The sequence below is a fragment of the Mixophyes fleayi genome, chromosome 3 (assembly GCF_038048845.1).
Source record: "Mixophyes fleayi isolate aMixFle1 chromosome 3, aMixFle1.hap1, whole genome shotgun sequence".
NCBI classification, from domain to species: domain Eukaryota; kingdom Metazoa; phylum Chordata; class Amphibia; order Anura; family Limnodynastidae; genus Mixophyes; species Mixophyes fleayi.
Genome location: NC_134404.1, coordinates 340,539,021 through 340,611,109, shown reverse-complemented (window position 1 = coordinate 340,611,109; position 72,089 = coordinate 340,539,021). Strand labels below are relative to the sequence as shown.

At 43.3% G+C, this 72,089-nt stretch overlaps 1 protein-coding gene across 1 annotated transcript; it reads left to right on the top strand.

The window, feature by feature from the left end:
• Positions 1–28,206: 28,206 nt before the first annotated feature.
• KCNK5 (potassium two pore domain channel subfamily K member 5) lies at positions 28,207–62,121 on the top strand. Its single transcript, XM_075204416.1, has 5 exons — positions 28,207–28,910; positions 53,258–53,369; positions 55,895–56,061; positions 56,742–56,910; positions 57,490–62,121. Exons 1-5 carry the CDS (start codon positions 28,725–28,727, stop codon positions 58,293–58,295), a joined length of 1,440 nt encoding a protein of 479 aa, XP_075060517.1. The 5' UTR covers positions 28,207–28,724; the 3' UTR covers positions 58,296–62,121.
• Positions 62,122–72,089: the final 9,968 nt, after the last annotated feature.

Sequence of the window (72,089 nt, the reverse complement as noted above, 5' to 3'; positions counted from 1 at the left end):
TCATGGCTACAGCCGATTTAGTGGTTTCAGGATTTTCACGCTATCGGTCCCAGCATGTCTACAAACACAATGAGACACTCTACAGCACCTATAACTCTTGCTGATCTCCTTGACAGCTGTGTCTGTACAATCTAGCTAGTGTACACAGATGATTGCCTCTCCTCCAGCTCACACCTTTGATCTGCTAAATGGCAAAGTCACGGTTATCCTGATGACTGACCTTAAACTTACTCAAATGCAGAGTACTCTAATTACACTCTTTGGGATGTCAGGTCAGGTCTGGTAATTAAGTTATTGACTATGGATCACCATGCTCTACTGGGATCTCTCTCTTGTCTTACTACACTTGCTCCTTGAAGAGTATCTCAAATTTCTCTCCACACTTGCCCTAATCTCATCCCATCATTCAACCGAATCCTCCACTCACAAACTTCATCTATCCTTTTTCAACCCCTTAAGGTTGTGCCACTAGAAACCCATTGATGGGTATGTCCTATTCTAGAACCTAGCCTAAAAGCCTATTCACCTCCTGGAATGCCGAGCAACAAGTGAACACTCAGGGACATTCTCCCCCACTCAGCCCTGATAATAACATAATAGCAATTACTCTACCTCCTAACTGTCTTGGGGAAGTGGTCAGAGATTACTCAAAAAGTGGTGTGGGTTGTTGTAAAGTGGGTAGATTAGGGTGGTATTTTTGTGAATTGGTGGGGGTGATTTAGGTGTATTGGAGGTGGGGTTCATTTTCTTCCGATTTTGACAGAATAAATGTTGAGAGGTATGGCAATTACATTTCAAAATTAAGCCTTCTTTCCAGGCATTGAATTAATAGCATTCATTTTTTTTTTATAATTAGCCCTATTTATTTAAATTATTGCCCTTTATTTTAATTATTACCCATCGCTCACATTTAATAAAGAGCTACCACATAACATTATTATCCCATCACCAGCCCCCACATTACATTAATCTCCAAACACACTTACTGATTCTTGAAAGTTGTGGGAAGCAGCTTGCCTCAGGAGCAGTCTGTGAACATGTGGAACCCTGGCACCAGACTCATGTGTGTGTTGGGGGGGATTGGGGGAAGGGAATAGACTGCTGGTCCTTGTTGCAGTATATACAATAAAGTGTTTGGTCCAGGGGAAGTGGCAAGCTGAATGTCACAAGTTTCTCTGGCAGGATTTATACTTAAGTGTTCATTGCAGAATTGCCTGATCATTGTCGTTTGACCTGGAATTCCCTGTCCTACCTCAACGGCACCATCCCATATATATAGAGTAAGCAATCTGCTGAATTTACTTGTACGTTGTGGAATGGGGAAGAGAAAGACAAGTTTGAAGATTTCACACCTCTGCGAACCAGACGCAAAGCTAGATCTGTACAAAGTTTCATTCAATTTTGTTCTTTCCAAGCTACATGTGCAGATTTGCTGTGTCCATTGGAAACCGAATAAGCTCTTTGTGAAAAGTCAATTGTTACAGCAGAAATCTACAGTCAGTGATACACAGAATACCATCTTTAGAAACTAAAGCAAATCTCCTAAACAAATGTAAGTTGTTACTATTTGATGTATTAATATTTTAATGGCACTCAAGCCTCCGTATAAAACTATTCCCTATAGAGTGTAAGCTTGCGCCCTCTGACCACTTTGTCTGTCTGTTCATTCCCACTCTTGTTTTATTTCTATGTTTGTTCCCAGTTGTAAAACAGTACGCAGATATGCTGGCGCTATATAAATAAATGTTAATAATAATAAAATGTTCCCTATGGGGGTTATGTAATTACATGTGCAGATGCAATATAACTCATAGTAACCAACCCGACGTTAGCTCTCAAGTTTTTGCATTTTAGATAAATCAAAGCACATATCTGATTGGTCGCTACAGCACATTTGTGCACATTGTACCATGCTGTTAAGCCCCAAATGAGTTCACCAGGGGAAGCAATGTTTCCATCTTTTTTCTAAATACCTCATATTGGGCAGCATGGTGGCTCAGTGGTTAACACATCTGCCTCACAGCACTTGGGTCATGAGTTTGGTTCCCAACCATGGCCTTATCTGTGTGGAGTTTGTATGTTCTCCCTGTGTTCGTGTGGGTTTCCTCTGGGTGCTTTGGTTTTCTCCCACACTCCAAAAACATACTAGTAGGTTAATTGGCTGTTATCAAATTGACCTTAGTCTCTCTCTGTGTGTATGTTAGGGAATTATACTGTAAGCTTCAATGGAATGGACTGATGCGAGTGAGTTCTCTGTACAGCGCTGCAGAATTAGTGGTGCTATATAATATATTCTGTCAGCGAATGAAAACATTTACATATATTTTGGCCTTTGCTATAAAAGAACTAAAGTCAGATTGTGACTTCCATGTGTCTGAACTACATATATATAAAAAAAAATATTTTGCCTATAGCAGGGTTTCCCAAACCCAGTCCTCAGGGCTCCCCAACAGTGCAGGTTTTCCATATCTCCTTGCTGGAGCACAGGTGTATTCATTACTGACTGACACATTGTAACAGATCCACAGGTGGTCCTAATTATGTCACATGTGATCCAGAAAACCTGTACTGTTGGGGAGCCCTGAGGACTGGGCTTGGGAAACCCTGGCTATAGTGTTATTTATAGTTAAAAGCAATGAAGCATTGCAATTTGTTTAATTAACCAGTCTTCAATAGTTTGTTGAAACTTGGTGTTATTAGGTTCCTTCTTGTTAGTATGTTACATTTTATCTTGTCACTGGCGCAAACCTCTTTACCGTCAGAATTAGAACAGTGAACACTGACAGCTACAAGTCAGAAACACAAAACAAATTATTAAAGAGAACCAGAAAAATATTGTATGAACTATATTTTTATACAATTAAATACATTTTTATATTACACGAAATATAAATACAATGGGCCTGAGACATTAAAGAAAGTAAAGCAAAAAAAAGGAGTAACTTTGCACCTTGGCAAAACCATGTTGCATTGGAGGGGGAGCTAAATATAAATGTGAGGACAGATTTATAGTTGGGATAAGGCGTGTGCTAAATCAACTTTAAATTTCAGTGTAAAAATAAAACTAATAGGTATTTGTGTGCTACATGAACCATTAGCCAGTATTTATCTTATGTGCAAATAATAAACTAATTTACACCACTTGCATTGTAACATGGTTTGACCAGGAACAAGCTTACTCCTTTTTTTCTGCTTTACTTTCCTTAATGACTCAGGCCCAATGGCTCTAACACAGGCCTGTCCAACCTGCGGCCCTCCAGATGTTGTAAAACTACAAGTCCCAGCATGCCCTTCCAGCTATCAACAGGTTGTCTACTGGCAAAGCATGCTGGGGCTTGTAGTTTCACAACACCTGGAGGGCCGCAGGTTAGATAGGCCTGCTCTAACAGGTATTCATCCCCTTGGATCTTTCACATTGTGTTGTGTTACAACATTTAACCGTGATGAGTTTATTTGAAATTTATTCCCACTACTCAGCACAAAGTATTCGTTAATGTGCCCCAAAAAATGTAATCCAAACACTTGTTCAAATTAATTACGAAGAAAAAAACTGAAAAAAAGTGATCGCATTAGTATGTACGCCCACAGAGATAACACTTTGTAGCAGCAATTCTAACTCTGAGTCTATTTGGGCACGTGCCAGTCAGTTTTGCACATCTAGACAATGGAATCTTAACCCATTCTTCTTGGAAAAATTGCTCAAGTTCCATCAGGTTGGATGGTGATCGTTGGTGGACGGCAATTGTTAAATGGTGTCACAGATGCTCAATTGGATTCAGATCTGAGCTTTGACTAGGCCACTTCTGGACATTAGTCTTTGTGGTGGTAAGCCGCTCCGCTGCGGCTGCTGCCGTATGCTTTGGGTCACTGTCATGTTGGAAAATAAATCTTCTTCCAAGTCCAAGCGCTCTTGTAGACTGCAGCAGGTTTTCCTCTGTAATTTACACTGTCCACTCCCCCATAGTTATACCGTCATCACTGACCATGGATGATGCGCAGTGTTAGGTTGGTGCCAAGAATAGCACTTAGCACTGAGGCTGAAGTTTGGTCTCATCAGAACGTAGAATATTCCTCCACATGGTCCACTGTGACCTGGCTTTGATGTGAGTTTGTATTAACAAGGGCTTCCTTCTTGCCGCCCTCCCATATAACCCAGATTTATGGGTGCTCTTGTTGTCCTACGCCCGCTTACACCCATCTCCGTTATGGAAGACTGTAGCTCCTTCAGAGTTGACATTGGCCTCTTGTTATCCTCCTGACAGTTCTTCTCACTCATCCCGGGTTTGGAGGACGGTCTGTTCTAGGCAGATACACAGTTGTCCAATATCTTCTTCATTTTTGTATGATGGATGTCAGAATATATTCAATACCGTGGAAATATTCTTGTACCCTTTTCCTGATTGGTTCAACTCAATGACCTTGTCCCAGATCTGTTTGGAATGTTCTTTAATCTTCATTTTGTAGTCTTTACTTGGAAAGGCACTAACTACATGGGGGAAGATCACACAGACGGGTGCAATTATGATGTAATCATGTGACACACTTTACCTGCACACAGGTGGACTCCAATAAACTATTAGGGGGGAATTCATAATGCGCAGGCCGCGTTACTTTTACCCATAATGCGGCCAATTGACTTCCCCCCTATATGTGACTTGAGATGAAAGTTGGTTACTTCAGAGGAATTGAGAAAGGATAAATCAACAGGGTAAATACTACTGCAATCACTTTGTTTTCAGTTTTTTGTTCCTAATTAGAAAATAAATTGCCACATTAATGGGAATACATTCGTAAAACCCCATCATAGTTCCATGTTATAAGGGTGTAAAGCTTTATATTCGCTGTATATATCTTTAAACTGACTGTCATATAGTTAAAGATATTTAAGGGGTAATTTAAGAGCGATCTTACAACTCATGGTTGTTTCTCTGCTTGAACCAGACACATTACAGCGAATGAATAGACTCACTTGAGATAAAAATGCAGATTAGTTTTACCTGTCATCAGTGATAACATCTGAAACATTTGTGCGGAGTTTAACGAGATCTGCACATTCCAGTTCTTGCCGGGGCAGGATTGCTATTAAACAGATCACTGGTTACCTGGGCGAGCGCTGGATACAGTACAACAATTTCAATTAAACTCTGCAACGCAACCGAGTAAAGGTCGTGTATGGAAGTGTAAAACATGGGGCGGAGATTTTCCAATTGTGCGAATGCGCTATTTGCCCACCTGACGCAGTCATAGATACACAGACACATCTTGATATTTGGAACATTTGGGATTTTAGGTTGTGCTGGAAATGTGTGAGATAGGAATAGTATGAAGGTCACTTCAGAGTCCATCCTAATACCCCCTTTATTAATTTCAACATGATGCACTTCAGAGGCCACATGAGCGGCCTTCTAACCCGCAGAAGGGCCACACATCACCCTTAGCCTCAGTAATAAGATAAAACAATGCATTTAATCAAATAAAGACCTTTATCTGTAATAACATCAGCAGCATTTTACACACGTTATTACACGCTACAGCAAACAAATCTGACAATAAAGCAGCGAGGAGCTGGGGACCGCTGGGGACGGCTCGGAGGGCCGCCTGTGCCCATCACTGTTTTAGTAAATCTACCCCCAGGAATGTTATTATATTATGAGTCACTATTGTGTTTTTGTGTGTTTGAAACTTTTCATTACATTTCCTACTTGTCGTTACCCTCAGGAGTAAGCGTAACCTATTTTTAGGTATTATATATTTTTATTTTTAATATTTTTGTTGTTTTATTAGTGGAACTGAATAAAAGAGCCAGTATCACCGGGATAACTGAGTATCACTCAGAGCACTAAAAAAACATTATTATTGATAAATAAGCCCCTAAAAACTAGTAAACAGAAAACTTATCATTGGTCGCCAGTCTAGAATTTTACAAGTAAATTTACTTTCTGGTTATCTTGATGAAACACAATCGTCGCTGTGTAACAAGTGATGGTTCAGACAGAGAGGTTATCAATATCCCTTCTTGTAAACCTACAGTGACTTTTACTGACTCACAATGACAACACTGCTCTGTTCCTGGGAACTGGGTGTGTTGATATCACAGGTTGTGTCATCGTGTTTGTGCACATTCCTCAGCTGAGTGTTCTTAGATTGACATGAACTGTGGGACAGGTAATAAGACATTTCTCTTTATTGTTTCTCTGTTTATTGTCTGCGTTCTGTATATAGCTCTACAGGTATCGCTTTCAGAGCTGATCAATCACAAGGTGTTTACATACAAACATAACGGGACACAGTCAAAAGACAAATGGTAAATGAAGTGGTATTCACTCTTCTATCTATTTAACAATGATTTGCTTCATGTCCCTGAATCATTTCTCCAATGATTACCCATTGTCTACACAGTGATGTCTCTGGTTCCTGGTAAATGAATATTCTGCGTTCTCCTGATTGTCTTGTTTAGACAACGTGCGCATTTAATATGCAATGAGGCTCATTTCCAACCACACAAAGGGCACGTCCCCAGAGGATGTTTTGTGATGTCACCCTCATACATCACACTGATTGTAGGGAAATCGGAATGGATAAGAGCAGAGCCATAACTTAGAATTCTAGCGCCTGGGGCGAGAAAGACAAATGCCGGCCCCCTAGCCCTCAATTTTAACCAAGTGAACTAAAATATATTTCTAAATTGTGCCCCCCTTCAGCGTTGCACCCTGGGCGGTCGCCCCTTTCGCACAGCTCTAGATACGGCCCTGGATAAGAGGGCAGGGATACAACGCTTTGTAGCTTCCGATGGGAAGAGCTGGACAGATCGAGCCTTACTAAATACGGATTAGGGAGGAATTGCTAGTTATATAGGAGGACGCACATGGTTTTTCTCCCCGCCAAAGGACTAGATTTTGCCATATGCGCAGATGTAGCTGTCCTGAGGTTTTATGCAGCGCATTTTGCGTTCTTAGTTCCAGTTTGGTGGAAAAATGGACATCTAGGGACAATGTAATAAAACAACACACACAAGTTACATTAATAATAAAACAGTACATAATAATAAAGACAGATCTGACATGCAATCACTGTCATAGGCGGAAAGGTTAGCCAATCAGGTATCTCTGTCAGCCATTTGAAGTTTTGGCACTGTTGATGAGCCAGTCAGGGCTCACCGCATCACTCCTCTGCAGCGGCTCTTATGTAGCCATCCCATGATGCACAGTTAGGCGGTGGAGACTGACCAGGACGGAGCTCCGAAGAAGAGACGGCGCGATCAAGACAAATGACGCTGGAAGAGGCACAGAAGACACCGGGATCAAGGAGGAAGATGGCGGAGGAAGAAGAAAAGAAGACTGAAGGAAAGGTGTAGGGAGGAGAGCCGAGGGGGACAGTGAAAGAAGCGCTACCGGATGGAAGAGACGGAAATGCCGGAGAGAAGCAGCAGGAGGATGGAAAAAGATCTATCATGCCCCCCCCCCCCCCTACTGCCAACAAAAGCTGCCTTCTGGGTCTACACCTGAACTCTGTCCTTTCTTACACTTGGGTATAAGGCCCTGGGCATTTTCCGGGCACTAGGCTCTTATAGCAGCAGTGGGAAATAAGGCTCAGTGTAATTAGGCTTGCTTAGGTGAAGTGTATATTTTCCTGTGGGTGCATTAGTGTAACTTCGGCTTAGCCTGGTTTAAAGGACAAACTTGTGATACCAGTAAAAGTTAGGATTAGCCTGTCGCCCCATTTAATTCATTTACTAGGCCTGTGATTTAGATTTTCATTAGGCTCGTTAAGAGGTACCCTGCCCGGTTTGCTCCCATTGTATTGTAGTAGGTGGCCATAGTGTTATGTCATTGTAATTGATTGTATTATACTGAACTGTATTGTGTGTTTGGTGTAAGTATTGTCCCTTCCAGGAACCAGAGGTCAGGCCCCACTAAAGCTCAGCTTTTGGCCCTATTTCCCTGCCGTCTGCATTTGGTGATTTGTGTGTGTGATCTGTGGGGTGTGAGTGAGGGCGTTACACTCCTAGCGCTAGGAGTATATAGCTGCACTGCGTCTGATCACATAGTTTGGTTGTAAGGACCCCAGGGTGTGACATTTACTCACATCACAGGACATCATGTTCCCTCCCGATCACTGCAAGGGATGTTACACCTGTACATGTGTCACCTTATTAGCCAATGACTGACACATGAGATAAAGAAGCCTTTGTGGATATCTGACGTCTTCAATCTGCAATTTCCAACCCTAGAAGTTATGTAGAATACAGGGGCGGATCTAGAAAAATTTTCTACCCCGGGCGATTTAAGGAAGGGACGGGGATGGGGGGGACGGGGGGACGGTGGGGGGGGGGGGGTTTAGGCCCCCCACCCTTTCTGACTTCTAAGGCTGCTGGCGGCTGCACACTATGTGCAGGTCCGCTCGGCAGTGACAATGTGCTGCCTGACTGCTCTGATTGTGTTTAAAACACAATCAGAGCAGCCGGGCAGCACATTGTCACTGCCGAGCGGACCTGCACATAGTGTGCAGCCGCTGGCAGCAAGCCCCTGCTAGGGGGGGCGATTGCCCCGATCACCCCCTTCCCCCCTGGATCCGCCACTGGTAGAATATCTGGTCCCACAACCCATGGACTCTTGTGCATTAGGTGCGGAGTCAGGTAGCTGCTAGTCTGCATCCAGCAAGAAATACCAGCTCCTATCTGCAGAATGATCTACCCCACACTTATCTTCTGTACACCCCAGTCTGTCCTCTTAGCCAGAATCAGCATCTACAGGGTCACTTTTTTTACTTTTTAAATGACTTCATCAGTTTTATTGCTCACTGTGCCGCTCGTCTACGAGTTATTGCAGTATTTAAGTTGCTATTATTATTATAACTCTTTATTTATCGAGTGTCACATGAGGTCCGCAGCTCCGAACAGATGGAGAACAACAAATACATGGTGTAACAGTACAATACAGTAAACGGATAACACTACAACTCTCATCACAGCTACTGGAGCGTAAGGGGAATATAGGCTGAGACCTGTGCCCATTAGTGTGGGCGCAAATAACAGGTTCAGATCCACTGACAGAGGTGTGAAGACAATGGAGGAGAGGAGTCAATGGGCAGAGCGTCCAGGAGGGGGTGCACAGTGTAGCTGGTGAGCAAAGGTTATAGGTAATGAGAACAGGAGGGAAGAGCTTACAATCTAAAGGGAATGGGGCAGACAAACGGTTGGCACATGGGATGAGCCAATGTCAGGGGATCTGAGGGCAAGAAGCAAGAGTGGGAGAGATGGAGGATGACAGAGGGTGAGGTGTACTGGATGGTGGGATGGATAAGCAGAGGACTGGTAGACTTTTATAAACAGGTGGGATTTCAATGACCATCTGAAGCTATATAGGGGATAGTCTGATAGAAGGAGGGAGATCCTTCCTGTGGTGGGGGCAGGATGGGAGAAATCTCCTTCACATAGCAGAAGACAATGATGGTTTTATCATTTCTTTTCTGTCTCCATCAGCATGTGGTTATTCAATTAACACCACTTAACATCCAATTGATGAGACCCCCCCCCCCAGCCCCTTCCCCTCTGTGTTGTGTAAATAAAGGGTTGGGGGAGTGAAGTGCCAGACCTGAAGTAAACTGATTATACTGGATAAATTGCTTTGTACGAGTCAAAAGTAAAGCTTTTTACCATCAGTTAAACAATTCCTTAGCCTCAAACACTATAGTAGTTTAAATAAAATAAACTATAAGAAAGTGTTTTTGATTATTCTGTTTTTAATTATGCGTCCTCATTACAAACGTAATCACTTAACTCAGTGGTTCCCAAACTGGGTGCCGTGGCTCCATGGGGTGCGTAGCAGTCACATTGGGGTGCCATGGCTAGGGCCAGTAGTAAGCAAGGCGGGGGCAACTTGGTAATTATTTTGGCTTAGGGGTGCCTTGAAAAAATTATGGAGATCCTAAGGGTGCCTCAAACTGAGAAAGTTTGGGATCCACTGACTTAACTAATGAAACAGGACATAAGACAAAGGGGGCAGATGAGGCATTAGAGATGGCAGGGTAGGCAGAGTGGTGCCAGGGGGGGGGGGGCATTAGAGATGGCAGGATAGGCAGAGTGGTGCCAGGGAAGGCATTAGAGATGCAGGGTAGGCAGAGTGGTGCCAGGGGAGGCATCAGAGATGGCAGAGGTAGGCAGAGTGGTGCCAGGGGAGGCATTAGAGATGGCAGAGGTAGGCAGAGTGGTGCCAGGGGAGGCATAAGAGATGGCAGGGTAGGCAGAGAGGTGCCAGGGGAGGCATTGTAGATTGCAGGGTAGGCAGAGTGGTGCCAGGGGTGGGGGCATTAGAGATGGCAGGATAGGCAGAGTGGTGCCAGGGGGGGTGGGGGCATTAGAGATGGCAGGGTAGGCAGAGTGGTGCCAGGGGGGGTGGGGGCATTAGAGATGGCAGGGTAGGCAGAGTGGTGCCAGGGGGGGTGGGAGCGTTAGAGATGGCAGGGTAGGCAGAGTGGTGCCAGGGGGGGGGCATTAGAGATGGCAGGGTAGGCAGAGTGGTGCCAGGGGGGGTGGGGGCATTAGAGATGGCAGGGTAGGCAGAGTGGTGCCAGGGGGGGGGGCATTAGAGATGGCAGGGTAGGCAGAGTGGTGCCAGGGGGGGTGGGGGCATTAGAGATGGCAGGGTAGGCAGAGTGGTGCCAGGGGGGTGGGAGTATTAGAGATGGCAGGGTAGGCAGAGTGGTGCCAGGGGGGGGGGGGCATTAGAGATGGCAGGGTAGGCAGAGTGGTGCCAGGGGGGGTGGGGGCATTAGAGATGGCAGGGTAGGCAGAGTGGTGCCAGGGGGGTGGGGGCATTAGAGATGGCAGGGTAGGCAGAGTGGTGCCAGGGGGGGTGGGGGCATTAGAGATGGCAGGGTAGGCAGAGTGGTGCCAGGGGGGTGGGGGCATTAGAGATGGCAGGGTAGGCAGAGTGCTTTCTGTCCACGACGCAGTTTCGGCTGGCGTCAGCTGGAACGGTTGTGCCGCAGCTTATATAGACACAACCACTATTTTGCATAACCAGACCAGAAACCACTTTATATAACTATATATATTAACATGGGTGGAAAGTGCCCTCCTGCTTATTTATCCAGAGTAAAATGCAGAGCCGCAACTTAGAATTCTAGCGCCTGGGGCGAGAAAGACAAATGCCACCCCCTAGCCCTCAATTTTAACCAAATTAACCGAAAATGTTCCTAGATTGCGCCCCCCTTCAGCGTTGCACCCTGGGCGGTTGCCCCTGTCGCCCTAGTTACGGCCCTGGTAAAATGACAGACTACAGACATGTGCCGTATGGTTATTATACTGTGGTGCAGAGCGTTTGCTGAACGTCAGCGAAGCATCTCTCAGGAATGTTATAATAAGTGATGATTCCGTGTAAAGTCCACCTACACCTCACTCTGTTTAATGCAGATACCAGGGAGGCAGCATTTTAGGTGATTGATCATGTGCTCAGAGCGAGGAAGGACAGAGGCCAGGAGAAATGTTTTTACAGGAGGAGTGGAAATGGCCTATGTAACCTTCCACAAACAAGGGTAAAAAGTTACCAATTAAATTATTCTCCTTTTTTCTGTTCCTTCCCGAGACATCTCCCAAATATTCCATGAATGTGACGATGTTATCTGTACTGTACTCGGGCACAACTTACTGACTTCTACTCTCTCTCTCTCTCTCTCTATACATGTTATATGGTAAAACTTTATAAATGCATGGCAATTATTGTATCATTAAAATGTAACTTAATGATTATTTTATTTTGTAGAGTCATATAGAAAAACATAAATGATGTTTTTCTTTTACCTTACAATTAAGTTTAGAAAATAAAAGAACAGAGAATAATACAGGTGGGTATATATGTATATATATATATATATATATATATATATATATATATATATATATATATATATAATATATGCATCAACAACTTGTCCAATTCAGTATCTATCATTTAAATGCATTATGCTAAAAAGCAAAATTCTGTTGGTGATTTATATGGTTAAAACTATATACGTCTCTCACTCTCTAACTAGATCACCTACATAAAAGGAACACCCTAAAAGCCTATTATTCAGTAATTGCTATTTCACAAAAGGTTTATGAAATCACTTGATTATTTTTATTTTAAGTAAATTAATTGTAAAGTAATTGTTGCTGATTAATATATTTTATTTTTATTATATACCTTTGATGATAAATAATTGAAACTATTTTCACTTAAAAATAATGTAACTATATTATAACTATAATGTAACTATATTATAACTATAATGTAACTATATTATAACTATAATGTAACTATAAGCAATTGCATAATTATAGGTTTATTCTGAATTTTTACTGCAACATTTGTGTTGTCTTTGTGCAATTGTAACTATTGTCATTAGAAATAGAACTACTATACAGCTCAGAGTCTGTCATTTCTCACCACACAACAGCAATCTGTCAGACAACATTAATAAGAAATATATCGCCCTAATTACATCACAATTTGCAAACAATTTACTTCTAAAAGACACTCATCAAAGCTCTTTGTTTACCTTACATATATTTCTCTGGTTATGAAACAAACACAGACTTTAGATAACTGTAACTAACAGTACAGTCAGGTTGCCCTGTAAGAGGATTAACACATAATATATAGACCCAAAATTGACGCCTGGTATTTATGGTGCTGCCCAGAGGCATTGTGGGTGATTATTCCACTTGGATTGTTGATGTTGTTACAATTAAAACGTTGACAATTTAAACTGTTTACTGGTGATATCAGGAGACACTGATTACAGTCCACAAGCACAATCCTGCTATTTATTGATACAGTGTTAAATTCCTACAAACTCAGACGGTTTTAATGGTCTTTGAGTCTAAAGCTGGGTACACACCTATGTAATCTTACATCCGATGCAATTTCTGTAACGATTTTACCAATGATTGGAAGTCCCAATGATCATAGTGATCCCTGTGTACACACCTACACAATGTACCGTCAGATCTGTGACCTTCATCTCTCATAACCATCTGCTGAAAAGATCCTGACTCTGTACACTGTACAGATATCTGCCTACACTGCTGGTGGTGAGTGCGTGCACACTGCCACATTTCCCAACATCGTTCCATTGTCGCTCGTGAATTTTCAGGGAACTCTATAAAACAAAATCAACAGATGTCACGTGTTTTGGTACGATAATACATAATATTTGGAGCGTACACACTCTTGTAATATCTGACCAAGCGGTCTTATATCGTGTGATCTCAGAATAACTGCATCAATGTGTACCTAGCTTTGCTGTATATGGATAATATATGGATAACTTCTAACCATAGTTGTGCAATGCCTGTAGTTTCCATGTAAACATCCCTCTGCCTGGGTCTTTATATCCCTGTAGAGGACTACTGGAAAATTGCTGGCTTGATTTGGTACCAGGTTAACTGAATTGGCTAAACACAGGAACAGAAAGTGCTGCGTGAGAAGAACAGACAGTGATCAGGAAGAGAATTGGCCAGATTTAGGTAGGTAGATGTTATGTACCTGGGTCTGTAGCCGTCTGCACTCAGACATAAATACATGTAAGTGGTAGTAAATGGTGGGTACAGGGGTGGATGTCTGTCCGTGCTTAGGAAGGTGGAGGGTGTGTAGTATTCTGTAATTCTTGCCCAGTACTACTTCTTTTTTTCTGTACACTGGATTACTGTCTATTGTCTGTTATTATTATGTATGTTTGACCATTTCAACACGAGCCCCAGGATACCAGAACAGTTCTCCCTGTAGAGCGGAGCAGCAGTAGAAGAACATTTTCAGGAGGGGAATCACCCTAAGCCCTGGTTAGGGGGAGAGCAGTAAGAAGGGAACATGAAAGAGTTAGATAGAGATAATACCGGGGATTTCTGTGCAGTGTAAGATTTGTGCATATCTTGGATTTGTTTCATAAATATATGCAACAGGTTTTGTATTTGATTTTATTGTTATCATTTATTTTTAATAAAATTTCACTTTCAACTTGAACAGATGTTTGTTGGAGGGATAAAAATCAGTGTTTGTTCTGCGTACTGCAGGTATTTTATCAGTCCTTTCCTCCAGTGCTTATATCACTTCCTCATTACACATAAAAACATGTTTACAGCACAAAACCATTGAAAATGCAGCTTTCCTGGTGGGTTATCTGCAGCGACGTCCATAGAAAGAGTAAAGGCCAGTTGTGCAGATAGAATCCTATTACTGTTATCATGTGTGTCGATACCACAATAACACTATGAAGGGTGTCACGCTCGATGCAGTCCTGACCTGATAGTGACTGTTCCTTCAGCAGATTGAGAAGTTCCCTGGACCACAGGCAGAACATGGAGAGATGTCCACAGTACGAGAGGATGTTCTACACCCAGAAGACCAGATCAAAAGGAGATTTCATGCCCAGACAAAGCAAATCTCAGAGACGGCTGACAAACCCCCACAAGTCCCCCGGTGGGTATCGCATAAACATCACACTGAAATGAGCGTTCTGTGTCGCTCTAGGCCGTTGTGAATAAAAACACCATAAATCAGTAATAACTAGATGTACGGCTCATCGCTCTCTGGTTTACTGGATACATTCCATATATTGCTTCTAGCACAGGCCAACCAGTAAGGGACAGTGTATATAATAAGGGGATAAATACCCCTTTATGTGGACTGTGAATTCACTCTTTGTGAGAAGCATACACTATATATTACTGTTCACATAACATAAATTCCACATATATAATAAGTCACAGGCAATCACCACATCTTTCCTAAAATACTAAAATCATCATACCTGGTATAGATAGATAGACAGACAGACAGACAGATAGATATGAGATTAGATAGATAGATAGACAGACAGATAGATATGAGATTAGATAGATAGACAGACAGACAGACAGATAGATAGATGATAATAGATAGATAGATAGATGCTAATAGATAGATAGATAGATAGATAGATAGATATGAGATAGATAGATATGATATAGATAGATATGAGATAGATAGATATGAGATAGATAGATAGATATGATATAGATAGATATCAGATATCAGATAGATAGATAGATATCAGATAGATAGATAGATAGATAGATAGGCAACAGTCTGGATGCTCTAAGTAGAAGTGCCGCATCCCGGCATTAGGGGCAGCTAGGCGCGTGCGCAAGATTATGATTAGGTTAATTAGTCTTTAACCTATACGGGGGCAATTCCTTTATTATTCAGCCCCCTGTGATGCCCTGATTTCTGATTGGGCCTTACTACTATTTAAGCAGTTTAGCGTCCCTGCCTGTTATAGCGTTATAGCGCTCTGTGTGTATACAAATTGCTGACATACTTCCCTTTCTGTGATACCTGGCTATTCTGAGACCTGGTTTTCCTGTTGTGACCTTGGCTTGTTTTCTGGACCCTGCTTGAACCTCTGTGTCCTCCTGACCTTTGACTGTTTTCTGGATTACCGTGTTTCCTACCAGCCCTGACCTTCAGCTTGTATACTGACTTTCCTGCTTGCTACGGACCCACGACCTAGGTCTGTCCATGGTTTATGCCTCCAGTATTCCCGGTTCACTACCCTGCACTGTGGTTACACTGATAAGTTTCTACTACCATAGAGTCAAGTCCTGGGGGCATCTGAGTACCTCCGAACGCATCTGTCTTGTTCTATGGGAAAAGCAGCTGCTAAAGGCGAAGACCTCTCTCTACCAGTCCGGTTCTAAAAACATATCAGTTAACCGCGGCCCCAACAGATAGACAGATACCCTCTCCTCTTGCAACCTCCATTCCACTGTCCTCTCCGGGATTACGTCCTATCTTATGCAGAACTTCTTTTCTGTCTCTATACCAAGCTCCCCCTCCCCCTTTCCCTTACCTGTCTGAGTCCCCGCCTCAAGGATCTGTTCTTGGCCCGATTTTCTGCCTCTACACCTCCTTTCATCAGCTCCTTTGGTCTCCTATCGTGTATGCTGAATACACCACTATGGGTACTCTCACTGTTTAGAGTTAGGACCATCATATTATCAGAAGCATCTTCTTTGCTGATTGCATTTGACCTTCCATCTATAAGTACTTTTCTATATGTATTAAATCCATCCCATTCAAGCACCTGTAACTACTTTTAAATTACTTTGAGTTGTATGTATCTTATGTGCAGCCCAAGACAGGCTGTTAGAATGTGGCCGTATACAAGATACACCCTTCCTGTTTTTTTTCTGTTACTGTTCACTCTTCCTCTCCCACTTTCTGTCCGTTCCCCTCTCATTTCTAAGCTCATCCCAGTGTCTCCTTATCTCCCTCTTGTCTTTCTCTTATTGTTCCTCCCAGCACCAGCCATTCGCTCTTCTTACTTACCTGGATTCTCCTCAACTGGCTCAGTTCTTTGGTTCCAACGTCTGCGGCCAGTTACATCACAGCAGCTCAACTAACTGTCCTAAAGATGGGGATGCTGACATCAGCTGTCTGAAATGAAGTAAAGAAGTAATACCCCATAACACTTTACCTTTTTGCAAATCTGCAGTAAAATGATGATGTATTTTACCTTTATCCTATCTGGAGATTCCAGTTTTGAGTTTGGTCAGCCTATAAACCAGACAGTCCTATCTTGCCTAAGAGGAAGCAAAGACTTACGGGATGAGCAGGATTTACCTATTCAGAGAAGAAAGTCACATCCAGCTATGGGTACAGTGCTGTTGACATGGACCAGATTCTGCTCTTTCTACACCCTAATGGATCGAGGCTGTGATGAGGCCAAATTGCTAAAACATGCAAAAATGTGTCTACACATTTGTCTTTTTATGTCTGTATCTTGGGATGTTCGCATTGTAAGATACATTTAACTTAAACTCTAGCGTACAGATGTGTCCTGGTGCCTTGGGCATTGGGTAATGGATTATCAAGAAAGAAGAATTTCGTTTGGAGAAGTCGAAAACTGTGGAATGTTTATTTTTACGTTGTGCCCTTGGACTTCCGTCCAACTTTAAATGAGGCTCTTGATATCCAGAATTTCCCGACTATAAAGAAATCGGAGGTATTGTTCTAACTTTAAAGACCATAATTTCCTGTCAGCTACTGATCTCATACAGTGATATATAAAATACAAGTGGCTCAATCATTTTATAACAGGTGCTGGAAAGAGAGAAGTTATCTAGAAAAACAAGCACACAAAAGCCCCCAGCACAATACTGCCAGTAAAAAGACTAATAAAAACTGCCCGTATTTATAAATAAAACACAGAAGTCAGAAGCTGAAGGGGACTGCTGGTTCTTGTAGTTCCTGCTTTACCGAGGCTGCAGGGTACCAGAAGACAAGCTCTAAATAATATGGGCACTGTCACTGTTGAGGGTTATGGGCATCCCATTAGCAGAAGCGTGGCGCCATATTACAAAAAGTTTTGGAGGATACAAGTTGTAGCGCCCCCTTTGGATGTATGTACAAGTGTGGCATGCCTGTGGCCACCTCTGGGGCAGATAGTGTGGAGTGGATGGACAGGAGCATTTAAATGTCCCCTCTGGTGCCCAGGAAAATTTCCCCCTTATACCTGTACACGGTCTTGGGTTAGTGCTTTGAGAATGATTGTTACCGCACTTTTGCAGTATAATAGTTCACATGGGGGTTTAAACTCTAACCTCGGTGCTAGAGCCCTTCCTACCCAGTAAACTTCCGAAATAGCAGGGGCGAGGGATAGGGACTGCTGAGAGGGAAACTCCAGGACTCCACTGTAATGAGTTATGTGTTTGAGGGCAAGAGCCTGAGTTCCGAGAGTCACCACAGCCAGGTGCGAGATCGGGGGTACACTGCTCTCTGTGCCAGAGATGAAGAGGGCTTGGCCTGGTATGGGGACCTCCAGGGGTAGGCGCCGGAGGCTACACCCTTACACCACCCCACAGAAGCTCAGGGGTCTACAAAGTTTTGTCAACTTTCCAATAATTCCCCTGGCAATAAAACACACTGTAAAACCAGGTAAATGTAAGGACATAATAATTCCCAAGAGGTAAATGTAATCAGTATACCTTTATATAATCACTGTGTACCACCTGCTTATCCCACATAGGATCACACAATCCCTGGTCATCGCTGCTGACTGGGTTTAATGACCCTTTAATGCCTTCTATATAATTCATTCTGTGTGTGTGAAATCATAACCAAGCTATTTCCTGCTGGGCGCGGGGAACTGGGACAATGGTGCTCCTGCATTCCCCAGGGTCAGTGACCTAACTTGTAGCTCAGCCAGCTTTAGCTGAACATATCCTATAGCTGGGCCGTACTTCATGGCGGAGTCGTTGTCATCTGATGACATCATCGTCCCAGGTAATAATTAAACAGAGTTATTCCATGTGCATCACAAAACACGTTGGGTTTACACCAGTGCGACCTCCATGGTCTACCTAGCGCCCATCACGTACACCCCTACCCCCTCCGTGGACCCAGGAGTCGCTACCACAAACTAAGTGCGGAGAAGTGGAAAAATCTCCTATCTCATTAAGACTACTTTCCATTTCTGGCATAAAATAGTGCCCAGCTAATCTTATTAATGGTGTGCTAGCAAAGCTAGAAAAACACTTGAGTTGAATCATCATCATCATCATTTATTTATATAGCGCCAACATATTCCGTAGCGCTTTACAATTGGGGACAAACATAATAAACTAATAAACAAACTGGGTAAAACAGACAAAGAGGTGAGAAGGCTGCTCGCAAGCTTACAGTCTTTGGGACAATGGGAGATTGACACATGAGGTTAAGTCTACATTTTGCATTTTGGCCCAGCCAGACTACAAAGGTAAAAGTGACTCATAAGCTAAATGAACCCGTCAAACAACAATGTTGGTCAGGGGGTAGTTGTCTTGTGTGAAATTGTGTAACAGGCTAAAGCTAGCGAGGTTAAGAGGGTGGCTTGGCTGAGGAATATTATAAGCTTGTCTGAAGAGGTAGGTTTTCAGAGAACGCTTGAAAGTTTGTAGACCAGAGGAGATTCTTACTGTGCGAGGGAGAGAATTCCATAGAGTGGGTGCAGCCCAAAAAAAGTCCTGTAACCGGGAATGGGATGATGTAATGAGGGTGGATGAGAGACGCAGATCTTGTGTAGAACGAAGTTGCCGAGTTGGGAGATATTTTGAGACAAGAGAGGAGATGTATGTTGGTGCAGTTTTGTTGATGGCCTTGTAGGTTAGTAAAAGTATTTTATATTGGATTCGGTACAAAACAGACAGCTAGTGTAGAGACATACAGAGTGATTCAACAGAGGAAGAACGATTTGCAAGGAAAATCAGTCTTGCCGCAGCGTGCAAAATAGATTGTAGAAGTTTGAGTCTGTTTTTGGGAAGACCAGTAAGGAGGGAATTGCAATAGTCAATGCGGGAGATGATGAGTGCATGAATTAAGGTTTTTGCAGTGTCTTGCGTGAGATATGTGCGAATTTTGGAAATGTTCTTTAGATGTATGTAGCAGGATTTAGATATAGAGTCAATGTGGGGAACAAAGGATAGGTGTGAGTCAAGGATTACACCTAGGCAGCGAGCTTGTGGGGTGGGATTTATGGTCATGTTATCAACAGAGATAGAAATGTCAGGTATGCTCTTGTTGGTGGGTGGAAATATTATTAACTCTGTTTTGGAAAGATTAAGTTTGAGTTGGCGAGGACATCCAAGATGAAATGGCAGAAAGACAGTCAGTTACACGGGACAACACAGATGTCGAGAGATCAGGAGAGGATAGATAGATTTGGGTATCATCCGCATAGAGATGATACTGAAAGCCAAAGGAACTTATTAGATTTCCAAGAGAAGCGGTAAAGATAGAGAACAGCAGAGGACCTAGCATTGAGCCTTGTGGTCTCCAACTGATAGGGGAAGCGGAGCAGAGGTGGCTCCAGAGAAATTAACAGTGAAAGAGCGATTAGAAAGGTAGCATGAGAACCAGGATAGAACAGCGTCTTGAAGACCTAGGGATTGCAGTGTTTGTAGGAGAAGAGAGTGGTCAACGGTGTCAAATGCAGCCGAGAGATCCAGGAGAATTAGGAGAGAGTAATGGCGTTCAGTTTTAGCAGTGATCAGATCATTGACAACCTTGGTCAACGCAGTCTCTGAGGAGTGTTGAGAACGAAAGCCAGACTGAAGAGGATCCAACAGGTTGTTAGCGGAAAGGAAGCGTGTGAGGCGAGTGTAGGCAAGTCTCTCTAGAAGCTTGGAGGGGCACAGCAGCTAAGAGTTGGGACGGTAATTTGATAGAGAGTTTGGGTCGGAATCTTGTTTTTTTTAGAAAAGGGAGTAATCACTGCATGCTTGTATAGTGATGGAAAGATGCCAGTAGAGAGCGAGAGATTACAGATTTGAGTTAGAGGTGAAATTAGCACAGAAGACAGGGATCTACCAATTTGCGAGGGAATAGGATCAAGAGGACAGGAGGTAGAGTAGGAAGATAAGAAGAGCATAGAAATTTCCTCTTCATTTGTGGGGTCAAATGAAGAGAGGGTGTCAGAGGGTAGTGGTAAGGAATTGAGCTGATTGCTTGTCGAGGAAGAGGATACCATTTCTAGTCTGATCTTGTCAATCTTCTCCTTGAAGTAGGAAGCAAGATCCTGAGCACTGATAGTAGATGGAGGGTTCAGGGTGGGAGGATTGAGAAGATATTTAAATGTATTGAAAAGGTGTTTGGGGTTAGAAGCCTGAGCATAGATAAGAGATTGGAAGTATGTTTGTTTTGCAGTGTCCAGAGCATTTCGATAGGAGTGGTAGACAGAAGTATATGTGAAGAAGTTATTAGAGGTGCGAGATTTACGCCAGTGACGTTCTGCTTTACCGGACAGTTTTTAAAGATTTCGTGATGCTTTAGTGTGCCACGGTTGACATTGAAGTCGACGTGTAGTATGTAGTGTCGCTGGAGCCACTTGATCAAGGGCTGTTGCTAAGGTTTGGTGAAAATGAGGTACTGCCATCTCAGGGGATGAGAATGTAGAGATAGGGGAGAGAAGGTGTTGGAGAGAGGTGGAAAATTGTTGAAGATTAATAGAATTCAGATTTCTGCGGGTATGAGGAGGCTTGGTAGAGTTAGACAGTAGAGAGGTTAGAGCAGTGGGGGTGAGTGAGTAGCTGATAAGGTGATGATCCGAGAGGGGGAAGGGTGTGTTAAGAAAATTAGAAAGTGAGCATAGTCTAGAGAAAACAAGATCAAGGCAGTGGTCATCCTTATGAGTAGATGATTCAATCCACTGGGAGAGGTCAAGTGAGGAGGTTAGAGAGAGTAGTTTGGAAGCAGCTTTGGAAGGTGGGTTATCAATGGGGATGTTGAAGTCACCCATGATGATGGTGGGGATGTCTGAAGATAAGAAGTGAGGGAGCCATGCAGAGAAATCCTCGCTAAATTGTTGGTGTGCTCCAGGGGGACGATAGATCACTGCAACACGTAAAGAGAGTGGATTAAAAATGCCCATACGTTTAATGTGACCCAATTGACGGATTTACAGACACACTCGACCCCTGTAATCAAATAGTCTCACTGTACAGTGCCCTGTTGAAATAATTCATTAAAATGGACAGCGTCCACCACCCCTAAATCCTCAACCAGCCCCAGATATACTATAATAGGGAGACCATGAGCATTGCCCCCCCGCATTACATATAGTGGTGAGTGTGAAGAAATGCATAGAGTGAATGCATCTGCTTTGGTCACTGTCTTGGCAACATCTTGCTTGTCCCTTATATAAGTTGCCACGGTCCTGCGATTACGTAGTGACCCCAGCTGGACTTTTCAGGTTTAATCTCCATCAGTGACCACTTCTGGGAAAGTCCTCTGCTGCAATGTGAATAATCAGCGGCAGACTAAGAATTGCAGATGGTCCCCAGTACAGAAATGAAACATGTCCCCTTCACAGAGTACTATGCCAGTCAGTGCCAACTGCAGCATTCTGCCAGCGCACATTCCCGTGGGCGGTGTAACGTTTGATGTGGTGCGTTGGCCTCGGCACTCACTGGAAGTTCAACACAGCTGTCAAAATAGCAGTCAAGCGATCGCTAGGAGAAATGCTCTTTCTACACTTAGAAGTTCTTACATATGTTGGGCTCCACGGACCCTGCTCCCTAAGTTCACACAGCGACCAAAAAGTTGCAATGTTACCCAGCATTTGTCAGTGTTATCAATTGATAACTATTCTGACAAATGTAGAAACTGCCTGTGAGTGGATATCCTAAAATCATTGCGGTTGCTTTTGACAATGACAATTTTAACAGTAGCCCACGTTCATATACCGTCATTTGGCTACGCATTAAGCAGTGCATTCAGCACAGTGGTTAGTATTACTACGTCACAGTGCTGGGGTCATGGGTGCGATTCTGACCAAGCCATTATCTGTGTAGAGTTTGTATGTTCTTCCCGTGTTTGTGTGGGTTTCCTCTCACAGTCCAAAGACATACTAGTAGGGAAATTGGCTTCTGATGGAATTAACCCTAGTGTGCGCCTGTATGGTGGGGAATATAGATTGTAAGCTCCACTAGTAACTTAGACCGAGCCTGTCTAAACCACTAGTTAAGCCAACACCGGTATAATAATAAGCCAAGTCATTATGGATTACGTGGTGGAAAGTAGCATCATCGCAGCGGAATGAATGCTGGGCGAGGCGGTTGCACAGTCCTATGTCACTCTTGGCTCTCTCATCATCCTGCGCAGTTGTAAGCAATTCGGGGAGTGGTCACTTGGAGCGATGGACTCAGAAGATGATCTGTTTGGCAAAAACATTCACCCTCTTCTTTATGTCAAATCAATGTGTTTAGTCTCAGGTGGCGGAGATGTATTTGGCAAGATCTGTAATGCACAAGAGAAGCTTGATTAAAATATTTCTTCAACACTTTCCAAGATAAAAATTAACATAACATAAAGTGCACTAAACAACAGGATAGTTCATGTGAAACTAACGTGGAATCAGACAAAAGCATAAACTCACTTTCACTAAACTTTATACAAACATTGTGATATAAATCTGTCACCTTGTCATTGGTTTGCAGACATTAAATATAAGGAATGCTGACAATAATATAGTTCCCTACAAGACTTTCTCCCGCACAGATACGAAAAAACGCAGAAGATGTATTTTGTCAGGATTTCTGCTAAACCTTCCCCAAGGATCAGTAATACTTTCAGGGAATAACAAAATCCAAAATTTTATTTTTAAATAATTCTGTTTTGTTGATTATTTTTTACAGATGTTTATTGCAGATTAGATCCATCCGACCCTTCTCTTGTAGTAAAAAAAAAAAAAGAATTTGATCACCAAACAACCAGTTCTGTGGGCATCTTGGCAACAGACCTGGTTAATTAACAGCACAGATTCGGCTGTTCGGCACTTGGGTCAAATATTTGGATCCCTGGGCGACTCTTAAACTATACAAGGCAAATCCAAATTCAGCAAACTAGCCCAGGTCAACAGACTCAATCTGATAATCAAACCAATCCTGAAAATATCGACATTCATTTACGGTTCGTCCACTATGGTCTTTTGTATTATATAGTTTGTAAGCCGTTAACTTGAATTTAAAGTTGAGTTTAAAGTTCATAGCTTGCAATTAAAAGACATTTTTTTAAAAAAGAAACAAACTATAATATGTGGCCTTTTTTTTAAATTCAAACAGCAGATAAAAATGTTCAAAATAAAAAATAATGTAGCCTGTTTGCCTTGCTTGAATTTAAATTAATTTTTTAGTTTATCTAAAGTGGGAGAACTTTTCACATTCATCCATACACCTCTGCACTCTATCTATACCCCAACAATTATCCCATGGTCTCTTCCAGTCCAATACCTACCTCACCAATCGCACTAAAAGGTTCCAGTTACGCAAGAAGTGATTGGCGCAATCAGCCCAAGTGGACAATTTGGCCATCTATGCGGCAAATCAGACATTGTACTTGTTGCTCTCCCCTTGGACAGAATGGGCCCGTGTGCTGGATTATGGCAACAATTTTATACTCTACTCTTCTTGATCAGTCCCACGTCTCAGAAGCTTCTAAACCATTTTAGATTGTAAGCTCTGTAGGACACTCCCTGCCTTTGGAAGAGTATGTACACGTAAATTGTTTTGCAGGAGGTTGTCGCTATCGGCAATTGTCACAGCTATTTATCAGATGATAATAAGTCATAATTACAGCACTATATCACCTCTTGTCTAAAACACAAGAAACACGGTGGTCCGGTCTGACTGTATTACAGGACATACCTGTTCTGAGCTGCTCACGGTACATTAGAGGATTATATTTTCTAGTGCCTGAGGCACAGTACGCTTCACTGGCTGCCTTGTGGACACAAACACAATCTCACATTGTATTGTTTGAGTCCTTAGTACTAAAATACTTTAGGTGCAAAAACAGCTGGGGGTTTGGTATTTAAATGGATGTTAATGATGTTTTATTTTCTCACTGTATTTGGCTAGTGATTATAGTGAGGGGCAATTGTATAAAATATAGTAAATCTGAGTATAGATCTCAATAGTTCCATTGTTTGCCTTCTCTTCCCCAGAATTGCTTAATATCCTGTCAATCAAGATGAGGTGCGATAATCCTCTCTCGATGCAAAAGTTTTGGGACCTGTCTAAATGGCAAGGGACAGCCATGACATCATTGGGATGGAGCCAGGTCCCAAAAGGTCCAAAAATAAGACATAGAGGAGGCAAAGAAGTGGCGGTGTCTCATAGTTCTCTATTGTTCTGTTATGTGCAGCCTATGTATCTAGCGTGACAAACAGGGTTATTTGCCACAGCCATCCTGCATAGAGGCAGGTGAAATCCCAAAGAGTCTGCAGGTACAGGCTATAGACAGGGTTAAATTCCCACTCCCACAGGTGCCCCACATGGGTGTAAGTAGTTTGCTATTTTCTTTACAGCTTAATCAGCGCTTGGGAGGAGAATAAAAGACTTACTAAATCTTAAAAAGATTTACTAAGCTGCGGGTTTGAAAAAGTGGGGATGTTGCCTATAGCAACCAATCAGATTCTAGCTTTCTTTTATTTAGTACCTTCTACAAAATGACAGCTAGAATCTGATTGGTTGCTATAGGCAACATCCCCACTTTTTCAAACCCGCAGCTTAGTAAATCTAGCCCTTTGATTGTTGTGGGCGGGGCGACCGACGCCAGTTAGTTGGCCGGTGACTAGACAGAAGATGTACGTCTAGACAGAGACAGGGTCCCAGGGATTATTAATGGCTACAGGTGTCATTATATGCTGAACAAACTGCTGTCCTTACCATTCTGACAATACAATTGGACATCTGATTCAGGTATCCTGATGTGTCTTGTAAATACCACCCTTATCACATTAGCTCAATATATTCTGTTAGAGAAGGAGACTCGTCTGGAAGATTAATATTAAGATATATGGAAAACATAATAGTGTTGTGGGACGTCTTTGTTCAGCTCACTGTACATGTGCTAACTGCGGAAGTGCTACTAAGCACAGCTAAGGTTCTAGCTCCTACTAACCTAATTACATGTCTGTGCGGATTGCTCCAATCTAATTATGTATGTATTTGCTGAGCTGAAGCTTTTTAACTGTCAAACTTTTATTACTCTTTATCAGTGATGTCTTGCAGAGCCAAGATGCACATAATCAATGTTTTATCTATAATCTATGATGTAACCTGGATGTATTAACCCTATGAGTGTTGTAAAGACTATAAAGATGTGTGTGACCCTGATTAAATGTCTCTGCTTGCCATATGTTCAGAGACCCGTGCTGCATCTTCAACATAAACCTGTCTTCATGTGCTCCTTGTATAGAGAATCTTATTCCTCTCTGCTAGTGACAAGTAAGGAAAGAACATGTGTATGGTTATTGTACCTGTAAATACCTGGTATGTAATACTTATCATGGACTCGCTTGGTCCCTCTGTGGGGTCACAGTGTAAGAGGGGTGTATGATTGCCCCTTCCACTGACAGGCCACCTTTCCCTGGGGAAGCCCCTAGCCACCCCCCCTAAAATTTTAAGTTACGGCTCTGAGGCTACCTGTGTGCCCCGGTGCCACATGAAATATCAAACACAGTTCCATTAGATGGCAATAGCATCAATGCCAAAATGGGAAGTACAAAGGTAAATTGCATCCCTGGACATTTCCATATAGTCAGCATTTAAACATTTACATTGGAGGAAGGTAACTATACTTTTTAAGTTTGCTAAATGTACTGGCAATCCGACTTATTCAGTGTAATCACCCTACATACAGCATTGTAGCTCAGAACTTTGCAGCCTGTCTCTATTAATCTGCTGTGTACAACAAGTGCTGACATGCCCTGTCAGCCTCTGGAGAGCAGCCCTGCAGCTGGAGAGCACCCCTAGTAGCTGGAGAGCACCCCCAGCAGCTGGAGAGCACCCCCAGCAGCTGGGAAGCAGAACTGCAGCTGGAGAGCACCCCTAGCAGCTGGGAAGCAGAACTGCACCTGGAGAGCACCCCATGCAGCTGGGAAGGACCCCATGCAGTTCTGCTTCCCAGCAGCTGGGGAGCACCCCCAGCAGCTGGGGAGCAGAACTGCAGCTGGAGAGCACCCCTAGCAGCTGGGAAGCAGAACTGCACCTGGAGAGCACCCCATGCAGCTGGGAAGGACCCCATGCAGTTCTGCTTCCCAGCAGCTGGGGAGCAGAACTGCAGCTGGAGAGCACCCCTTGCAGCTGGAGAACACCCCTAGCAGCTGGGGAGCACCCCATGCAGCTGGAGAGCACCCCTAGCAGCTGGAAAGCAGAACTGCAGCTGGAAAGCACCACCAGCAGCTGGGAAGCAGAACTGCAGCTGGAGAGCACCCCTAGCACCTGGAGAGCACCCCATGCAGCTGGGAAGGACCCCATGCAGTTCTGCTTCCCAGCAGCTGGGGAGCACCCCATGCAGCTGGGAAGCACACCATGCAGCTGGAGAGCACCCCATGCAGCTGGGAAGCAGAACTGCAGCTGGAGAGCACCCCTAGCAGCTGGAGAGCACCCCATGCAGCTGGGAAGCAGAACTGCAGCTGGAGAGCACCCCTAGCAGCTGGAGAGCACCCCTAGCAGCTGGAGAGCACCCCGTGCAGCTGGAGAGCACCCCGTGCAGCTGGGATGCACCCCATGCAGCTGGAGAGCACCCCTAGCAGCTGGGGGGCACCCCATGCAGCTGGGACGCACCCCATGCAGCTGCAGAACCCCCCATGCAGCTGCAGAACCCCCCATGCAGCTGGAGAGCACCCCTAGCAGCTGGGGAGGACCCCGAGCAGCTGGAGAGCACCCCTAGCAGCTGGAGAGCACCCCTAGCAGCTGGGGAGGACCCGTAGCAGCTGGGGAGCACCCTATGCAGCTGGGGAGCACCCTATGCAGCTGGAGAGCACCCCTAGCAGCTGGGGAGGACCCCATGCAGCTGGAGAACCCCCCATGCATCTGTAGAGCACCCCCAGCAGCTGGAGAGCACCCCATGCAGCTGCAGAACACCCCATGCAGCTGGAGAGGACCCTATGCAGCTGGAGAGCACCCCATGCAGCTGGGAAGCACCCCATGCAGCTGGAGAGCACCCCTAGCAGCTGGGGAGCACCCTATGCAGCTGGAGAGCACCCCTAGCAGCTGGAGAGCACCCCTAGCAGCTGGGGAGGACCCCATGCAGCTGGAGAGCACCCCTAGCAGCTGGAGAGCACCCCTAGCAGCTGGGGAGGACCCCGAGCAGCTGGAGAGCACCCCCAGCAGCTGGGAAGCACCCCATGCAGCTGGAGAACCCCCCATGCATCTGTAGAGCACCCCCAGCAGCTGGAGAGCACCCCATGCAGCTGCAGAACACCCCTAGCAGCTGGGGAGCACCCCCGGCAGCTGGAGAGCACCCCCGGCAGCTGGAGAGAACCCCCAGCAGCTGGGAAGCAGAACTGCAGCTGGGGAGCACCCCTAGCAGCTGTAGAGCCTCTGGTCGCCTAACCCTGCAGTAGTAGCAGATGTGTAACCCCTCACAGAGCAACATGGATGTGATCCAGCCAGAGTTATATAAACCTGTTGATCTCTGTGTGAGTTCTCCAACAACATCCTGGAATATCCGCTGTAACTTGTCTGCTGGTTTCCTAGTACAAAGCTGTGCAGCACAGTACTGGGAGATCTGCTGTGTATACAGCCATATAGTGTAACATAGAAGACGCAGGCGGGCGGCTCCTGTCCCACAGGCACAGCCCCAGCCAGGTATCTGGATACAGCGCTCGCTCTATTCTACCAGGTTTGTTGTTTGAAAACTTTCCGAATAGTTTGAGTGCAGCTGAGCAGGAAGAGGAGGAAGAGAAGTAACTTTATTCCCCGCTGTATCGATATTGTGCCTGGGGCGGGTCTCTCCCCCTCTCTCCTCCCTACTCTGTGTCTCTCACTACAAATATGAACCCAGTGAGCGCAGTCACAGTGAGTCTCCCAGCGCGGCAGCCGCACGGTCAGGGGCGCACATCGCACGGTGCTCCAAGGAGCCGCAGCCGCTAGATAAATGCTGGGAAGTGGAGGGGCTGCTGGGCTGGGGAGTGTAGGGGTCTCCTTGTGGGGGGCTGAGCCCGGGACACTCAGCCTGAGGATAGTCCAGCACCAGTGACACTATCAGAGAGGCGCAGTGCGCATGAGCGGGGGGGGGGGGGCACCAAATTCAAACAACTGTTGGAGAGGGGCTTTGACCCAGCTCTGCAGGGGGGTCCGGCGGCCACTCCCAGCCACCCCATGCGAGTTTATTTGACTGAAGCTGTAGCTGCAGGTGTAGCAGTGTGACCCAGCTGCTGCCATGGTGGACAGGGGACCCCTCCTCACCTCTGCCATTATCTTCTACCTGTCCATAGGGGCAGCGATCTTTCAAGTTTTGGAGGAGCCCAACTGGAAACAGGCAACGAAGGACTTTGATCAAAGCAAAATTAAAATCCTGGACAAGTACAGCTGTCTGTCCGTGAGGGACCTGGAGGACATCCTGGAGGTAAGATGCTCCCCAACCCTCTGTACTGTACACTAGGGGATCATTGGGTCACCAGCTTGTGCGGGGAGGGGGTGATGCCCGTCTACTTCTTTACCCCCCTCCCAACCTCTGGGTCTGGTCCCCAATGTTGATGTGTCTGATGCAATAATGTGAGAAGGGATCCAGTGCTGAGTACACTGACCACTGAGCCACAGAACTGGCTGAAGACTGAGCTGCTCTGGGCACTCACTAAACCCACAGGGAGAACAAACTGCAACTACAATCATCAATGGAATTGTATAATAAGTTGTATAATAATATTCCAGAGTTCTGCTTAACTTCTGGGTGGTGTAAGACAGGTGCTGGCTCCTTCCAAGTCTTCATATTGCAGCTGGGAGAGCCCAGCACTTCTTGTTAATCTTGTAACTGTTATAACAAGTGCTCTGTAGGATGGTGTCTGACCACATATAATGGATTTCAGTTGTATATTTTTATTAAAAAAATCTTTTTTTATTGAGTGGTTTGAACACTTAAGTGAAATACTATTGTCAGTGTTTGGAGCTCCTGGAACAAGCTCTTAGTTTTACACTTAAAAAAGAAAAAAAAATGAATGATTTCAGTTTGGTGCATTTTAAATGTGGAGGGAAAACTGACGTTGAGCCACTGGCTGCAAATAATGGGAGATTCTCATAGGGTCTGTGACATCTTTGGGGGTCTGATTAGAAATATGTCTAAACATGTCTTCCTAATATCCATTCTCCAGGCTGGTATTCATCCTCCATGTGCAGAAAGTCTGTCTCCAAATGCTTTTTCTTATAATATAAAATACTTTTTTTTTTTTTCTCTACTTTGAAGAGTAAAATATTACAAAATAATAATCATTTCTCCATGTGATAGAAGTATTGTATTATAGAAGTGTCCTCTTGCAATGTCTGACAAGAAAAACTTAATTCACACATTCATCTAAAAATATTTACTATTGTCCATCTAGGAGAATCTTCCACTGAACTTTGTTTTTGACTTGTAATCCTTCCCCATCATACTTGTTTGGAGGGAAAGCTGTGTGATGCAATATGTCATACTATGATGTCATAATGTGACCTCATACACGGTCTCTACCTTCTACTTCTATCTGCACAATATTGTGGTCACTGGAGGTATTCAGGTGCTGTATGTTGTTCAGAGATAAAGAGCTTCTTGGCTTATATTAGATGTTTATTCTGAGCTGCTCTTGGGAGAAAATTTCCCTCCTGTACTTTAGGAAACAATTTGTTTTGGTTTTTTTCCTGGGTTATAAAAGCTCTTTAGGGAAAGTTGTTGAGCTCTTTGTATCCCAGTCAGTAACATTGTGCTGAGCAGAATAAGGGTTACATGTGTGCCCCAGGCAGCGTGAGTTATGTTGGATGTGTGGGGGATTACATTACTTAACTAGGGTGGATATAGAAATTGGGCAAGATCTCAATATAGCAGCAAGTGTCAAACTTAGAATCTTTTTTTTTTTTTTTTTAAATATCCCCTTTTCCACCATGTAATGTCGACGTGTCTGTGACCTTCATGCCCCTTGGTGGGTGGGGGCTGGCGAGCTGGTCACCCGTCTTGTCTCCCTGCAGACTCATCATGAAGGTGGGGTCAGTGAGATAATTGCTTAACAGGCTCTGTGCTGTATCTTGGTTAAAGGCTGATACTGCTAACAGGATGCTACTGCTTTACAGTGCAATTAAGGGTTTGTCAGCAACTGTCCTAATGTCAACATACTAAAGTTTTTATGTAACTTTGACTTGTTACATTGTCAGAACAGCCAACAGCAAGTGATGATGCGTCTTCCCTGATGTGTCCTTCCACTGGAAGGTATCACTACCTGCAGAAGAATGGCCGCGAGGGGCTTTCAAACCTACAATATGTGTTGTTTTTTTTGGTTTTTTAAGTGGAAATAATGAGTGCTGTGTTGTAGTCACTTCCTGTATGTATTTTCTATTTTCAGGCCTATGGTTTAGTGCGGTCATGTGCTCTACTTAGGACTTCTCTTGTTTTGTTGAACCCATCTACAGGGGACAAACTCTGGATTTCCACACTTGTCTTGCACTATGATATTGATATTTCTGCTGTGGGTTTCTAATAACAATGGGCGTTGGGGGTCAACTCTGTCCAACCAGCTCCAGGATTAGACACTAATACAAAACTTAAATTTGAAACTGCTTCATGTTTTAAATGCCGGGACAAGAAGGGGGTTCTCTGGAACTGTGTGCGTTCCTAGCGTCAAACACCAATGTGTTTTGGTTGGGGAGGGGGCGTATGGGTGTTCCTCTAACGTTCAGAAGGGCCACACATTACCCTTAATCTTGGTAATATGCTAATACGGAACACTTAATCAAATAAATACACCTGTCAGCAGGCATTTTAATGGAAGACAAGTATTACAAGCTATAACAAACAACTGTGACTGATTTTTAAAGCTGGAAAAAAGGGTCAACTGGGCATAAAAGGAGAGCGCTGGGGGCCACAGCTGGAGGGCCACCTGTTATCCGTCACTGGATTACGTCACTGTTGCCGTCGCTGAAACAAACAGTCTACTTGTTGTGTTTGTTAGTTTGTAACTTGGAAAACCGGTTCCGCAACCTTCAGCGTTTATTCAGTGTCTGGTTCCATAAGGAGCGCGGCAGTCGTTGGACAGAGTGACTGAAGTTCAGCCATCTATAGGGAGTGCTGGAATTAGTAGCGTTTGTTTACCTGCGATTAAATGCTGATTAGAAAGTGGTCAGTTCTTTTCCTTTCAGTTTAGTCCTGTATTGTTTAGGGACGGATCCTTTATATTTGCCCACAATGAGGAAATGCCGTTAAAAAGAACTTCTCTAAAGTAACCAACTTACCAGAGCTTCTGGTAGGTTTATTACAAACTAGTTAGTAAGCGTTGTATACGTTTTGTTTTACCAGCAGGTTAATAGAGGGTTGTGCCTACATCTGTGCTTTGCAGAGGTCTATATATCCCTTCACATCCTCATTTATTTAATAGCGCCACCAATTCTTTTGATAACAGCCAGTTAACCTACCAGTATGTTTATGGAGTCCATGTCCCAGTGGAGCTTACAATCTATATTCCCTACTACACAGGGAGAGCGTACAAACCTAGATAACAGATGGGTCTCTGGTCAGAACAGACTCCATGGTCCCAGTGCTGTGAGACAACAATGCTAACCACTGTGCCACAGTTCTTCCCAATACTGGCACCATAAGGGGTACTCATTAGGAACTATTAATATCCCTACTAAGTGCCATCATAGAGGATTAATATGCTGCGTCATCAGATACTGCTTCATCTGACAACATAGCGGCCTCCTCACCGTGTATTAACACCCCCCCCCCCCCTCTAAAAACTCAGTGGTCTGTATCCCAGACTGCACTGCTGCTCGAGGAAAGTAAATACTGGGATAGACTACTTGAAAGTGCGGATACACTGCGGATAAGTGGAATCCCAGACCTTCTGCTACATGGACCGTTGTTTTACAGTCGTATGTTGTAGAGAGCGGTGGGAGTATTGCTGCTTGAAAGCATGGACGTTGCAGGAGAACAGAATAACCTGCCTCAGAGGCTGGTGTGATTACAATACAAAGAATGTGAAGTGTCCTCTGCTCCATCACACTACAAGAATGCGCGTTTGTATAATGCCCAGGGTTTGCTGTTATCTGTGTCTGGGGACCTGTGCGTCTGTTGCCAGAAGAGCTGACTTTCCAGGTCTCTAACGCACCTTGTGTTCCAGCCTGTATTGTCTAACAACCCTGAGCTATTTCTTCCGAAGTCTGTCTTATTGTTCTTGGCCTAGATCAGAAGACTTAGCGGCTCGTCCTGCTCTGTGGGTTTGCCAGGACGCTTTGTTTCGGCGGTGGAAAAGGAACGTGGAACGAGGTCAGCCTGCTCTTGGTGTGGTTGGGAGTGGCAGAACTGTGTGTGTGACCTACTTCGTGCCCTGAGGATCTTTCCAAGAGCTAATATCTGTCTCTCAACAGACTGCTGACATGATTTAACTCTACGCTGTTCAAGCAGAAGTAACTGTATGTTCATTGGAAAGTAATTGGTGGCAATTGGACTCATAAGTGATGGCTGAGAGCACGTGATAGTGACAACAATTCACTATGGCAGCACATTAAAGTGTACTGGTCCCCTACACGTGGTGGAGGTAGCCAGTTTGTGGGACTAATATGTAGGCTTCCGCTGTACCTTGTGCCTCAAAGATGTCCCTGGTGAATTGATGGATTCATGCATTCGAATGACTGTTGGTTCAGCCTGTAAAATAGCCACCTGCAGTGTGTGTATAGAGATGCACACATTACAACACGTGCTCTGCGTTATACGGCGTGGAGCGGTTGCTGACTTCCTTGTTCCACCTCTCGTCGATCATTGACACAAATTAGTGAATGAGTCGCATAGTTGCAACGTATCGCTTTCCTTTTACAGATAAAGGGTCTTGGGGGAAACCTGCAGCGATAAATCAGCTTGTGGTTGTGTGTGTGTGTGTGTGTGTGTGTGTGTGTGTGTGTGTGTGTGTGTGTGTGTGTGTGTGTGTCTCAGTCAGTAGTCCAGGAAGACTCCTGCAGGGTCTCGCCAGGAAACTCAGACACGTTTCTAGATGGCTGAGAAGTACATTGTACAGATGGTAATCCCTGGGAGTATAAAGATGCTGTGTGTGTGTGTGTATGTGTGTGTGTGTAGCTGTCTACGCTGAATGTATGTTCTGTTATAAATTCACCTGGGATGTATTTCAAGGTCTGTAAATGCTGCAACTGCAGTCCAGACTGAAGTATGCAAACTAAAAAGTGTGTTCTCTCCCCATCACAAAAATAACTTGTAGTTTATATCCTTTTAGAGTCTCTTTCTGACCATGATTTCCCTTCTGTTTGCTGCTTTTACAACATTGTAAAGCTCCCTAGTACTGAGTATTTGGGGTGCAACAAGTCTGTCTCTTTGCAGGATGTAGGTTTATAATAAAGGACTCAGGTTATGTTTGTAAATTGACTTTGCAAGTAATGTTTGTCTGCAAATGAAGTATATTATCGGTAATATATTAGAGACTGGGTAGTCTTCATATACTGTAGTTTGGCAGATGTGTTCTGGCTGCAGTCTTCAGGTAATATGTATGCACCCTGCATGGTGTACATAGAAGCCTATAAAAGTGACCATGCTGGGGATGGATCATGTACATGGATCCCTTAGCCCTGGTGTTGAATCTTTTATGTCATTGGGCACTGAAGTGTCTCTGTTCTGCAGCATTGTGGGCCTACACCTGCTGCAAAAGGGGAAGTCTATTTTGCTGACCTCAGTTTGGGGTTTCCTGCGTGTTGCAGATTTGCTGAGTGAGGGATGAGCTAGCGAGAGTAAAATGGACACTCAGCAGTCAGCGTCTTCCCCAGTCATGTGATGTGTAACGCTGTACAGAAGTGGCTTTCTCCTACACCTTAACTCAGGGTTCCTCAAACTTTTTAAACAGGGGGCCAGTTCACTGTCCCTCAGACCGTTGGAGGGCCGGACTATAGTAAAAACAAAAACTATGAACAAATTCCTATGCACACTGCATATATCTTATTTTGAAGTGAAGAAACAAAACGGGAACAAATACAATATTTAAAATGAAGTAAAGTTAAATCAACAAATTTACCAGTATTTCAATGGGAACTATGGGCCTGCTTTTGGCTAATGAGATGGTCAATGTCTGGTTCCATATTTCACTGCTAGTCGTAACCTTTTCACTCTGCTTTAGAGAACTTGGGAAATATGCTGTAACTCATGTCCCCTTTCACACTTCCCTGTACTCTATTTCTCCTCCACTAGTCTTGTACTGTTTATTCTTCTAGAACTTCCCTAGCATGTCCTTTTATTCTCCCCATCACCTTTAATTCAACCCCTTGTTGATCATCCTCCCTACCCCTACAATTCATTATCCTATCCCCTATAATAAGCCTCCCTCCTCATCTGTAATTCAACCCCTTGTACTAAAGTCTCCCCAGTCCTATAATTCATTCTTACCTCCCCCTGTAATTCATCCGCAGCCCCTGCTGCTACTTACTTTATATACAAGCGGGTGATAGAGGACGGAAGGCTCCACATGCAGCGTGGTGGTGATGTCATCAGTGGGCTCTGCTCACAGCTAATCAGTGGCTCCACACAACAGCATGCTGGGTATCGCACATCATGCTGGTTTTAAAGGGCAGCACCGCTCCACAGTAAACATAGAAATGGCGTCGGGCAGCACCGCTCCGCAGGCAAGCGCTGCATGCAGCGCTTCTATAGGTACATTGAGGAGCTGGAGATGCTTGGGCATATAGCGGGCAGCGCCCGCACCGCCCTCGTTACGGCCCTGGCGGCGGCATAAACACCCGGCGGGCCATATAAATGTCCTCAGCGGGCCGTAGTTTGAGGACCCCTGCCTTAACTAGTACTCTGGATGTGTGTTAGACAAGGCCAAAAGCTCTGCCCTTTACAAGTGTGTCTGGCCGTCTGGTACCACCATCCGTAAAGATACTGATGCAATGATTTACAGGAGGATTAGTAGACAATAAGGACCGTATGGACCCCTCTAGGCCAACTGTACTCTGAAATATTGTTATCTACACCTTTTTTATAGAAGCTAAGTAAAGTACTGCATTAAGAATGTCATGACTTATATATACATAATCTTCCAACACTCGCAGTTGACATATATATATATATATATATATATATATATATATATATATAAGTGGAGAAGATCACAGCTGACTCTACAAATCTTGCATCATGTTTCTTATATAAAATGAGCTATACCAAGCTTGCAGGACTATGAAGTGGTACTGTGCATCTGTCTGTCCAGGACAAGAGCAGATTCGGCGGACACCACAAAGCTAGATACATGGAGGCGGATTAAATGTGGGTTTTGTAGTGTAAAATTTCCTACACAAAAACACTGGCGGTGAGATCTTCATTAGGACGGACAGGAAGACTTTCATGTCAAATTGGGATCGTGTCTCCCGAAGTTCATCAGGATGTATCTCAAGTCCTCACCCCAAGCTCACTTTATCTTTTTAGGTTCCTACGATCAGCAAGGTCGCCATCCTAAATACCCCTATAATCTGCCACTGGAGGTACTGTGCAAGGATGCTCTCAAATCTGCAGAAATAGATTTTATTTTTTAAACTTTGAGTGTGTAACGTATTAAACACAACCCTGGCTGTAAGCCGTTTATCTAAGGATCCTATTCTTTGCACGTTGGGTCTGCATAGTTATCTCTCTCGCACACGAGACCAGGATATCCTGACTTACACACACACACATCCTATTCCCATGCAACAAATGCTCTATATGTTTAGTTTGTGCTCGTTTCTCAGAGCTCGGTGTAACGTGTTCGCATGGCAGCTCGAAGTTCACTAGTGTTCCTGATCTGTCATTTATCCCCGTTCCAATAATCTGACCCTGGAGTTGTTTAATAATTATTCTCCACTTTCTAAAGTGGAAAAGTCACTGGTCCTATGCTTGGTAGATGCATTATTCTATGTTCTAGATTTGTACTGTTTGCCTTTAATTTCAGTCTTTGTTTTTGTGCTGACGGAGGACTATGGGGATTAGGTCATTTTCTAAGACTATTCTGTTTCTCCGACACTTTACGAAGTTTTCTTGAGTGAAATGATTAGTTCCGTTTCTTAGACTGGTGAATATATTGTACCTGCTGTATCTCTGCGTCCTTATTTCTTAGCGGATTCTTGTTTCCCACGTACACGGCAGGTTGGGCTGCTGTGATGGTTTTATTTAGGGTTCCCACTAAAAGGGGTTTTGTGCGTGTATCTACGTTGGGTCTATACAGGTAAGGAGATGAGGGACATTGCTGCTGGCTCCTTGGAGTAATCGTGGCCTAAGCCAGGAGGAACATCTAAAGTTTACAGCAAATTTGCTGGCAGAGCATGCTGGGACTTGTAGTCTCACAACAGTCACAGGTTGGCCAGGCGGGGTTTATAGGACAGGCAACCTTGGAGCAATATCCCTTTCCCTGAGTAGAGGAACCACAAGTTTGAGTCCACCCTGTATCTGAGATCCACGTGTCCGTGTCCTCCTGCATACAACTCATGTGTTCCAGTGGAATAATTCTGAAATGTTGTGTAACATATGTGTCGTATCTTGTGAGATGTTAATGGAAGTCTTATTACAGTGTCTGTCCTCCTTTCTTTATAAGGTACCACCATGGAGGGATTTGGTGGAAGGGGGAGGGGAGTGTCCCAGGAAGGTAGGCCCCAAGGCCGCATTGCCTCATTTCAGCCGCTGGTACCCTGAGAGAGAGCTTTGGTGGGTGGTGGGTTTTGAATGTGTGTCCCGATAGAGGAGGAGCTTAAACTAATTACACCCCTCCCATCCTTGGGTGGAATTACTCCCCATGATCAGAGCCCCCCCCTCTGGTGACTGGCATTTGATGTTGGGGAAGACGTGATCCACCAAAGCAATAAATGGACAGGGGAAACCTGTTTAATGTTGCAAAAAAAATCAAAAAAAATCGCTGATATACCTTTTTTTTAATATTGTGTTCTAATGCAGCTCACCCCCCTCCATGCCCTTATATGGGGGGCCATGACATCATGCCACCTCTCGGGGACACAGACGTGGAAAGGAACGACACGTCTTGCTACAGATGCTCTACATTCACATACCCAGTTTCTAATTATATCGCAAAAAGCTGAATTTCAATCCATTGTCATCCCGCTGACATGGTGGGATGGCCTCATGACAAAGGCCCATTTCACACACATCCCTACAGAATGACCAGCCTGCCAGTGGGTTCGGCTGGACCTGTTTGTTCCCACAGTGATGACGTGGGTCAGGGAAGATAAGTGTCGGATATGAAAAGGGTCCTTTGTGGCTCAGATGTTCCATCCCTTCAGCCCTGCTCTGGGTTCAGATTGAGGGGGGGGGGGGGTGTGACTGATCCTTTTGTGATATCTGTTCCCTTATAATGTAAAATAAATCTCTCCCATTGTATTTAAATTCTCTATTTGCTCAGTGCAGTTGGATGAAGAGATTCATTGTTCCATCAAGTTCACGCCCTGAGATAAGAACTTTGCATCCAAAAGCTTTAGATAAACTTCATTTCTCAGTGATTGGTATCTAGGGGCCTGATTCATTAAGGATGTTAACTTGAGAAACTTCTTCTTATTTCAGTCTCATGGACAAAACCATGTTACAATACAAGGGGTGCAAACTAGTTTTCTGTTTTGCACATAAGATAAATACTGACTGTTTTTTCATGTAGCACACAAATATCAACTTTAAATTTCAGTGTACAAATAAGCTATCAAGTATTTGTGTGCTGCCCTCTCCTACTTCACCAGCCTCATCTGCGGGACGAGACTGGTGAAGTAGGAGAGGGCAGCAGTGAAGCCAATCTTGCAAACAGAATAGTTTATTTACTAATGATCAATACCTGAAGTATAACTACTTCTAACAAGCTATTGATCGGACCTTGGAACATTCCTTAGCGGCTCCCAAAGTGCCCAAAACATGAAAAATAGTCTGAATGTTAATCGAATGATGTCTTCACAAACAATCATTCCATTTAATGATTTGTACTCGGACATCTAGGGGCAGATTCGATTTGACGTGACGTGTCTATCAGTGCGCGGAGACGTGTCCATCGGAGTCCCCTCTTGTACCATAGAGATGGGGGGGGGGAGAGCGGAGATTTCGGTACCATATTAGCTGTCAAAAGGAGCCGCTTAACATTGAGGTGATGTCCAGTGGCTCCTTGCAGTAAATTGAATCTACCCCCTCCCCTAAAATCTGATAAACTTGATATGAGTGTGCACAAAGTAAAGGGGGATCAATACTTAAACAGTTGTATCATTATACAAGTACTAGGCGATCAAAAATGTTGAACTTAGATGAGCTTAAATATCGAAAATTTCATTTGTGTGCCGCTGAAACAGTGACCATTGAAAGATATAGAAAGTGTCATTATCCGGGGGTGTGTATGAAAACTGGTGCAAGGAAAAGGTGCTGTAACATAGTGGATTATGTCATTCTCTAAACTGCACCAGAACAATGAAAGCGGCGAGAGGTTTCTAATTCCTGAAAGAATTGGTTGAAAAATGGCGCTAATGGATGGGCAAAATCTTGTTCTTTGCTTTTAGTAGAATCTTATAATGTTCTTGTATAATACTGCACTTAAGCAGCATTCCCATATAACTCCATTGTATTAACCGTTCTGAATGCTGCAAGCAGGGTGACGTCCTCCCCTCCCCCAGTAATCTGTGGTACCTTTGTGTGGGTCACACGCCGGCATTGGTTCAGCACCTGACACCTTGGAAAGCGTCTGTCTGGAGTCAAGCTCATATTCGTTAATGGATCGTTAGACTCGGCACCCGGCCTAATCACCACTGTTACCTTTTCTGTAAAGGGGAAGCCTCCAATTATCCTAATGTCTTGGCATGATCCAAGAACTCTTTAATGGTTGGTCTGTGTATGAATCTTTTGCAAAGGATAAGAGCCTTGTAACGTCTAAGCAGACGACCTTGTCAATTTATTCTATCAATCCTGTTTTTGTATTTTCCATGACCTATTTAGAAATGATCTATAATGTACGTTAAACAAGACTGCCTCCCATGATGGATATTTGTGTTGTATGATGTACTATTTTATCGGCAGGTTGATTAGCTGCCATTTTATTTAGATCTGTCACTTCTGAGGATTATAGTGATTTTGAGAATGACGTTTCTATCCACAAAGAATGAATAAAAGCAGTTGTGTGATAAATAAAGGTTGTTGGTGAGGGCTACAGAGCGTAACACAGCTACAACATGGGACGTGGGTTAGTTCTATGTCTGTCTTCCTGCGTCCAGCCAGCTGGTTTTGTCCTTATCAAGCTCCTCACTGCAAGAAAGGGTTTTCTTCTGTTTCAGCAATGTCCTGTGTTTTATGCTGACTACCCAGTGGGTAAAGCGTTGACTTAATGACTGCTAGGTAAACAGATTTGACCAGAAGTTTTCTCTTGTTTGACTTCTTTGCTTAGTGAAAGTGTCATTCTTGACAGACTCTATCTCTTCCTTGTCTTACTGTTTGCACATAAAACATTCTGAGTGTGCACCAGCTAATTGGTGTTTTTTTTTCATGCACTTGATACATTTTTTTCTAACCCTTGACATTCTGTGAGCCACGTGCTTGTGTTGTCTAAACGGTGTCAGGCCTGGAGTCTTATTTCTATATATTGGTTTGATCTCAGTTTTATTTTTGTGGCAGTTTTCAACTGTTGATGTGGGGGAAACTCTTAAATGCATGTATTGAACTGGAATATTGTATCACCGACACTTCATACCGGTTACACTGCAAAACTCTCACATGAAATGTTATCATAACTTTGCCAATCTCTAGTTGGCAGGCGTGTCTTCATCATTTATTTCTATAGCGCCAACATATTCCGTAGCGCTTTACAATTGGGGACAAATACAGTAAGAAACAAACTGGGTAAACAGAGGTGAGAAGGTCCTGCTCACAAGCTTACAATCTATGGGCTAGATTTACTAAGCTGCGGGTTTGAAAAAGTGGGGATATTGCCTATAGCAACCAATTCGATTCTAGCTGTCATTTTGAAGAAGGTACTAAATAAATGATAGCTAGAATCTGATTGGTTGCTATAGGCAACATCCCCACTTTTTCAAACCCGCAGCTTAGTAAATCTAGCCCTATGTCTTCAAAACTTTTGTCGGGAACAAAACTGACAAAAAGCATAAAAACTTTCACCTCTAAGTTGGTCCCATATGTACATTGGAGGTATCTTTCTACCAAACTAGAATTTGGATCTGTCCAGCATTCTACATGCAGGTTTGCTGTTGTATTCAGCTTGCTATTTATAAAGGTCAGTGACACAAGGGTTCATAGGATATGTTTGGAAGAACTGCCACTTAGGAGAGACACCTACAAGTCTTCCATAGTTTGTAACATTTGAGCATTATTAGGGACCCTTTGCTGGTGGAAGGTGTTGATACACGACGTATAGAGCTGACGATTGGCGGTCTTCATCCTCCACCGTAACCCGTTCACAGACTATCATTGTCTGGGGCTGCGGAGGCCGGGGGATGTGTTGCTGTTTATATAATCTACATTACCGCTGACCCTGCAGCCTTGAACAGCTTGTAACTATGTGAGAATGAATGTGCGTTGTTACATTCAAGGTGTTTTCTGCATTAATCTGATTACATTACACTCTCTGGGTATTTTGTAACAGAACAGTCTTTGCATTATTTTGTGTAATATCTAAATACAGTTTACATGAAACTCACTAATAATTAAAATAACTGTATCCTTACACGAAGTGAAACTCGTATTGCTGCAAAACTGGAATAAAGATCTTTTCATAAGAGGATCTGTGCAGCGGTCCTTAAGGGATACCAAAGGCAGAAGTACTCTTGCAACAGCTTTAAACTGTCTATAGCCCTGTGACGGAGCGGGACTGAAACAAGAGTCCATGGGATGTTTATATAGGAAATGGCTGTACAGGGTCCGCTGTGGACACTGTAAATTAGCTAATCTTCTGTGTTTGGAATTTGTATTTTAGTTGTTCCAGCTGACAACCCTGCACAGTGCTTCTGTCTGTGTTCTGGGTCTGTTCATTTATATAACCCCCATCCCCATTTGCAGCGACTTATTTTTTTTTTTACATTGCGGAAATACAAGAGTTAACTTACCGCTTGGCCAGTCCAGTTTTCGCAGGTATGTACGTGACCCGTCTGACACAACGCAGTAGAACTGTGAGCCCAGGTTTGGACCACTTGACGACCCAAAGTGTATTTTATTTTTTCACACCAAAAAATGCTTTGCTCAAATCATGATGTGGTGATAAAGGTCACAGAGAAGCAGAAGCTGTCGGGGGATACCTGCGCCAATAGCTGTTTTGGCACCAGATATAACCCTTTGTTGTCGAGATAAAAACAAACCAGCCCTATAGCCAGAATAAAACTCCAGTCTCTTTGGCAGTAGAGCTTTTCGCCGTTTGATAAATCAGCCCGTAATCTCGGAGAGCTCAGGTAACTGAGGCATTCACAAAGGTCGGCATTTGCTGATCCCAATGTCTGGAATCTCTGCAATACTAGAACATTGGAAGTGGGTCTAACATTGTTGTAACCATACCATAAATTCCAAGCTCTGAAAGACCTGGGGCAAGCTACATAATCATATTTACTACCCAAGTATGTGAAGTAAACCCCTGAACTGTGTCTGGGGGGGGGATGGATGTTAAGGGTTTTATTGTTTGTTTTTTCTTTCACTTTTAGAAAATATTTAGACTTTTCTTGCAAAATTATTGTAGAAACCACAGAGTTCCAGCTGCTCTTGTTGTGGTCGGTAATTATATACAGATCTGAGCAATTAGCGACATGGCACGGAGATCCGTCCACAGTTTAGCTCTCCGTATTGCGTGTTTGTGGGAGATTCCAAAGTCATTTGTGTTGACTGGATTACGTGTTAGAAGCTGGGTGAGGATTTTAGCAGCCGCAGTGAGATGTACTTTGTGGGTCTAATTCATTAAGGAAAGTAAGGCAAAAACAAGAAGTAAAGTTTATCCCGGACAAACCAGGTTACAATGGAAGGGGTGCATAATAGTTTATTTTACACATAAGAAAATACTAGTTGTTTGTTCATGTAGCACACAAATACCTGATAGCTTTTTAAACTGAAATATCTGCCATCACATTTTACATTTACCTCCCCCTGCAATGCAACCTGGTTTTGCCAAGGTGCAAAGTTACTTTTTTTTTTTTTTGCTTTACTTTCCTCAATGAATTGGGCCCTGTATCTATAGACTTTTGGGTGTTTGCACCTAGGCGGTCGTCTGCTCAGACACAGTGATGACTTAAGATAACAGGTGAATCTCCACCAACCAAACTGATCTTTCAACTTTGCCAGCCAGGTGGTGTTCAGAAGTAGCTGGGTGGGGGCAGTTATAATATTCTGTAATAATATTGAAAGATGTTGGATGTTGTTGCCCACATCTGCCAGGACTGGTCAGACTGATGGTCAGTGGTGTAACCCACACTGCGGGCCGTAGTGCTCACATGATAGAATAAACCATTGTAGTATAATATGACTGTTGGGCTCCAAGAGCCGGGTAGTAAGTAAAACCAGCCGGGAGGAGCACCGGCAAAATAGGTGCTGGGGAGACCACTGGCTCCTTCTGTACTTTCCGCAGGGGTCACGTTTGTTTCAATTCTCTTCTGTCTTCATCATGACACACTGCATGTGTCGCAGCTAATAGTCCTTTCCCAGCGAATAAACAAACTTTATCTTGGAGCTATTAGGGGAAAGAAAACGAACTCTCTTTTTGCATCAAGTGTGCTTTAACTACTATAAAGCTGTTCATGATTATTCGTCTCAAACCTAGCCCTTCATTTCTTTCTCCAGAAAAACTTGTTTGTAAAATACAATCTCGTACAAAAAACAGAAGCTTCTGGGGCCAAAGAAAAATAGATCTTTACCAAGTGATTAGTTTTCTATAAAGAAGAAAACCGCAACTAATCAGATATTTTACCTATTTTAAGAATAATTCAAGGTATTGGGTACTGAGTACGCTTTTGCTCTAACAACCTAAGTGCAAACTTAAAACTGTTAGTTTATTTTTAATTGACTCTGCTGAAAAAGAAATGCCATTTGTTCTGTGGGGTTTAATTGGGCTTTCAAATCCTTGATACAGATGAAGCCTTTTGGATCTCCAGCTGTGACTGATCTGCGTACGCACACGTGTGTTCCCACAACAGGTGGCCAAGTCCTGGTACGAAGCTTTCTAGAGATACTGACGAGCTAGAGATGTACTTGTGTGTGTTTTCTTCTGTTAGATCTCGTCACCAGCCAAGCGTGGTCTAAGTGGAATCCCAAGTTTGATATGTTTCCAATACATGGAGATTAAATCTGCCTCTTGACAATACGGTCACACGGGAAGAGCTGTTATTTCCCAGGACATTTTCCACTTCGTTTTTATTCTTTTTTCCATCTTGAATTATTTGTTCTACGCCGAGGGCTGCACATAGAAGTGGGATTGGGGCCGTGGACTTAATCTACTGTACAACGCTACTTTGTCATGTTTTCAATGGAGAAAGTTGTTCCATGATAACAAAGGCTGCTCAGTTGTTAGAGAAGGGTCAATAACTACATTTCTGCACATAATTATCAAACAATAGTATCTTTGTCCCAGACCACGTTGGTCTACACAAAGCTGGCAATAATATGTTCATGATTGGAGAGATAGGATACCTGCCAGAATGGCTTCTACGTAACCCTCCCACACCTTGTAACTTCACCTTCCACCTGCCAGGTCCTTCGCAGTCCCTCTAACACCCTTTCGCTCCTCATAACACTTTCTCTCCTGTCTCGCACAGATGGGGATTATGCTCCTAGCTACAATCTCCATCGAGTGTCTGTAATGTCTTCTGTTTTAAATACATTTAAAACTATAACTGGTTATATAATGGTGACTTTATGACTATAAAAGATGTCATTATGCCAAAACCGTTCATGATTTGAAAGGCAGCAAGAACTTAATTGAAATTAACTGCATGCTAAATTGTCCCTAGGGGGCGCAGTTTCATTCCATGGGTTTTACAGAATTATAACATTAACTCTTTGTATGAGCATTTGGTGCTAGAAAATCTCCTAATTCTACCACAGACAGTGCCAGTGACTCGGTGAGGGCAGGCTGGAGTCGGGGTAGGCAGGAGACCTTGTGTAAGGGGTAGATCTTGGAAAGTGTCCATGCAGGCAGTACCAGCAGAACATGCATGAATGAGGTCCGAGTGATATGTCTTATTAATGGTGGGGAGATGTTGGTGATACCCTGGTTAAAACTTGCACACGTTACTAGTGATCATTGAGTCTATGCTATAATAACACTGGTCTTACAAACCCACTCGAATAAAGCAAGTGGACTGAGCATAGCAAGCTGCATCAACTACTGCAGCTTGTAGCCAACAGTTGGAGCTCAGTCCTCATTCAGCGCTTCCAGAAATGGACACTGCAGCTTGGGTTGTACTAATGTCACCCACACAACTGACATAGTGGAAGGGTGACCTGATTAAGCAAAGCACCGTGTGATGGTGACCAATTGCGCTATCTTGCTAAAATTTGTATATCTAGGGGTTGGCGCGGTGTGAGCACTGTGCCGGTTGGCGCGGTGTGAGCACTGTGCCGGTTGGCGCGGTGTGAGCACTGTGCCGGTTGGCGCGGTGTGAGCACTGTGCCGGTTGGCGCGGTGTGAGCACTGTGTCGGTTGGCGCGGTCTATCTACAAATCGCTCTGTGCTTGCCCAGAAGAGTGACCGTGTGCAGATTTGTGAGATTCTGGTGCTTGTCTGAAGATGGGGAAGAGAAGGGGCATTTGAACAGTCTAAGTACAGCAGCAACGTGTTCTACAGACCAGGACCCTGATGAATGTACTCCTGTCCAAGCCATATTTGCAGGTGCAAATAGCAGATGGCCGTAATCAGTGGTCATTCACTCTTGATTGTCTGACAACGATTGGCGCTTTCTTTATTGCACATGCATATATTATACTTTTGTTGTGTGTTTTGTTTAGACGTACGCCTGGTGTAACCTGGAAGCCTATGTGATTGGTGCAACCTGGCACGTACCCTGCAGATATTCCTGCTTCTGCGGATTTATTAGTAAACACAACTTGTGCATGTGATTTGGAGCCAACTCTGCATCTGTCCTGTAATCTCCCATCACTAAATGCGCTGAACGATATATATCTTGTAAAATGTTTACATTCCAGTTACTTCGCACGCGTTGGTTCTGCTGCCTGACTTGGCCTCTTGCTCCCCACTATACGTTGCAGATGGCGTCGTCATAGAGCCACAGCCAGCAGTAGGTATTGAGGGAACAGCTGCTTCTGTGTTTAATCCTGGAGTTACCACGGAAGCTGCTGTCGTTCCTGAATCCCTTTCAGCTTAGATTTTCCTGATGCCGCTTCTCTGCCAAGGAATCTGCATCTGGTAGCGACAGAGCGCTGGCTTATTGGCAAGTGAGGGGCCGACATCTGCAGATCAGATGCTCAATGTGACGAGTGACCGACTAACGGTGATTCTATTGGGCTTTATTCTCCCAAAAGCTCTCAACAGATACAAATTCTTCTATATGCTGCTGTCACACATTCCACAGACGTCATCCCAAAGTATAAATCTGCTCAGCAGGTGTCTCTCTATGTAATCCTATGGCCCGTTCTGTCAAATAACTCAGCCTAAATGTAAATATTGATAACCTGCGACCTTTCTTTCCGGTCTACTGTCCTCCTGTGTATTTAGGAAGGAAAAGCAAACTAGTTTTGATGCTGTTGGATGCAGGGAGGGCGAGGAGGACTGTGACTCCCCACCCCCTCCTGATGCACCTATTAACAAAATGGTCATGCATCTCCTTAATCTCATAGCTTCTAAGGCTATCTGAGGATGATGGGAGTTGTGGCGTGGTAGAAATGCTCTTTGCCTTATTGGTGTAGTCCAAAGACTGTCGGATGTGAAGTCAAACTACCTTTTTAACCAAAGTTTATTTGCATGTTGTCATTTAAAGTTGCAATTCCCATTGGTGTAAAAATAAAATCTTGCTCCAGCGCTCCATTCACCTGATCCCCTTACCTCAACCTCTGCCGTTCCTCTCCTCCCTGGCTGAACACCGGGGAGGTGCAAGGGGAGAGTAAGTCTGCAGCTTCTTAGTGGAACCCCACCTTCTGCAGCCTCTTGGTGCGCAGAAAGGATATTTTGTGGGTGCTATACCACAAAAATTGAGGAGTCTCAAGGAAAAGTTTCAGCAGCCTGTTCCCAGGACTCCGCTAAGGGGGTCATGGCTTGTAAGTGTGAGTGGTTCTGTTTAATGACCACTTGCAGAACATTGCAACTTAGCCAGAATATTGGGCTTCCTACTCCTGGTTTGTGTTTATTTATATGTTTATCTTTTCAAGAAAGTAGCAAATTCCCATAGTACACCTGAAGCACGTACACTGATACTTGGTGTATAAAGCAATGTGGGATTGCATCTGACCCATGACTTGCTGGCAGATTTTATACTTGGAATATGATTGCAGCAATGTCCGTTTGTTTTCCTGTTTATAAGACTGTCCTTCAGCTCGATTCCTGTTTACTGTTTAACCAACCAAACTATTATTTGGATGTAAAAACATTTACTCAGCCCCTTTTTATCAGACCAGGTGAGGACATTCAAGGTTGATTTGTCACTTATTAACCAGATGCGTTTCACGTCTGGGTCAGTCCCCACCTTCTGGATAACGAGATGTCACCTGAAGCTGCTACACTGTGACACGGACACTGAATTGGGCCACAGATGGTGAAATCTGGTTGGTCAGTTTGATCATGTGTAACCAAAATGTATTTTGGGTGGGTTCAAGCACCATCGTTCTGTTCTGTAAAGATCTAATCTGATGACACCAGGGCCATAACTTTGTCTGTGCGATAGGGGCTACCGCCTATGGCGCAACGCGGAAGAGGGGGGCAGTTTATGAATATTAGCTTCATTTGGTTATAATTGAGGGATCATTTTATACAAACACACTGATGGACAATTTTTACTGACATTCTTTATGATCTAAGAATGTGTCTTTGAAAATGAGACCGGGAGCAGTTTTGTAAACAGAGCTGTTCCGAATGTTAAGTGCAAAGAGAACCCCATTATTGCTAATCAATACATATCCCTCAAATGCTACTTTAATGTGTGGGGTGTTTTATTTTGTTTTCTATTGTTGACCTCTTGAGTTTTAAACATAAACATTATGGGTCTGAGTCACTAAGGAAAGTAAAGCATATAAAATGAGTAACTTTACACCTTGCAAAGCCATGTTCCATTGGAGTGAGGATAAAGTTAAAATGTGGGGACAGATTTCTAATTGGGGTAGGGCATGTCCTAAATCCATTTTAAATTTCAATGTACAAATAAAGGTATCAGGTATTTGTACTACATGAAAAAGCAACTAGTATTTCCCTTATGTGCAAAATAATAAACTAATTTGCACCCCTTGTATTGTAACCTGGTTTGTCCAGGAGCAATTCTACCTTTTCCCGGTTCTTCTACTTCTTCTTGTATCGTTTTGTATTAGTACAAAGTCCGACAACAGTTTTGCTGAGTGGACTTGAGACGAGCCGTTCACCGTCCCTCTCTGCAAACCATTCTACTTGTGGAAGAACTTGCTGTGTGATTTATACTTATCACGCAGTGACTATGCATTTATATCAGGCCTGTCCAACCTGCAGCCCTCCAGGTGTTGTGAAACTACAAGCCCCAGCATGCTTTGCCCAGTAGACAACATGTTGAAAGCTGGAAGGGCATGCTGGGACTTGTAGTTTCACAACATCTGGAGGGCCGCAGGTTGGACAGGCCTGATTTATATCAACCTGTGAAAGGTTTGGATCGATTATAAAAGTAAATCATGTTTTAGATAACATTAAGTCATTCTTCTGTCTTGCTATTGGAATTTGCTCTGTTGCATAACAAGAAGCCTGAAGACAGATAGGCAGCCAGCTGCTTGCGTGCCTGGGATGTCAGACGTGGCCTGGGATGTTTTGATCGGACTGCGGAGCGCTGTGTCTGCAGGCTAAGGATTTTTGTCGAGATAAGCTGCAATGCTATCACAGGGAAATATGCTGGGTTAAAATTACATTCTGTTAATAACATTTACTTAGGACTGAGCAGAACTTGATTGGGTCCATTGTGTAGTGTCCTTGCAGGTGGTAATCACTTTAATGACTAACTACACATATTCTTATCAGATGACCTGTCCCAGTACGGTGCTGCTTCTTTCTTCAGCGTTTATTCCCCTAGACTCCAGTGTAGGGGATTGTGGGACTAAGTTCTTGAGTTCAGTATGTGCTATGCAGAGAGTGGGAGTTGTAGTTCCACCACAGCTGGAGAGCTGCCCATCGCTTCTGCTGTAGGTTCAGTTTCGACTCTACAACACTCCCAGATATAACTCTGGCTTCTGTGTCCTCTCAGTATCACCAGAATTTTTAGGTGTGGTAGGAAGATTTGTCTGAAGAGGACATTATGCAGTAAGGACAGTGTGTCGGCCACAATTTTTATAGGGTTTGTGGCTTTTATTTGTGCATTTTTTTTAGTTATGATATCTTAGCCTGGTGTCAGAGAAATGTTTTGCTTGGAAGAGCTCAGTGGGCATCACATAATCTGTAACATTGGGAACAGCTATACTTCGGGACCAAGATCGACACTACTAGCAAAACTTATTTCCAGCAGTATTTGCTCCTCGCCTGGGCTTCTATTACTTCCTCATCTCTTCTTTTAGCTGGGGGTGAAGCGTAGAGGACGATAATTTGCAGAAAAGTCTAAAATGAGCTGGTAAAGGATGTACTGTCCTCGTGGTAAATACAGCAACCTCAGAAATAGAGCGATGTTATTCTGTGCGATCTTGGATGACATTTAACCTTGATACGCAACAGTTGTATCGTCATTTATTTATCTAGCGCCACTGATTTCGCAGCGCTGTACAGAGAACTCGCTCACATCAGTCCCTGCCCCATTGGACCCGGAGGAAACCCACGCAAACACGGGGAGAACATACAAACTCCACACAGATAAGGCCATGGTCGGGAATTGAACTCATGACCCCAGTGCTGTGAGGCAGAAGTGCTAACCACTAAGCCACACATTTACACATGTGTAAATGTAGGTTTTGTGACAAGTGCTCGGCACATCCTCTTGCACACCGGCGTGTATCAGCAGCTCACCTCTGCAATGCCTCCGAGCCATTCTGTAGTGTCTCGTATTTTTTGTTTTGTAGGTTTCACATGAAAGCCTCGCTGCCAGAAGTGCTAATAAAATAAAGTTAACGGGCTGCTGGAAGTTCCCAATGACTCTAACGAATGCTTGAGTTTGGGTTCTAAGGAGTTCAGCGTGAGCTTGAGGAAGACGACTCCTTTCGTCCTCCTGTTCCACATTCAGTATCTGGTAATATTGTATCGTGGAACTTTATGAAAACAAGTTATGTCACACGTGGGTGTCGGCCTGTTTGTTTAGTGCTGAAGAACGGACTGATTTCTGGGGTGTACTGTAAAAAATGCCTTGTGATTGTATCGTCAACCAGGACAAGTAACTCCTGTGCGTAATGTTAAATGTTTGCTGTCTTACGTACAGTTGCCATTAGTTGTGGTTGTTTTCCATAATCTGCTGCTACCAGGCATCAAAGCAAGTAAAACTCCTGCGTCTTTATGATGTCTTTGCTTTATTTCGTTCTAAGTTCTTTGGATTGTGGGAGAGATCTGACGAGCGTAGATGTGGAAGATAACCGGAATATATTCAGTGTGTTCTTGCAGTTTAAAAGCCCAGGAGACTTTATTCCACATCTGGACTGACATTTTTTTTTTTTCCATGAGGTCGAAATTGATTTTCCAGTCTCCGAATTAGGATAAAGAGGAAATGAAAAGCCTGGCTTTTAATTCCCTGTTCATATCCAGAGGCCCTCGAGACTGTGGCAAGTGCTTGGTGTAGCCTAGAGGTCATGATTATATTTTATTTATCTTTTTGTTTGACCACACGTGTTGTCACTGGGCCTGTGCCAGGTCCTCCATGCGGCTGGACTGGGGGGGTGGGTGGGAGAGGAGGGCAGCAGGTGGGAAGGAGGCTGGGTACACAGAATGTTGTATTCGGGTTCTAGTGTCTCTGCCCAGGTGTGGACAAGTTACTGCGCTGTATCAGAATATGGTGAACAAACACCATAAAACGTATGCAGTAAAGCGTTATGGGGCAATTCAACAATTTCACATTTTCTGTTTTATTGCCATCTTCAGATAACCGGACAGGTATTTTGGCACTACAGAAGCAATAGTTGTTCACTAGACTTCCCAAGGCAACGGCTTGTTATCTCCGCCAGTCACTCTTTGATGGGGTGAAATGAGACATTTTGTGACTTGTGGTTCTACGTCTGCTGGTGATCTGTAAGTTACCCATACACACACTCCTAGGGCGTGGCTGGGGCTGTTACGTAGGAGTATTCGTTTTTCTTTCAGTCATTGGTAAAATCATTAAAGATATCGCATCGGGAGAAACTTTCAGTAGTGTGTGTACCCAGCTTATGACTCCCACGTTGCACCCAAGACCAGCTAAAACCACTAAATAAGTCTAATGACCAACACTCTTTAGTGTTCTGTTCCATCTCTTTGCTATCTTAGGAGGGTGGATTGCTTTCTGTTTTGCATAACTCTGGGGCAGTACATTGCCCGGAGTGTGTGTGATTGTCTTGCAGTCTCCTAGGTAACAGGAATGCACTGTACAGATTGGTAGATTCCTATACAATGAATTGAACAGTTATGGTATGAATGACCTGCTATTCTTGCCTTTGTGTTTCTGTAGTTTGTGTTCCTTCCCTTTTCTTCTGCTACCTCAGACATGGTCCGATATTTGGGGAGTGTATTTTGCTATTAGATTGTACTAACTTCTGCAGCAAACGTAGATGTGACCTATCGGCAAAGGTCTTGGCGTTGTGTATGATTGACTGAATCTATAGGTCAGGGACGAGGGTTTCTGTCAATTCTGGTCCGTTGCTGACCCAGTTTACACACAAATGTGAAAATCGTCCGATACTGGTTCAGCCTGTAAAACTTGCTCTGTATTGGCAACAAGTGCACTAGAAAATGCGCATCTATATAGCGGATTATTTATAAAGACCCTTAGTACAGATGAGTAATATCACTTGGTTCTGTTCTCAGTGTACTTTCATGGCATAGAGATGAATGTGTTGTGTATCTCACCCCAGCAGGGAGTGCCGGCTGGTGATTAGCAGTGGTTTCTGGCACCTTATAGCGAGTATCTAATTGTTCCCTTAATCTTCCCCCTTGATACAGACTCCCAGAGATAACTGGATAAAGGTTCCAAGTATAAGGGAGCCAAACACAAAATGGTACAAAGTCAGCAGCTGGTTCTTTTATTCACTTTTTCTGAGTATTTCCAGTTGGTGGGAATTGCCCCTTTCTCACTGTACAGATTGTTTTTTTTTTTGGGCTAAAGCTGCATTACCGCCTATTAAATGTTACTAAGAACCTCCCTTGTAAAGCAAACTGCATTATTTGCGAAGCATAACGTTTCATGTTTATTCAGCCAGTAGGGGGCACTGTTTCATGGGTGTATATGGCTATATCAGTGGATCCCAAACTTTCTCAGTTTAAGGCACCCTTGGGGTCTCAAATTGTTACAGTTGCACCCCTAAGCCAAAACTATTACCAGGTAGTCCCCCACCTTGCTTACCACCAGCTCTAGTTGCGGCACCCCCGTGAGATCGCAGCGGACAGTTTGGGAACCACTGGGTTATATGATAGATTTCTATTTTGCTCAGAAATGAGCAGTTCCCAATTCTGCGAATATAAAATATAACTGAGGATTATGGTTATGTGCAGAATGTCCTGTATATATCTCTTACTGCAGATTTGTAGAATAAATGAAAACAAACTCTTACAGAAACTGCATTTCCTGCATCGTTTTTTAAGCAGTTCCATATTATAAACGTAATATCTCACATCAGATAAACAATAACGTTCACCTTGTAACGGAGCAAGCTATAAAACAAGTAGCTTCTATATAGGAATGACCTATGGCTTATTGCAGATGTGCCAGGTGTTAAGGATGGTGTCATCTATGTGGTAATTAACAATCCTCATATTCTGCTAAGTGGGAGTGTGGGTAAATCTAATATGGCCTAAATCTACTGCAGAGCATGAACACCTCCCCCTAGTGGGGGGATAATGAAGGTACATCTAATTTTTTTTGTTTGTATTTTACACATAAAAGATGCACCATATACATTGACAACACAGCAATGCAAGCCCACCCCATTAGGGACCCCCACTTGTGGTCACACATATGCCATGGGGTAGCACTACTAGATGTAGTACAGCTGGGTTCCTCTCTGGTAGATGGCAACTTCCTGGTCAGTCCTTCCAGCAATGCCTTCAGCTGGCCTGGTATGACCTGTCCCTGGAGATGGCTCCCAATGCAGTAATACTCGGGCAGCACGTACAGTCTCCGGCTGGGATGGTGGATCAACACCACTTTATTCCAATTGTGAAGGAGATTTCCCAATACTCATTACACTGAACGATGTACTGGACAAATACCCTGTCCTAGTGTGTGTGTGTATATGTGTGGGGGAAGATATTTCCCACACACACCAAGCTTCCTGTCAGTAATCGATTCAGATTAGTGCAGTTGGTCTCTTCTCAACCTATAATAATTTGAACTTAAAGCAAATGTAAATAAAGTGAAATATTAATCAAATAGAATAGGTAAAATCTTGCATACCTTGAGGCTTGTGTTGTAGGGTGAGTGAGACTGTTCATTATTACTGTGCCTTACAGTCTGTCTTATTTCTGTCCACAGACTGTATCTAATGCTGCAGGTCAGGGGGTGACCATCACCGGGAACGCTACGTTCAACAACTGGAACTGGGCGAACGCCGTCATCTTTGCTGCAACGGTTATCACAACGATCGGTGAGTGTGCGCTCAGCGGCATCTGCAGGCTGTTCTCTGGAAGGTTCTCTTACACCCAGGTAATCTGGGTAATTGTCTCCTGTCAGATCCCCTCTCTGGTCCTCCTGCCCTAGCTCTTCCTCGGCCTCCTCCTCTGCATCCCTCAGTCTCTGCGCTGCCCCGCCCCCTCTGCCCTCAGTCTCTGCGCTGCCCCGCCCCCTCTGCCCTCAGTCTCTGCGCTGCCCCGCCCCCTCTGCCCTCAGTCTCTGCGCTGCCCCGCCCCCTCTGCCCTCAGTCTCTGCGCTGCCCCGCCCCCTCTGCCCTCAGTCTCTGCGCTGCCCCGCCCCCTCTGCCCTCAGTCTCTGCGCTGCCCCGCCCCCTCTGCCCTCAGTCTCTGCGCTGCCCCGCCCCCTCTGCCCTCAGTCTCTGCGCTGCCCCGCCCCCTCTGCCCTCAGTCTCTGCGCTGCCCCGCCCCCTCTGCCCTCAGTCTCTGCGCTGCCCCGCCCCCCTCTCTGCCCTCAGTCTCTGCGCTGCCCCGCCCCCCTCTCTGCCCTCAGTCTCTGCGCTGCCCCGCCCCCCTCTCTGCCCTCAGTCTCTGCGCTGCCCCGCCCCCCTCTCTGCCCTCAGTCTCTGCGCTGCCCTGCCCCCCTCTCTGCCCTCAGTCTCTGCGCTGCCCTGCCCCCCTCTCTGCCCTCAGTCTCTGCGCTGCCCTGCCCCCCTCTCTGCCCTCAGTCTCTGCGCGGCCCCGCCCCCTCTGCCCTCAGTCTCTGCGCGGCCCCGCCCCCTCTGCCCTCAGTCTCTGCGCGGCCCCGCCCCCTCTGCCCTCGGTCTCTGCGCGCCCTGCCCCTGCTCCTCTTCTGATGTTACCATGGCAACACCTGTCCAGTACAACCTTCAATTCACATAACTTTATCAGCAACACATTGTTCTGTAACAATCACATCTGTGGTAGCATAAATTCTGAATATCCTGACTATATTACAGCTGTTGGAGGCCTCTCTTTAACCCCCTTACATATCTATACATCCACATCTCCCTCCTGCCTGCGCTCCTGGCACTGACCTAATCATTGCCACAAGATCAGCGCTCCCAAGTAGTAAGTTCTGTGTCGCTTGCACCAAGTCTCCCGCTGAGACGGCGCCGTGTCCAGTTGTTATATCAGTAATGGGGACCCTATTAAACCGTAGATCACTGTGATTACCTGTCTGTCAAAAGTTAGTGGACAGGAGCCATCTTTCTTTTCAAAGTACTAGAATAACGCCTGGATCTGTCTCCTTAGTCCGTGTGCCCAGAATGGTGAGAAAACGGGGGGGGGGGGCGGCAAATAAAAAAACCAATGTGGCACTTCTGTAATAAATGTCCTAATGAATAATATATAATGAAATAAAACGCTGCTGGATCTGAATTGAATCGATGGTGGTGGATGCATTTAAAGGGGTTTTACTATTCTTTACTCACCATCAAAGACTTTGCAGTTTTACTTGGACTTATCGGGTCTGATTCATTAAGGCCGCAAAACTAATGTAATGTGCTTTTTTTTTTTTTTTTTTTTGTGTGTGTATTAAACTATCGGATCTGAAGAAACGTCTCCTCTAATACATACATATGTGAAATATAAAGTCCCAGCAGAACACAGACCAAAAAAAAAATATTCAGTTACTGTCACCTAATAATATCGTCCTTAATGGAAAAACACAGCCGTCATCACTAGTAATCAGCACTTACACCTGACCTGGAGCTGGTGCCAGTCATACGGCAGAAAATCACGTACCTGAGAGATGCCCAGAGCGTGTATCGGACGCTGCTGTGTGCGCTGAGCTTGGCACACCCGCACTGTACACTGACTACGGGCATACGCAGAGTTCCCTCCCCCATTCCACCCGTAAAATCGTAGGCTGTAGTAAGTGTCTGAGCTCGAAGATCAATTGTATGTACTTGTGTTCTCTGGCGTTTAGTCCATTTCTGTGCGAGCGCAAAGCAGTTTAACACAAAATACGGCATGTAACGGTATTTACATTCCTTAATGGATCAGGCCCATAATGTACATTGGAGATATAGTGTAACAGCCGGTGGTAGTCAGCGTATCGATGCGCACTACTCCCGACAAAACTTACCCCGACATCTTGACACCGAAGGGCTCCTTGCCGATGAGGATCGACTGTTGTGGGAAGCGACTGGAAACGGCACCGGTGACAGCGCCGCGGATGTAAGTGACGTCATGAAGTCGCGGCGGATTCTTGCTTCATCGGGATTGTTTCCAGTCACTTCCCACAACAGTCGTCGTCGATCCTCGTCGCCAAGGAGCCCTTCGGTGTCACGATGTCGGGGTAAGTGTAAGTGTTGTCAGATTAATCAGCGTTGTACCGTACCCCACCCGTAATGGAACCGTTGCCACCTTGATGCTGAACAGGGAGGTGAATGAAATGTCTCCTGCAGATAAACTGCTGGGGACGGATTTGTCTAAACAAAATAAGGCTCTTCTAATAAATGGAAATTTTCACATATTTGATCTAAATTAATGGTATTGGCTTTTTTTTTTTCTTTAGGTTATGGCAACATAGCCCCGAAGACTTCTGCCGGGCGCCTGTTCTGTATATTCTACGGCTTGTTCGGCGTTCCGCTCTGCTTGACTTGGATCAGTGCGCTGGGGAAGTTTTTTGGAGGTCGAGCAAAAAGACTGGGACAGTTTCTTACAAAAAGAGGAGTCACACTGGTAAGTGTTGTAGGGATCAGAGTGGCCGGTGTGTGTTTATAGTGGGGAAGTTTTGTAAACAAGCTGCCCCGGGGATGCTTTATAATATAAAAGTTATAATAGCAATATTCTATCAACCTTAAGAGATCCGTATGTTTAATTTGTTGTCCCATAAAGTGGTGTTTACATTCTTGGACGTATTAAATCATCCTCACCCCCCCCAACATAGAACTGACAGCGGGTGTTGGACAGGTCTTTAAGGGGCTCTGAGCTGAGACCCAGAGTTTTTTTTATTTAGAGTCTGAGATAAACCTAAATCCTATGTGCGGTCATGATGGGTTTTCTCTCTCGTGAACTTGCAGAGTGTAGTCAGAATAGTATCCCAAAAGGTCACCACAGTATTCAGTATTGTTCCTGACATCGTCTGTTTATGGTATACGGTCTCCCAGTCACTATCTTCAGCTCTGTCAAGTTCTCGACACCTGAATATTCCTAATATCTCTCCTAGAAATGTATATTTTGAATTGATTGGTTCTTTACAAGCGTTGCTTATCCCTATACACAGCTGAGTCAGCTATTTTCTGGATCCATCAAGCCAGTAGGAATTGGGGGGGAAGAAGTGGCTGCCCCAGGTGTGTAGGCTTTGGCCATGCAACATCTCAGAACAAACCAGTAATTCTCTGATTTTTGTTTTGATTTAGAGAAAAGCTCAGATCACCTGCACCGCTATCTTCATCTTCTGGGGCGTGCTGGTCCACTTGGTGATCCCTCCGTTCATCTTCATGAGAACTGAAGGTTGGAGCTACATCGAGGGTCTCTATTTCTCCTTCATTACCATCACCACCATCGGCTTCGGGGACTATGTGGCAGGTTAGTCTTCAGTTTCCCTGTGTGTTCACTTAGACCATTGCGCTCACGAATCTGTAAGACGTGTAAGATTTGGTTGCCTTATTCAAACACCATGGAGGGAATAGTGTGAAATCTTCTGGTGAATTTGGGCAAAAGTAACTTAATGTGCCCATCGGTTCTCTGTCCTTTATATGTGTATCATACAGACTTCTCCAGAATGTGTCCTATATAAAATAAGAATCCTGTATAAATTAAACAGACCGACACAATCTTGGTTTGTCACATTTTCATGTCATGTCTTGGGACATTTAAATATGCAGAGATACCCGTTCTGAGGCTCATTAGAATTCAAAGTCAACCAGTTACGGAAGTTCAGGATCCCCTTAGTCGTAAGTGACAAAATCTGAATTAAATTCTTCAGGAACTACTAAATAGAAGCTTCAAAAAAGACCATTCTAAATGCATAACATGGCATAATCATAGAACAGTCTTGTATGTGTCTAGGTTGGTTAATTTTATTTGTTGGCTAACAAAATGCTAATTACTGTTGTATCTTTCTGGCATAAAACTACAAACTATCTCTTTCCATGTCTCTGCCAGGTGTGAATCCGAAAGTGTCTTACAGTGTCCTGTACAGATATTTTGTGGAAATTTGGATTTATCTTGGACTTGCCTGGTTATCCTTGTTCGTAAACTGGAAGGTTAGCATGTTCGTGGAGGTCCACAAGGCCATTAAAAAGAGGCGCAAAAAAAGGAAGGAATCCTTTGAAAACGATCCCCGTGCCAAAAAGAGCAAGCAACTTCCGATGGCAAATTCAAAAGATATTAACATTCTAAGCTTCCTGTCCAAGAAGGAGGAAACCTACAATGACCTGATTAAACAGATCGGCAAAAATGGTTTAAAGACTGGCAGTGAGAGGATCCTTAACGGTGAACTTCCAGGTAACGTGCCAAACAAGAGCAAAGAGATGATGGTGATGTACAGTAAAGACAATGCTCTTGGCTATGATTCGGTAACCTTCTCGAGTGGTCTTCAGAGAGACAATGGAATGAGACGCCTCCAGGACAAGGAAGCCACAATATTCATCAACCAGTTAGACCGGATCAGCGAGGAGGAGGGAGAGCCATGGGAGTCCAAAGATTACAAGCCTTTGATTTTCCAGAACGCCAACATTACTTTTGTTAACGAAGAGGAGGAAGAGGAAGAATGTGATCTTTCTGAGGACGAGGAAAAGTCCAAGTCTTCCATAGAAGAAAATAACGAAGACCCTGAGACTCCCACCGGGCTGGACGAGTTTACATGTCTAGACGAGGAGTCTTTTTCCAGCAATGACACTGAGGTTTCTGTTCCTTATAAACAACTTTTGAACGAGTACAATATAATTAATAATAAAGGAGACACGTGATGGGGATGAACGGACCTTACTAGGCCTTTTCAAAAAGAACACGCACCGTATTATTGTGCAGAGCACTTGGACATACTTGATTTGTGGACGGTAAATATTTAAGCCCATGATCACTAAAATCATTGCATGGGAAAAACCTCTAGAAGGCTCCGCCATGACGAGCAGAAGTGATTAGTGTTGGTCCATCTTACACTGGACTTGTACTAGACTGATGTGGGAAAGCTCCATGTATTTGTTTCCCCCAAAGGCCATGAAATGTGCGCCACTCCTGCCTTGTGTGTCCATTTTATTTCTTTTATGAGGATACTTGAATTTTAATATATTTGTGGACTTCTGTAAATATGTAGATTGTATTTTTAAGTCACCGTCTTCTGACAAAATATATCAATGTATACTGTTATGTACTGGGATGTCTGTGCGATGGTAGAACTTATTTATTTAAAGGGGACAATGGTCAACTAAGAGTCAGAAAGGTCCTTTCAAATATCATGTGTTTTTAGATGGTAATTGCACCCATACATTTCATAAATGTACCTTACCCCGTTAATGGGTAACTCGTGACACCTAAAGTAGAAAGACATGGTCAGTTGTGGCCCAGTACGCTTCATATGGGGCTACCAACAATCACTGACCAGTCTCTGCTGCCATCCTTTGAGCAGATCGATGGACATTGAGATTCCAAGTCCAGAGAAGGCTTTTATGATGCTGCTCGCTGGGAGGACATGATATGTCTGAGGCGTGTTACTTGACTCTTCCTTTTACAGGACTACTAAACGGAAAAGCCAAGTTTCTTTATACGAAAGAGCTGCTTATACTGTTCACTAATAAATATACAAGAGTTTCAGAAACTTGTTTTGGTGAAAGGTGTTTGAGATGAAACTGATCCCTGAGAGAAATGGTGGTTGTGTGGTTTTGTTTTTTTTCTCCAAGTCCCTACAACAAAAGACTACAACAAAATGGCTGACGGGGGAATGACCATTTCTCAACAAGCCTGAATATAATGTGAACTGGAATCTGTTATGCATAGTATGTGGGATAACGTTTTCACATTGGACCAACTTGTATTTTTAGGTCTTGGCCCTTTTTGAGCTCTGTTGCTCATTTTACATTTACTGATCTTTAACAGCGTAGAACTTCATATCTAGGGGGTAAATGTATCATACCCCGGTTTTGTCAACTCCTTCCCCGGGGTATGATACATTTACCCCCTAGTGTCCATTTCATGCACTTTGTTTTCCACACTCCAAACCAAAGCTAACATAGGTTGGCTTGTTACTTGTAGGGTGCTGATATTTGGTTGAGCTGCTGCCCCTTCAAGACAGAACCAGTTTTGCCACAGTAATTTAGGGGAGATGTCTACAGTCACCTGATCACATAATTTGCCTTCAAATATGCACATTGGCCCACAACACGGCTCTTGTGGCCCCGCCTAGAAGATAAGTAATGTTTCGCTTGTCTAGAGATATTCGCAGGAAATAAACTGTCCTACTAATAATAGTTAGATGAATGTAGGGTGTTTGAATTCTTGGTGTAATGAAATAAGTGCTCTACAAGCCTCAGGAGGAAACCGATGTTCTGGTACCACAACGTCCATCCTCACAGAGCCACCAGAAGATCATATATTGAGGTTTTCCTTCATTATGGGTGAGGGAGTGAATTTATTTAATGGCGTCTCTTCTTACCCATTACCATATTCCACCAAAGACGTGAGATACTTTTGGAACTCTGACCTATATAATTTATAGGCCCAGATGTTGAAGACAAAATTGCTTCTCTAGCCCGACATGAACATTGATATTTTAGAAATGGTGAATAGATATTGGAATTGACTTGATAAATATTTGTAGTGATGTACCTCTTTCTTTTCGTTATTTTCCTCTTTTAGTCCCAAGAGGGTTGTCCTTCTGTAAAAATCTGTGTATAAAAAGCCTAAATGTTTTGGGGTGGCTTAATCATTACTGAAGTATTGACTTGCTGCTACTGCCAATGTCTTAATTTTGGAAACACCTTTCTGTAGTAGTTTTAAAACACACACTCACACACACACACACACACACACACACACACTTTATTTATTAGCTGCTTCTTGCTGTAATTTTGACCTGTCTCTGTGCAAAGCGTTTAAATGTGAATATTATTCGGGTGACTTAAGGACGACTACTAACCTCATACCAGAGGTAGGACCTGCCCATTGTACTAAGTACTAGGGTCAAAGAAGTGATTTAACGTGTTACGTGATTTGCTTGCATCACTCTCTAGCCCTTCACCCTTAATGTTTTATACGGACCCTTTATTTTCGTAGACCTAGTTGGTCAGCGGACTGCAGCAGCTTATAATATAAATTCAGGGCGGTTCATGTCGCGATGTGTTATTTCCGAACTAACTGGATACAAATGCTGATGTGAATAATCAGTAAGTGCGAATGGGGCTCTATAGGTTTTAGCCTTGTATTGTAGGGAGCTCTCTGAACGTTTAGGTTGCAGTTTGATGGGTGACGCCAAGACTATAGTGGTGCGGGACTTTTACCCTTAGATGATTGATAAGGAGGAGGGGAGAGGTGATCTGGTATCTACTTTAATTATAAAGACTGAAATGTTGACTAACACTAATGTTGAAGTTAACACCTCATACGTATTTAAAACTGTTGATTAGTCAGGAAGAGGTGCGGTCTTGCTAAATATGGGTAGAAAAATGCCCTTCGCCGTGTCCTCAGTCAGCAATTTATATGATGATGATGCTGCTTTCTAATCCTTTTAGGGATGAATTTATCAAGCTTTCTAAAAAGAAAAGTGGAGGTGTTGCCCATAACAACCAGTCAGATCTGATTGGTTATTATGAGAAACTGCTCCTTTTTTTAGAAGGCTTGAAAAATCTACCCCCTTAGAGTGCATCTGGGCTCATTAGATGGCATCACCTGAACGATGAAGGTTAAGAGACCAATTACCCTGCTGTGTGGTCTTCATTTCTGGTGCAGTTTAGACCTCTCCTTTGTTTTGGCGTTCATCTTTCCTTAATGGCAATCGTAGTGTAAATATCTAAAGCTGAACTTTGCGGATGTCGTCATGCTATGAATGTTCCCAGGCTGGATTACATAGAAGGTCTTTTGGTAATTATTGAACAATGCAGCTAATGAGGTCACATTGAGTGTGGTGGGCTCGAGAAGCTTTCTGTACTGATGGAAAGCAGAGCCGGGGAGATCCAGAAACTGACATTCCCATAACTAGATGTGTAAATGTGTCACTGGGATTGTATCAGACCTTGTGAATATAAATGTAGGGGATTACGCAAGGAGACTTGTGGTTTTTATTGCCTGACACTGCTTAAATGAACAATGAGCTTTGCAGCCATATAACAAACTAGTGTCAAATTAAGTTGCCTCTTAAAATGTTTTTTAAAATCCCATTTCGTTCCCTGCAGCGATACTACTAGAAGCCCATCGTGCGATTGCAGCCTGCTTTGCGGTACTTTAATTGCTATTTTATAATATTGACAAGTTTTTGTGCACTACGGATCTGGTGGTGTTCTATTTATATGGCATAAATGTTAAATCACCTCTTTCCAACCCCCCACAACCATACCACAAAATACCCATCCGAACTAGCAAGCTTTTGTTCAATGGTCGGACTGATTTTTATCTTTACAATAGAACATGATGATCTGGTATAAATCCACCTCCCCCACTGTGGTTTGTAGTCTTTGACCGGATTTTCTGTAATGTATATGTCCTGTGTATCACTGGACTCACTGTATGTAAATTTTATGCTACTGCTCTGTAAAATAAGTGTAATTTATTTGAATATTTTTCAATAAATTCTTTTTCTACAAACTTCTACTTTTCTTGTCGTGATTGTCTGCAATCTTCTGGATTTAAAGATGGTGTTGTGAATTCATTGCCGTCGCTGCGGGAGAGGATTGCTGCAGATCAGTGGTCAGATGGAGGTGTAACATTTTATTTTTCTTGACACAGGAGAAAAGTTTTAGTAAAAAAAATTTGAGACCCAAAACTGGGAAAGTATGACCATACAAAAAGCACAAGGTCATAGGATGAGAGGTCTTCTTCAGAAATTCGATGTGACTTGTAACATCCATAATAGTTCACTGTAGGGGGTGCATTATTCATTATAATTCACCAGTTTTCCTAATGATGTCTGAGAAGTATTTTGCATGTGATTCATAGCACATAGGTTTGGGGGTCCGTGACGATGACTGGACCTTCCCATGTGTGGTCGGCTGAATTGGATGGAAGAACGTTGCACAAATGTTCTAAAATAACCCCCTAGAGGTCAATATTTTGTAGTCTGCTAGTTGTATTACTTGCAGTGTTGGACATTTGTGACTGTGTTGAGATCTGTTTCTTATTTCATCACCTGGTACTTTTAGGTTTAGTTTACACGTTTATCAGTGATCATCATAGACAAAATTCACAAAGCTGCAAAAAAAATAAATGTGGAACTGCAGCAGGAATGTTTCTGGCAGATCAGTGACCGTCTGCTCCGAGGTGGAGGCAGAGATGTTTGCTGAATGTGGGCTAGATGCAGCGTGTGCCCTGTATTGAGCCCACATATAAACATTTTAACTTTCTTCAATATTTTGTGTTGATCACTAGTAAGATGACTCCTAAATGAATCCATTTTCAATTCCATGATGTAAGAAAATAAAGCTTGAAAATACGAAATGGGGTGAATACTGTTTATGGCCACTGTATAAAGTGTGTGTGTGTGTATATGTATATGTATATGTATATGTATATGTGTGTGTATATGTGTGTATATGTATGTATATGTATATATATATATATATATATATATATATATATATATATATATATATATATATATATATATATATATACTGTAACAGAAAAACAAGTAGGGCGCCGTGGGGAGTTTTTAACACCTTAAGTAGCTTGATGAAATATGTAGTGATGAAGGATGTAGTGATGAAGATGAAGGATGAGGTGATGGAGAAAAATGATGAGGTGGTGACATGGGCACAAAACCATGTTAAAAAAAGGTGCTTGCGTCGGGAAGTAATGCTCTTCCCCTGAGGAGGCCTGGGCTAGGCCCAAATGCATGACAAGAACCTTTTTAACACCTTAAGTAGCTTGATTTGACTAGAATGCATGAGTATCATGCACGGGTTAACTTGTATGTGTATGTGTGTATATGTGTATATATGTATGTGTGTGTGTGTGTGTATGTATGTATGTGTAATATATATATATATATATATATATATATATATATATATATATATATATATATATTTATATATATTAATAAGCTTGTTGGTTTCTGGCGAGATTGAATCGTAGTCTCGTTGTTCCTAGTTTTTCATTAATACTTTGACTCTTTTAATACTGCTTATATTATATCTGATTACTTCTCTCCATGTATGGTTAATAGGCTTATCAGTTGGTATTTGTTTTTTTCCCTTTGGCAAATTACATTTTCCAGACTTAGCGCATGCTCTGAATCGGTCACCTAGAAGGTCATGTCTTCATATTTAAACTGGTTTAAAGGGGTCTCTTATCAACAGGATACTGAAGGCTGTGCATTACAAACAGATTTATTTTTATTTAATTTTTTTTTTATCGTTTTTGCCATTTATCAATATTAACCACAAGAATGTTAGAAATTTGTATAAAACTGATTAACTTGGGCACACGGTAGATTATCATAAAACATAGATTGATACAGAAACACATAACAAAATAAATTAATCTAATCACTGACGGCTACTGAAAATTGTACCCTGGGATCTTCAGAGACAGATAAATCTAATAAAATGCCTGCACCAAATCTTCAAGGATGAAGGAATTGCGTTGTTCTGCAAGGAACTTAATGTACATCTTGTGATTGCGGTGACAGTTCTTTCAATACAACAACATTTTTATTGTGGTTTAACAGGGAAGACTAGAATACGTTGACACCCTTCCAATGAAAGGTTATTACCAACCCGGCTGCCTTAATGAGACCTCGCAGTAGTCAATTTAGGCTTTAATGTATTCTAGCAGGCTTGCTAAATATCACAAGGTCTATGGTGCTGGGGCAATGCTCAGGTTGCAAATTAAAATTATAGAATAAGAGAGGTTGCTATGGGTGAGATCAGTTTTTCTTTCGAAACCAGAATATCTAAACCAACACGGAGCAGGCAGACTTCTTCCAGGACCAAGAATAAACAATCACTGGTTCACAGGAAGCGTCTGATACAGAAGATGAGAGCACTAGGTCTAAGATAAATTTTTATATATATATGTATAATATAGCACATGGGTAGAAATCTGGTTGAAATGTAGAAGATAAAGGGCTAGATTTACTAAGCTGCGGGTTGAAAAAATGGGGATGTTGCCTATAGCAACCAATCAGATTCTAGCTTTCATTTATTTAGTACCTTCTACAAAATGACAGCTAGATTCTGATTGGTTGCCATAGGCAACAGCCCCACTTTCTCAAACCCGCAGCTTAGTAAATCTAGCCCAAAGAGTAGTTGGAACATATTTTGCCTGAAATACAATTATTAGTGGTGACCGCAGGGATCCGTATTGGGTTCTGTTCTTTTCAGCCCTTTTATTGTAGATGGCCTAGAACAGGGTTGTCCAACCCGCGGGCCGCATGCGGCCCAGCAAGCCTGTAAATGTGGCCCAGAAGGAGTTTTGGTTGTGGCAAGGGGGCAGCATTGTTAATGGAAAAAAAAAAAATCCTGCAAAAAAAAAAAGAAAAGAAAATACTTACCCTGCGATCACGTGGTCACGTCAGCTGGTACTCCGGCTCCCTCCCTTGTCTCCTCCTCCGTGTGGTGCTCGCAGTGAATGTCGGGCATGATGTCATCACGCCCAACATCCATTGCGGAGCGCAGCACAGAGGAGTCACCCGCGCGAGAAGAACAATCAGCAGCACAGAATTGGAGAAAAGAAGAGAAGAGAAGAGGACAGAAGAAACAAGCCGATTAAAAGGTAAGTTAAGGGGATTTTTTTTATTATTTCAAGGGACGCTGACAAGTGAATAAAAGTCACCTGGTCCTGGAGCATCATGGACCTTATCTCCCTGCTACATACTTCTACTTGTAATACTAATGGGGCATTATATATTATTCTCTTTGGCCCATTATAAGTTGTTATCCCTTAACTAACATAGTGGTGTAATTAGCAAAACAGGTCACAATTTGGGGTCACAGTGGTGTATGTCAGGTACCACAGGCCTGGTCAGGGCACCCTGATATACAATGCCTGGCTTAAATGCACTTTATTGATATTGCATCAAAACAATACAAAAGTGATTATAGTATAATAACTAGAGAGAATTTTTTGAACAGGGCGATTGAAAGGTAAGTATAGGGGATTTGAAAAAAAGTGTGTGTGTATATATATATATATATATATATATATATATATATATATATATATATATATATATATATATATATATATATATAATGTTAACTATGTTTTCAATTGTTTTTTGGATGATCAGCTATCGTTATTGTTAGTGTATCTTATGTGTGGCCCAAACCAACTCGTCGTCTTCCAATGTGGCCCAGGGAAGCTAAAAGGTTGGACACCCCTGGCCTAGAATGTAAGGTGTCCTTATTTTCTGATGACATTAAGCTTTGTACGTTTTTTAACACCGAGCAGGATAGTAACTACCAAAAATATAGATGAAAAGGCAAATTGGACCGTGACGTGACAGATTAAATGTAATGTAGATAGCTGTAGGTGCGACCTATCCATCTATCTATCTCTCTCTTTCCAAGGTCGATACAAAGATTTGTCAAATTAACTTTTTGTACCAAGGACCATACAGAGAACGAAGGTCCATTAATTGCAACTGCAAGAAAGACAGTTTCACCATGAGCGCATGAAAGGATTCTTTACTGTAAGGGTGTTTAAGCTGCCTTTCATACAAGAAATGACATCTGTATGGATAGTAGGGAGCATCATGGGGTTAAAGTATCCAGGGAGTTTTACCGATTGTAATTTTTGGAGACGAGGTTGTTTTCCCTCCTGAGAGACAAAATTGGCAACTGTCACATATTGGTGGGTTGGTTCAATGGTTCATACAATTAGAATGTCTGAACCATTGAACTTGATGGAGCTGTGTATGTTCTCCAACCTAACTATGTGCTTATATGCTGTCTTTCCATTAAACTCTCGGACCTGTTGGTACTCCTAACAATGAGAATACTTTCAGAGCTGTAGTCAGTTTGTTCCATCTACTTAAATGATTCCTGCACACTGGTCATCCCCCCCCCCCCCCCCCCCCACAACCATGTCAGATCGCTGCAGCCCACCCAATGTCTCACGTTTTACCAGCAGCAAACCTTGGTGTAACTTGGGCAGTTTTTATTAGATGGTAAAGAGACTTGAGTGAGGAAGTCACTTGAACCAACTTTGTTATTTGGAGACACACATTCTTTTTTTTTTCTTGCTAATTCCCATGGACTCCCCAGGGTTCTTGTGTTCTCAATAGAAATATGGCCTAAATATTTCTGACTGTTGAACATCATCCAAATCCTGTGAGAACTATAAACAAGCCTCACAATGTCCACTCGGAAGGACAGGAATTCATAGCTCCGAGGGGTGGTGGCGATGCGCCAGGATCCTTACCTTGCCGTTACATAAGCCGGCGGTGGTGTCTTCAGGCCGCTCGGTTTGAATGGACCGTTGATCACATGAAGGCCCCATATGGTGTACGGTCTACTTACCTTGGTAAGCACCTACAGGGATGTTGTCCACTGAGGCTAAGTGCTGTTCAAGGAGCATTAACCTTAACCTGACAGTTTAGTTTGTAATACTGTAAACAATTGTTAAACAGTGATCAGTGTCTTACGTTATTTTTGGTAAGCAGTGCTCTAAGGGTTAACACATCTCTTTATTTTCTTCCCATACAGGCAGCTAGTAGTACATGAGCTGTATGCACAGAATTCCCAGGAAAGGCCAATGTCCTACATCAACAAAGAGATCTTTTGTGAAGACGCCAGGTCACCACGTCACAAACAACCTTCTCCTCTTTGGGGAGCACAAAGGATTCCAATCGGACCTGGCTAAGGGATTTAATACCAGTGACCTCCTGCTCAGCCCTCGTCACTCGCTGCTTTGAAGTGCTGTGTTTACGTGTCCATTGTAATGAGTATTCCCTGTCCCACATTGCTGCTTTCCGAACTGTGAGATTCCAGCTCGGGAGAGTTGCTAGGAATGGTTTTGCAAGATAATAGCTTCTTCAGCTTGTTAGGGACCCTCTGCTGCAATTTATGGAGCGCTAGTAAATGTAACAGCTGTTAGCAATGTAGGTGTGTGAGGCTGATTGTATGTATAAATTATATATATATACACACACACACACACACACACACACACACACACACACACACACACACACACACACACACACACACACACACACACACACACACACACACACACACACACGAATAAGGTAATGCTGCAGGCACGATTCACCAGGCGCCATAGATGTGTCAGTCTAAATGGTTCCCAAGGCAATCTGGAATTTTTGGATTATTCTTTAATGAAGTGTACTACGCCACCAACCATTCACTTCAAACTCTGAAGACACTTAATGGAGAGAACCAAGATCTATGTAGTGAAGTACATTGGTAATTTTTATTAACAGAAATAAAATTGCACCAACCTGGAAACATGTTCAGCGTTTGTGGATTTCAAAGACTCCTTGGAAGCCGTGCTGATACCAGGATAGGAGCCTGTTTTTATCTGATAAAGATCACTCCGGGCGCTAGTGGAGAAGACGCATATTGACCCAATGCGTTTAGTTTTTATGGCTTCCTCAGGAATAAGTGGGATGAATGTCTTTAGGCAGTAGTTGGGTGTTTACCAGCATCAGGCCACAGTTTAGTTGATGCTTATTGACATTGGGGCTCAAATCCCTCTAGTATATATCCACTCTCCTCCCCCATTGTGGCTCCTACAACCTGACATTGTATCACCTGTTATTAAATGTTATCAAAGACTCAGACAACCCTTCTTTAGTCTGTATCCACATCCCTTCTCCTTGGTCTCCAGGAGACTATTTTTTTTACATATATATATATATATAAGTTAACCCGTGCATGATACTCATGCATTCTAGTCAAATCAAGCTACTTAAGGTCTTAAAAAGGGTCTTGTCATGCATTTGGGCCTAGCCCAGGCCTCCTCAGGGGAAGAGCGTTACTTCCCAACGCAAGCGCCCTTTTTAATGTGTGTTCATGAGGTAAAATTACCTCACGAAAATGAGTTTGACCCCTCAACTCGTAAATTTAGCCTTTACTACCCCTCCCACGGGGTTAAAGGGGGGATGATGGAAGTTAACTGACTTCACTATTCTAATTTTTTTTGTCAAATAATGTCAGTATACCAAATTTCAGGTCAATTGGATGAGCCTTTTCTGAGAAAATAGTTTTTTACACACACACACACACACACACACACACAAACACACGCTGCTAGGCTTTTACTTTTATATATTCGATAATGCTAAGAATTTAGTAGGTCAGTGTATAACTCCGCCCAGCAGGTGGCGCTGCAGCTTGTTTTGTTTTTTCCCACACACAGACTAACACACGCCGCTAGGCTTTTATATTTTATATATATATATATATATATATATATATATAAAATGTTGCAGCACAAGATGTTTAAATCACCTTTAAGGGGTGGAGAGTGAACAAATAGAGGGGTGGGGCATATTGTTATGGTCCGGCACCTATGTTAGTTTTATGTGTAAAAGAACGCTTAGGGACTGAGTAAATTTCCCGCGTTGTTCTGAAGAAGAACGCAGCCGCCGGACTTTTCAGAAAATCTCCGCTGATTTTATCTCGCAGCCCATACAGCTGCGAGGTAGAGTCCATCAGCATCACCAATTATTTATATAGCGCCACTGATTCCGCAGCGCTGTACAGAGAACTCATTCACATCAGTCCCTGCCCCATTGGAGCTAACAGTCTAAATTCCCTGATACACAGACAGACAGACAGAGAGAGAGAGAGACTAGGGTCAATTTTGTTAGCAGTCAATTAACCTACTAGTATGTTTTTGGAGTGTGGGAGGAAACCCACGCAAACACTTGTAGAATATACAAACTCGACACAGATAAGGCCATGGTCGGGAATTGAGCTCATGACCCCAGTGCTGTGAGGCAGAAGTGCTAACCACTTAGCCACTGTGCTGACCACAAAGTCCATGGGGTATATTAACTAAACTGTGGGTTTGAAAAAGTGGAGATGTTTCCTATAGCAACCAATCAGATTATAGCTTTCATTTTGTTGAATGTAGTAAATAAATGATAACTATTATTATTATTATTATTATTATTATTAATTTTTATTTATAGGGCGCCACTAGGTATCCGTAGCGCCGTACAGGGACAGACAGAAACACGATACAGGGTGAGACAGCACAGGACAGTTAACAGAAAGCACAGTAACTCAGAAGCTCAATGAACAGCTAGATTAGAGGTGAGAGCCCCCAGCGGGGTAGAGACAGGGGCCGGAGGACCTCACGGAGGAGACAAGGAGCTGGAGAGCAGAGTTAAGGTGGTGGAGAACAGAAGGAGAGGAGGCTCTGCTCGGAGGAGCGTACAATCTAAGGGGAGGGTAGGACGGACAGAGACACAATGGTAGGAGGAGGGAATGGGGAGAGCGGAGGCAGGGACGGAGGGGGGGGGGAGAGGAGAATGAAACTAGAATCTGATTGGTTGCTATAGGCAACATCTCCACTTTACAAACCCACAGTTTAGTAAATATACCCTGAAAATTGATAGTAGAAAGGACTCAGAGGTGATATTTTCTGTTTCCATCTCAGCCCCATCTCCGCCTTGCTCGTGTATTCTACGTCTCCGCGTATTTCCTGGGTAGTAAATGACCTTTTACCATTTTCAAGTGGTTTTTACTAAATAATAATATTAAAATAATAAAATATGTTTAAAAAATAGTTTATTAATAGGTAGTACACAACTAGTTTTACGAGAGGGTCATGAATGTCTTGGAGATCCCTTTTTGGATTAAAATCAACATTTATAACTGTTTTTTACCTGTTGTCACTGATTGTAACTGGTTTTTAATGGTTGTTTCTGATTGTAGCTAATTGTAGCAGATTGTTACTACTTGTAACTCTTTGTTACTGTTTTTTAACTGAATATTACTGGTTTTTAATGATTGTATCTCATTGTTACTGGATGATAATGATTGTAACTGATTGTTACTTTTTTTGTAAAGTAACAAAAGTTGTTTAATTCAAGTTATCTAATTAAATTTAACAATATTTTCCATTCTAAAATGTATATTTTGCTTAAGTTTACTTTATCTTGGGATGTACATAAAATATTTTACTCCCTGACTTAAAGTTCTGCAGGAGATTTGGTCTGAAAATCCCTCCCCCAAGATTACCCATTTACATTCACAAAGTGATCACATTCAATGGTCATTTGTTCCAATGTACTATGCTCAATAGATGTATATTAAATTATAGGCGAAAACCAAGTATATCTGAAGAAGAAACAAGGAAAGAACAAGGGGAGAGATCAGAACTACCCAGGTACCTGCTGGCTGTAATGTTTCTTTGTTCTCTTGCTGCATGACATGTTGGAAACAAGCTGAGCAGGTGTCAGTGCTCCTCCTACATTTCAAAGGGGAGGGGCATCGACACCCCATCTGCATGCTTGAAATAGATTATAAGACAACATCATGTCTATACCCCAATAGGCTTAAGCCACATTAAACAACTTATGGCAATGACTATATATATATATATATGAATCTATATTATAGACAAGTCTGATAATACTAGTGTCCTTTTAATTACGCTAGTTGCTACATGCAAGAGATCAGGTATAAATGTATCCGTTGTGATATACTATAGAATTAATATAACACTATGTCCGGAGTGGGAACCAAGAGACACTTATTAAGTGGAATAAGCTTTGCCGTACGTGTGTCCAGTGTTTGCAGACAGACATCTGGATGTGTAAGGGTTAATATAAATGTTAGGAGAATGCTGAGTGCCGCTTCTGTGCAGTAAGTGGTCATATCCATTATTTGCTTGACCCTGATACATTGTGTTTGTCCCATCAGCAGATGGAGGTCTTTAAGCTCCTGTCAGGCAGGAATCGGGTCACTTGCTTAATAACTCCACAGTTCACAGTGGAACAAAGAAAAATGCAGAATTAACACAAAGGGAAAATTGTTAAAAATGATCTCAGTTTTGCAATCTTATGACCGTATTCCACGTTTAATACTCTTGGCACAGAAAGTATTTATAACATTCATGGGAACAATCAGGCAGATAATCTAACGCAAATGCAGTTCAGTTTATTGATGAGCTGTAATGTGAAGTAGATTATTTATGTTAGATAACTCTCAGGATTTGGAGTTAATTGAGGTAATGACAAAGCTTCTCTCCCCAGGGTAATGTTAGGAGATTGGTGCCCCCAGGGACAATGTCACTCTGCTATATGACCTACACAAGATGTAACCTCCTCACAGCTATCCCACCCCAGCTAGTACCACTGATTATTTACATACACACTCCAAAAACATACTGCTAGGTTAATTGGCTGCTATCAAAAATTGACCCTAGTCTCTGGCTGTCTGTCTCCCTGTCTTTGTCTCTGTGTCTGTGTGAGTGTGTGTCTATATTAGGGAATTTAGACTGTAAGCTCCAATGGGGCAGGGACTGATGTGAATGAGTTCTCTGTACAGCGCTGCGGAATTAGTGGCGCTATATAAATAAATGATGATGATCGGCGGTTCCCAAAGTGTGCGCCGCGGCTCGCAGGGGTGCCG

Coding starts and splice junctions, on each gene's coding strand:
- KCNK5 (XM_075204416.1), top strand. CDS start 28,725: ATGGTGGACAGGGGACCCCTCCTCACCTCTGCCATTATCTTCTACCTG. Junction 56,062..56,741: donor CAAAAAGAGGAGTCACACTG/GTAAGTGTTGTA, acceptor GTTTTGATTTAG/AGAAAAGCTCAGATCACCTG. Junction 56,911..57,489: donor CTTCGGGGACTATGTGGCAG/GTTAGTCTTCAG, acceptor TGTCTCTGCCAG/GTGTGAATCCGAAAGTGTCT.